Genomic DNA, 50,601 nt, shown 5'->3' on the forward strand with positions numbered 1-50,601 from the left:
AAAATATTTATTGTAGGTTTATAATGGGGGTACTATTTAATTTAAAATGAGTATCTATTTAGGATATAATAAATATTTTTGTAGGACATGATGAGGATCTTTTTAGCAAAAGATGAAGGTTTTCTATTGTGTAGAATAAATGGTAATTTTTTTAAAAGGTTATAATTTGAATACTATTTTTAAGGAATATGATGGGTTATCTTTTGTAGGTCTAGATGAGGATTATTTGGTTTATCAAGAGATTATCTATTGTAGGATCATAGATGGGGTATTATCGGTATATATAAATGGGTTATTTTTTTTAGGATTAATTTGATTTATCATGTAGGATAAAAAAAAAGAAGGATCATTGTGGATAAGATGGGTTTTAAAATTGTAGGTCAAATGATTTTTAAAATTGTATACATAAGGGATCTTTATTTAGGTTATAATTTGAGGTACTATTTTTAGGATTAGATAGCTATCTATTGTAGGTTTTATAGATGGGATTATTGTAGGTATAAAATGAGGTTATCTATTTTAGTATCATAGATAAAGGTATTATTTTGTGGTTTTATAGTGGGTTTTTTGTAGGTATAATGGGTATCTATTGAAATTTATAGGTGAGGTATTTTTGTGGATCAAATGAGCATCTCTTGAAAATTTTAAATAAGGTTTTCTTTGGCATCAAAGGGGTATCTATTGATTTCCCCTGAGGTATCTTATTTAGGATTTAAATTTCATTGGGGATCATAATTAGGTTCTATTTTTTAGGATCATAAAGAAATTATAAGGTTAAAGGGGGTATTATTTAGGTCATAGATATATCTATGAGGATTCTTTGGGGATAATAATAGTTCATTTAAATCATCAAATGAGGTAATTTCCCCTATTTAAAGGTTTTCATAGATAATTATTTTTAGATTATTATGACCCATTTATTTAATAAAGTTTATAGATGAGGTAATCTATTTGTATAGATGAGAGGATCTATTGTAGGATCATAGATGAGGTATCTTATTGTAGGATCATAGATGAGGTATCTATTGTAGGATCATAGATGAGGTATCTATTGTAGGATCATAGATGAGGTATCTAGGATCATAGATGAGGTATCTATTGTAGGATCATAGATAGAGTGAGGTATCTATTGTTAGGATCATAGATGAGGTATCTATTGTAGGATTATAGATGAGGTATCTATTGTAGGATCATAGATGAGGCATCTATTGTAGGATTATAGATGAGGTATCTATTGTAGGATTATAGATGAGGTATCTATTGTAGGATCATAGATGAGGTATCTATTGTAGGATTATAGATGAGGTATCTATTGTAGGATTATAGATGAGGCATCTATTGTAGGATTATAGATGAGGTATCTATTGTAGGATCATAGATGAGGTATCTATTGTAGGATCATAGATGAGGTATCTATTGTAGGATCATAGATGAGGTATCTATTGTAGGATTATAGATGAGGTATTTATTGTAGGATCATAGATGAGGTATCTATTGTAGAATGATTATAAATTAACTAACAGTTTTTCACATAGAAATAGCAAGAAATTCTACATGAATAATGATGAAACTCCAACTAATGCTTCATATAAATATAAAAGTGTCCAATAGATTTGAAGCATATCTTAGGTTTCATCATAATTTACACAGAATGTCTTACTTTTTCTGGGTTATTACTATATTGATTAAAATCCTCAAAATACATCATATTAATTTCCTCTGCAAACAACAAGGCGGCTCATTTTGATGAATAAATTCGACCACAAAGAACACAACAACAAAAAATATGTTTTTTTTTCTAGAATGCCATGGAGAAAATTCTCAGGTCAAGGAAACATTTAAAGATCAAAAACTAAAAAAAAAACTGCACTGTGCCTCTTTGCATTCAAAATTTTAAAATAAACTAATAAGTGAAAGATTAAAGGAATTGAATCAAGAAATAATTCCTTTGTTATACATGTGTATTTCATAAAAATTACAAAGTGTGATTTTTGTCAATTTTATCTTATATAACATGAAATTCTTAGGGGTAGGGTCAGTTCATGTTCCCAAATTGGTGAGAAAAAACCTGAAACATATCGTAATCATATAAAGACATATTTTCACAGGAAATAACCAAGTTTATTACTGGCTTCCAGTTGTGTACTCAAGTATGAGAGTTAATTACATTGTGAAATTATCAAAATATAATTTCACTGCACCAACACAATGTTTGCATGCAGAAGAATTCTATCAGCAAGAAAATTCTCACATACTTAGAAAATTCACATAAAATAGTAATAAAATTGAATCAGATTCCTGAGCATACGAGTTAAACTGACCCTTACATGAACCCTAAAATAAAGGGGGTCACAGCAGGCAAACATCTGCTAATATTAGTCAGGTGACTGCAATCTAGAAGGAGAGCTGGGTCACCTAATGCACTGGTAAACATGTCTGTGACCCCTTAAACTTTCAGGTCAAGTTATGCATTCATCATTACCTTTGAACTTTAAGGTCATTGCCCAACCCAAAATTTCAAGTCCCATGACCTTAATATGAACTTTAAGGACATAGAAATCAGATCAATATTTTTAGTTAACCCTCTATGCATTAATTGCTAGTGTATAGTTTGATGAATCATAACTGGGCTGTTAAATTTTTAGTTACACCTACAATTAAAGGGGACCAAAAGCAGCATAGAATAATTCTCCTGAAAAAATGGTGTGAGCAAATAATCTGAAATTTTGCACGCAATTTCTGGTCAAATGATACATTAATCTAGAAATTTATTTTTAGTCTCCTCAAATTTACAAAAACCTCAATTGAGTCCCTTTAACCCTTTCACTGCCATGGGACGGCTTAAGCCGTCCCTGTTATTTTCGGCGTATTTGCCATCTGGACGGCTATAGCCGTTTCTATAATAATAAAAGTAATAATAATAAATTAATAATAATAATAATAAAAATAATAATAAATGTAAAGAAAATTATACCATCGACAATAATTATTATTATACTAACATATTTGGAAACATATATAATTATTATAATACTAATAACAAATAATAATAATTATATTAATTAATAATATAGTAATTTCTTAGAAAACCCTCTGGCAAATAGGTGAACAATAAAACAATAACCCTCTGGCAGGGAAAGGGTTAAGGAACTGTTCATTGTTAATGTTGTTTCTGTTATATTGATATACAGTTTGTTTTTGCTGGTTTTTACAATGATTAGAACACATGTTTTTGGTCTTATTTTATCTTAGTGTTGCTCCACCTAACCAGCTTTACTGGATAACTAACCAGAAGTTAACAATTTCTCTGCAAGTGATCCACAAACTAATCCATCATCAGTGAGAGAATGACCATTCAACCCAATATAGAGACCAATGTATAGTAAATATTATACCTTGCCAAATTTTCATTACCCCCCCCCCCCCCCCCCCCACCCCTGGATTGCTGATTCTCTCCCTATTGAGTTAAAAAAGCCAACGAGGTGATGAGCTAAACTCTATACATATTACCGACCACAGGTGTGACTTCTAGAATGGAAACAATCAGTTTTCAAAATTCATAATAACAAGGTGAGCCCCTCAAGCATACACATGCTTAAAGAATAAAATTAGTCAGGTATGGATACAGCATTTTTTCACCAGAGAGGTTTAAAAAAAATTGACAAGGGGGTAATAAATAATGATTCTAAAAGGGGTCATGATTAAAAATAATACTGATTTTTAACAAGCTTTTGGCTGACTTTCTCTAAAAATAGGTAAGTTGTTATCTAAATCTCAAAGGGGTTCTACATACTAGCCAAATCTGGGGAGGGGGGGGGGTCATGACTTCCTAACTGCCATTCTGGGTCCATGAGTGTTTTTGGTTCAAGCATTGATGAACAAGGCCACACATTTAACTTTAAATTTACAAAGGTTTAAAGTCATTATTTGCAGCATTCAAATGTTTCAAAACAAGTTATGGCCTTAACAATAAAAACTGCTTCTTGCACTCAAAGGTCAATTCTGGCATTCCAAGGTTTCAGAACCAGGTCAATGCTTCTGGCATTCCAAGGTTTTAATATAAGGTCACTGCTTCAAGCATTCAAAGGCTTCAGATCCAGTTCACTGCTTCTAGCATTCAAAGGTTTCAGACCCCTGCAATTCACTGCTTATATCATTCAAAGGTTTCAGAATAAGGTCACTGCTTCTGGCATTCAAACGTTTCAGAACCAGCCCACTGCTTTTAGATATTTAAAGGTTTCAGAAGCAGGTTATTGCTTCTAGCATTCAAAGGTTTCAAAACAAGGTCACTGCTTCTAGCATTCAAACGTTTCAGAACCAGGTCACTGCTTCTAGCATTCAAAGGTTTCAGAACAAGGTCACTGCCTCTTGCATTCAAAGGTTTCAGAATAAGGTCACTGCTTCTAGCATTCCAAGGTTTCAGAACCAGGTTACTACTTCTAGTATTCAAAGGTTTCAGAACAAGGTCACTGCTTCTAGCATTCAAAGGTTTCAGAACAAAGTAAATGCTTATATCATTCAAAGGCTTCAGAACAAGCTCACTGCTTCTGGCATTCCAAGGTTTCAGACCCAGGTCACTGCTTCTAGCATTTAAAGGTTTCAGAACAAAGTCACTGCTTCTTGCATTCAAAGGTTTCAGAACAAGGTAAATGCTTTTAGCATTCCAAGGTTTTGGAACCAGGCCACTGCTTTTAGCATTCAAAAGGTTTCAGAACCAGGTTTCCAATGATCCAGAACCAGGTCAATGCTTCTTGCATTTAAAGGTTTCAGAACAAGTTCAATCTTTCAGAACAAGGTCACTGCTTCTTTCAGAACCAGGTCATTGCTTCTAACATTAATTACAAAGTTATGACAATCTAAATAGTTTTGGCCTTGATGGTCAATGTCATTAATAGGTCAAGGTCAAGTTAAATTAAATATTCTTGAATGTCTTGTCCTATGGATAAGTGTGCCCAAGTTTTAAATCAATCCAGCTACAAAGTTATTGCCAATTGTAGCAAAAAACCTGTGAAATTACAATAATTTGACCTTTAAGGTCAAAATCATTTTTGATTAAAGTTTTAGATGAGTTTGATTTTCTTTAAGATATCATTCTTTGAGGTAGATTCTAGTTGCAATCCTGTCATAAAATAACAAAATTATAGCCAATTTGCAATTATAGTAATAATCAATTTTCAATAGTCAAGGTGATCTTAATTCATTGAACGCCGCCTTTCCTTGTTGATCTTGTTTTTCATATTTTAATAAATTTGGTGTAGCAAAAATCCAGCAAATTAAAAAAAATGACCATGAAAGGTCAATGTCATTTCTTAGTATATGTCAAATTAAGTCTGATTTACTTAAGCGTTGTTGTTTCAAAGTATGTAGAAGAAAAAAATAAAGGCCAATGTTAAAGTTTCTGGACGGCAACGGGAACAACCTTACTGTACGTCTGCAGCAATCGACAACGTCCAGCAAAAAAAAGTTTGCCATAAACTCACAATGTTACTCGTACTCAAAATTATGTTTGTCTGAAAATTACCGTTTGGTCTGGAAATCCGAATGATCCATGGTCTGGAACACAGCAGACGACATAGCTCAGTCGTAGTACAAAGGGGAATAACTGCTTTTTAATTAGCGCCCCAATTATGATGTAGGCATTAGGACACTAAAATTCTTCACCTACACGTGCAATCTCACTAAACTCCCACGCAGTGATCTCCCTTTACCATGCTTACATGATTAGTAACACCAAGGTCTTTCAAATATTTGAAAGCCCCTGGTAACACACATATATGGCACAAAACCACAATTCTTTTTCGCGCACTCAAGACAAGGGTTACACAAGGTTACGATGGAAACCCCTTATTTTCATCATGTAACAGATATTTGTTAAAAGGCATATTAGCCTAATAAATTCAGCGTGAACAGTTTGGTCCATTTTACAATCTTTTTATATACTGTCAAACCTTTGGAAAGACATCGCCTGCCCAAAGTTATCCCGACGTCTCTTAGAAAAGTCTAATCATTTGGACTAAGGGCATATCTAACTGGTCTCACAAGACCATTTAACCATTGCTCAGCCTTTCAAACATATGTGTACCGTAAATTGTCGAGTACATTCAACCCGACTTTGTATCCTTCCGAAGATGTCTATTTCAGTGATGGAGTACGGAAATTATCAACATATGATATATTATAATATGACAGAATGATCAAATAGCGCCTGTTAATAACACGTTTGATATCCCAATAATTGAAATGTATAACAGCTAAAGAACTATCAATAAATAATCCACAAATCGATCTTCTCTTAATAATGGACAGTGACTGTACGAACGGAGAAGATATAAAGCCATGCAGGATATCCCTAGTCCAATATATCAGACGTTACGGGCTTGTTATAGTGGACAAACCCGTTGCTTTGCCAAGAAGTAAATAATATCTCAAAGCAATTTCATATTTATAGGACTATATATCCGCAAGAAAAATGATCAACAAAACATGCTGTTTGTCCTATGTTAAATACAACTAGAGATATACTTTGTAGAAGAAATGGCGGTCTTAAGTCAAATTGAGAATTCCACCTGTCATTTATTATGTTACTAATGTGTGTTACACGCAAAGTTTTTAACAAAATTGCAGTTTAGAGCCACCACATTCCTCTTTAGCTTGCTTTATACCAAGGTTGATTACAACGTCTCATTTCTTACTTTAGTTATCGTCCCAAAACCAAGTTTCTATTTATAACTACAGTGACCCTGACCCAAGACTTCCAAAAGACTTCCACATAATTATTATACATGTATACACCAAGTTTTATTACAATTTGGTTTATTAACCATAAAACCAATTTTATATTTTAATAACAGAGACGTTGACCCTAGGATCCCAAAATATTCGAAGCTCTTCGAATTTTGTCAGCTTACTTTTCACATGTACTAATTTGATTACAATAAACCATTATGAACTCGAGTTATTTTAAGAAACAGTGCCCTTCAAAAAAGAGGGTTAAAAAGAAATCCTAAGCGACGTCTTCATATTTAAGCTTGTAACATATAAAGTTTGTTTACTTCATCTCATTCCCACATGTTTCTCATTTTTCGTCGGGAAAAAAATTTTTTCTATTTTTTTGTATCAGGATTCGCCAAAGGGGTTTAAAAGGATACCCACCCAGCTAAATTAAAAGTAAATATAGGTTACTTTACATACAAGTTTCGTTCTCCAAAATTGTAAAGGGAAAACGGGCAAAGAAGTTTAAAAAGGTTGTCATTAAAATGGCTGAAGGATCATTTTATTTAAAAAAAAAATAATAAAGAGGAATGAAAGGCGTTTAGACTACATATTGAGTATGTAGTTGGAAGGTTCTACTTTTAATTTTGTTTTTAGATAATTTGTTTATGTATAACAGTATCTTTTACGAAAATTTCATTAATGAAATTTTTAGGGAAGTCCAGCTAATTAAAGTCAAAAGAAATAGAAAGAAAGCCATGTTTTCAAGCGAAATATAAGATTACTATTTGTTAATTTTTGCGTTCTAATTTTATCAAAAAGCCGAAAAATTACACAAACTTACTTATACCAAAGTAACAAGACTGGTTCAAACTCCTGCTTAACATAAAGTATCATTTCATAAGTTAATTTGCTTTATATTGAAAATTGACTCTTACACTTGAATATTACTACGCACATGTGGCGAGGTCAATGAACGAACGAACGAACTTTTTTTCTTGATATTTCCCAATCCCGATCAATATCGTATGACGTAAACTGAGACTGAACAAACTGCCTGGAATATATAGACCATGAACTCATTTTCATGAACTCTGTTTGAATAACTTGACCTTAATCAGTTAATTAACAGTTGTTATAGTCCACATTTAATAGCAATGAATGGGATTTAATTGGTCCTGTTGAACCTTATTTTGTGTGTGTGTGATTTGAGAGATTCATTTTTTTGTAAAATTGTATTGCTTTACAAAAGTGCAAGTGCACTTTACGTTCTGATCTCAAGATATTGCACTTACATTCTAACGTTTAGACTGATCATATCGAGTGTACGAAATATATGTAGTACTAAACATGTAAGTGGAATGGTACCCGGTTTCAGAGCAACCACCCGTCTTTGTCTAGACAATTTTGTCAAACATGATTTCGGGTGACCCCGCCTAACCCTTTAAAACGCTGTAATTTATAGGGTACAATGCTCTATGAAATATTCACATCACTCTCAAAGGAGCGTGAGTCAATACCATAATCGACATTTTGAGAAATGGTAGAACAGTCAAAAGAAAAGGAAATAGGTCAAACATTTATATATCTGAGATAATAAGTTCATCAACCTCAGCTTTATAATAACCTATTTGTTTGTGAATGCTTGTGACAGGGTAGAAATGAACGATATACACAAAGATTTGTGAATGTTAGCGGTTGCCAAACTTTACATGTAGTTTGTGCGAACTTTAATCTGTACGTCTCTGAAACAAGTTTTTTATTATTTGGACGGCGCCGTTTTGAATCTAAGCTTAGGTTTTTGTATAATTGAGACAACAAGATACTTTCAATATAATGTTCTTCTTTTTTTAGTGTGACTAAAAGGTTGAATACCGCTATAAGCCGGTGATAGGGATGTTGCACTTGTTCATGACCCCATTTGAACAATACTAAATCAAGCCGTCTGCAAGTAATTTGGTTGCTCTTTTAATGCTCCAGAGGGTCACCTTTCTCCAGATTTAAATAATTAACTATTTTTAATGAAAAAAAATAAGAACAGACAATTGTTACTTCATCAGCGCGCACAAAAATCAAAGAAATCCACTTACAAAGAAGTCAAATTACAAAAAAAGTAAACGTACATGAATGGGTCAAAATCCCATTACGACATAGACAGTCGCATAGCAAAAATTAGAACATTGTTTGGTCGGAAAGGTCGTTCTGGGGAAAATAAGTAATCACGAACGTGGTCACGACACAACGCAGTGACCTTCTCTTAAAACGAGGGCATGACCTATATATTTTTTACCGGAGTCAACGAACTTCTGTAACTAATATCGTTAATTAAGATCGCCCTGTAGATATTTTGGACATATTGTTAATTAAAATCGTCGACTGTTTGAAGTATACTATTAAAAATGAAATATAGAGTTAAATTTGTTTTAAAATCAACTTTAATGTATTTAAAAAAAATATGTATTGCCCATTATATAAACATATTACCTTGGAGATCTGTAATTGAATTTGATATAATTAGTTTATGCGAAGTAATTTGTTAAGGAAAAGTGAAGAAAGGATGATTTATGGAACTGAATTATTATTATTAATTTCTAAACTCGATTCGAATACTTAACAGAAATTTTATCATATAGTTCAATATGAAAGGGAAACAAATCAGTTAAATCAGGTTAAATAGGACTTATACGGGTTGCCTCCCTTTTTCGCAACACTTCATTGATCAACCACTGTGAAAAACAGACCCTTATTTTGGAAGTTTTAGGGATATTTTGAATAAGGCTCTCTAAATAGGAAAAATGGTCCAACAAGTGTGGTGGGGTAACATTTTTTTTACAAAATTCGAACAACTTGAGTAGAAACAATCATTTTGCATGTGTGATTTGCCTGCTGAATGCTATCATTTGTTTCTTAAAATGATCAAAAGGAAAACATTTTTCATAAGGATGATATTAAAGGTTATTTAGAGTGTCCTCATTTCTGAAAAAAACCTTTTCTTAAGTTCAGAAAAGTTACTATAAATGACTCGTAAACCGTACAGTAAATTTTGTAAAATTTTTGCATATAAGTGGCCTTTAAAGCAAAAAAAATAAATAAATAAAAATACCTGACCTGTATCGTCAATTTTTCAGTTTTGAATAGTACCCATTAGGGGTTCATACCTCAAACCACCCTATATTATCCTTAAATCGTATCCTGTACCCGTACCCCATCCTATCATATCTGAATGTCGTATCGTGTTATAATACCAATAATACTTGTGAGCAAAATCGGTCCGAACTAGCATTTTTATGGAAAATGACTTGGAATGAAAAGCTTGTAATCGCTTTTAACTCAAACCAAACAATCGGACTAAAGTTCACTTTTCAGTTTAGTTCTAATTATGCCCCCATTTCGAAGAAAAGGGGGTATATTGCTTTGCACTTGTCGGTCCGTCGGTCCGTCGGTCCGTAGACCAAATGGTTTCCGAGTGATAACTAAAGAACCCTTAGGCTTAGGAACTTCAAACTTGGTATGGTGATTGGTCATGACCAGTAGATGACCCCTATTGATTTTGGGGTCAAGGGGTCAAAGGTCAAGGTCACATTGACCTTGTAAGCAAAAACGGTTTCCGATCAATAACTAAAGAACCTTCAGGCCTAGGAACTTCAAACTTGGTATGGTGATTGGTCATGATCAGTAGATGACCCCTATTGATTTTGGGGTCAAGGGGTCAAAGGTCAAGGTCACATTGACCTTGTAAGCAATAACGGTTTCCGATCAATAACTAAAGAACTTTAAGGCCTAGGAACTTCAAACTTGGTATGGTGATTGGTCATGATCAGTAGATGACCCCTATTGATTTTAGGGTCAAGGGGTCAAGGTCAAGGTCACATTGACCTCTTGGGTAAAAACGGTTTCTGATCAATAACAAAAGAACCCTTAGGCCTAGGAACTTCAAACTTGGTATGGTGATTGGTAATGACCAGCAGATGACCCCTATTGATTTTGGGGTTAAGGGGTCAAAGGTCAAGGTCACATTGACCTTGTAGGTAAAAACGATTTCCGATCAATAACGAAAGAACCCTTAGGCCTAGGAACTTCAAACTTGGTATGGTGATTGGTCATGACCAGCAGATGACCCCTATTGATTTTGGGGTTAAGGGGTCAAAGGTCACATTGACTTTGTAGGTAAAAACGGTTTCCGATCAATAACGAAAGAACCCTTAGGCCTAGGAACTTCAAACTTGGTATGGTGATTGGTCATGACCAGCAGATGACCCCTATTGATTTTGGGGTTAAGGGGTCAAAGGTCAAGGTCACATTGACCTTGTAGGTAAAAACGATTTCCGATCAATAACGAAAGAACCCTTAGGCCTAGGGACTTCAAACTTGATATGGTGATTGGTCATGATCAGTAGATGACCCCTATTGATTTTGGGGTCAAGGGGTCAAAGGTAAAGGTCACATTGACCTCTTAGGTAAAAACGGTTTCCGATCAATAACTAAAGAACCCTTAGGCCTAGGAACTTCAAACTTGGTATGATTATTGGTCATGACCAGTAGATGACCCCTATTGATATTGGGGTTAAGGGGTCAAAGGGCAAGGTCACATTGACCTTGTAGGTAAAAATGCTTTCAAATCAATAACTTAAGAACCCTTTGGCCTAGGAACTTCAAACATGGTATGGTGATTGGTCATGACCAGCAGATGACCTATTGATTTTGGGGTCAAGGGGTCAAAGGTCAAGGTCACATTGACCTTGTATGTTAAAACGGTTTCCGATCAATTAACTAAAAACGCTTAGGCCTTGGAACTTCAAACTTTGTATGATGATTGGTCGTGACCAGCAGATGACCCCTATTGAGTTTTGGGTCAAGGGGTTAAAGGTTAAGGTCATGACCAGTAGATACTTGATAACCCTTATTAATTGTTTGATCACTGGGTCAGAAGTCATAATAACCTTATCACATGACTAATTGGCTGCTGATAGGGGGCATACATGTTTTACAAACATATCTTGTTATATTTCTTAATTATCGTTTTCGTATTTCCTCTTTTTAAATGCTCCATTTGATCCACATGTATGTTACATTTTAGAATTTCATGCTTTAGGTTTTTGGACCTCAGAGGAACTCCTGTAAGTGAAGTTTCTGACGAGAGATTTTAAAGATCTCATTTAAAGCCGTTTTAGCTCATGTGACCTACTTATGCACCCGACTGAAACCATTAATATATTACTTCAAAGAGTCACCTTCATTCCTGTGAAGTTTGATCAAAATCTACTCAGTGGTTTAGAATAAGATGTTGCAGAAATTTCGGATTACTGCGGACGGCGGACAAATTGCCATTACAAAAAGATGAAATACAAATGTATGTGACATGACTCGCATTTAAAAATGTTGTGGTGGTCACAATGATTGGTTAATGCATCGTGTGCCCTCCTCCTTAGTATGTCGATCTCATCTAGGATTTGGATATCAACTTACATGTTTTAGAAATTCACTTTAACAGTAGTGCATATCGCACAGAAGCTTGAGTTCTGAACCCCACTTGCAAGCAAGTAAAATGCGAACCCCACTCTGGAATATGCATTAAATACCCTTTGCCAAAATTTTGCGACCCATTTAGTAAATATTTGATTCGACCACTCTATTTTTGCATTGCCACCTGATTTTACAAGAATCTGGTCCTTAAAACCACTTAATTATATGGTTGATGTTTAAGCTCATCGGAGAGAATGACTATTTGGGCATAACAAACATGCTTTATGCTTGCTTATTTAAAATGCATTGTCCGTTGTTCATATACACATTCATCTGAAAAGTAAAAGCAGTTGAGTTAGAAGTCAGTTCCACAATAAATTTTACCTGAAGATGACTCCTATTATGTTTGTTGTTATTTTTTTCTGATGAGATTGGCTTGCCTTCTTAAATTCCTGATTATTTTTTATTTATTTATTAATTTATAATCATTATACATGTATTTAATTTTCGAGAGGAAAGGGGAATTGGTAATGGGGAAGGGGGCGGGGAGCATTAATTGAAGCCTTTATGAAGAATAATCGTCACGGTCCTAAAGATAGGAGACCTTTTCAGGTTCGCTTTCATAAGATAACAAATTAGTTCGTGACTATATATGGAACAGGGAAGAATCATGTATAAAATATGTTCAATATTCTTTATTGCAGGTAAGTCTATATTTCCTCTTTTAGTCCATGGTCATTTAACTATGTTTGTAACAAATAATGAATAAAATGCTCTACAAATATATTCAATGATATGAGCAATGGTATTGTTACGCAAGTAAAAAAAACACACACACAAGAACGTTAGGTTTTTTAAGAACTGGGTAATGATTTAATGATGCTGCAAGGCACTTCTTTTGCCAATTTTATATTCATTCGATATTGGCCGTACAAGAATATGGCCAATATATAGCTCAAACCCGGGCCCTAGTTGTATTTTAGCTGATTTGGCACAGGGGGGCCTCTGGTAGTGGAATTTACGTTGAACTGAAGGAGAATTGGACACGTGTCTGTTATTTTCTTTTGCTTTCGACGTTTTGTTATTGTTATTTTCAGGGGGTTTTGATATGGGGAGTAAGATTGATTTATTTGTTTTCATCTTTTTGAATTCTGATGATCACATAACATGCAACTCTGTAATGAAGTTAATGATTCAAAGAGAGACAACTGCAAAGTGTATAGTCATATTAATTGTGCGCTGTTTATTCCCCTTAGCTTCCGGTTTAGTAATATGCTCAATTATTATTGCTAAATGTGTCGTCGGCTGTTATACACATGTACAGAAATGTATTAAAGGTGTTTAAAGGCCCATTATGCCTCAGGTTTGATTTTATTTTTCGTACAAAAGCTTTAAAATGTTGGTTCACTTTTACAGTATCCAAAAAGTTACTCATTGGCAAATTACCTCAACCATCTTTTTCCTCTGTGGCTAGAGTTTTCATGAATAAGTATTTTGTGCTACTTTGTTTACATTTTACTACTTTTACGAAGTATTATTTCACATTTGTGGCTTTTTCATCAGGTAACAAGAATCAATTAGTCTATAAAAACATTATTGAAACATTATAAAATTAATGTTTTCCCTTTCTAAAGAAGAAAAAAATCTATTTGTTTCTGAGGCATAAGGTGCCTTTAACAAAGAACCGGATTTCTCTTTTCTTTTCGTCAAGTTTCGATCAAGATAGTTGATGAATCAGAAGGTTGTCAGTTGGTAAACTTGTGTTCTCTTCAAAATGACATCGAGCCATTACGAAAAGTGACGGACGAAAACTTGTGATATGCAGAAACACGGAGCTTTGCAGAGATACCTTAATTTTTTCAATGTTTTTTTTTCAATGTCCAATTAGAATTTATTAACATTTGGAGTAGTGAAACCATGTAAGTTTTAAAGATATTACCATACTAAATATTTTAACAGGTTTTATTTCTTGCGTCCATGCGTCTGTTTCTAATGGCGAACTGTCTGATTTTATGGCAACGATTTGGAATGGGGACACTAATGCAGCAACTAACGTCAGGGTCAACCTCCAGGGTCATACTTACACCGGCTCGACGTCGGACAAGGCTTCAAGCAGGTCAGTTATTATTCTGCAAAATTTGATATGTATGAATGGAATGTAATTTTTAGAAATGGCGATAAACTGCTATGCAACAATTACTGTGTCATATGACTTCCGTCTTTAGATTGATTGATATTACAATAGCATACATTCTTAGTTAAAATAAGGTCTTTTAGGTCTTAAATAAAATTTTGTGACATTACTTCTACAATAATTTATATAGATACTAGTATCGAGCTTGAGTATTCGGAAAATACACTCATTACGTGTAGTTCACAAATTTTTGGTGATTTAGTCACTTTTCGGGGTTTTTTTCTCGGACAAGAGTCTATGGGACCATGAGCAAACGATAATCGATAATCTGACCCTTTGAAAGCTTTCTATAACAATTGGCATATTTTCCGTAACTTTTTTAAAATCAAAGCACAGAAGGCGCTGAATTTGTTTGGGTCTCAGAATGTCAGAAAGGTGAAGGTTGTGAGATTATAAACCAATTTGTTTTTGTAAAGTGCAACCAGTGCTGTTTCCAGTGTTATTACCGTAGTAAATTGGCTATAAGGCTAATTGCAACACTGATATTCAATTCAATGTTTATTTGACTTTATGAAAATTAGTTGCCGTAACTGGGATTTGAACTCCAGACCTCTCGCTTCCTAAACGAGCGTGTAACCCCTCGGCCACGGGGAAGTTTTAAGATATTGGTCTGAAGAAAACCATTTTGTTCTAAATTTGGGTTTGTGTAACCCTTATTAATTTCGAGATACTTTGTTCACGGCAAATCTGTTGTTAAACACTCATGTAAATAATCATGGAGCTTAATATAAGCATGTTTATCTGTATAGTAGAAATATTCGACCAATCGGGAACTAATTTTTCATCCCTGAGAAGGCTTGAATATGAATGCGCCTGTCATTCGACAACCTTTACGCAGTGATATCCCCTTAATTTTTCGGCGTTAATGTACTTATAAAGGGAAGTAACCGCTTCGAGGAGTTTGGACTACTTTCGGATTTTGCAAATTAGCATATCAGGGTATGAAATTTCGCTACCATTATTTGTTTGGTCTGACGACTCAAACAAATAAAAATAATAAAAACAATAAATTGGATATTCTTACATAATAATTCTTATAAAATAATTCTTGATAAAATATGTTATTGGAGTTTTAGTTGGTTTTGTATATATGGGCATCTATATGATAAATAATAATATTTTGTTCAAGAACAAATTATTAGCTGCTATGTAAAGATAAGTCATATAAGATCATGTCTCTCACACTTACCAACACCATCCACGTAATTATATAAATATTTCGTGATTTCATATCAACTTTGGTAATACATTCTATCATCACAATTATTTGTGGAATTACGGACTTGCCATTACGGACTATTCCACTTTAAATAACTAATTGTAAGCTTTTGAAAATTTGTCATTAAATTATAATTGCGTTCGTTTGATGGAAGAAATTTAATGATAGAGAAACTTGCAAAATTGCTTTTGGTAGTAATTGACACAAGTACATGTAGTCCTGTCTTGACCCCCCAAGTGACCTCCACGTGAAAAAACATGTACTGTATGCCAATTCTACATTTTGTGCATTTTGTAGAATGGCAGAAATATGAAAATACTTGAAAACATAATCATGTTTTCTCTGTATCTATACGAATTAAGTCAGGAAACCGCAAAATGAAACATTTATGAAAGATTCACATGAACGCCATTTTCAGTTTATAGCTAACAATTTATAATGTCAGTTTACTTTGCAGAAGTTATTGTTAGACTGCGTCAAAAGGATTTGTATTAATTTTGAAAATTAATTTACTTTTGAACATTGCTTTCTTTATTTACTTTAATTTCAGTTTATTTAGCTACGTGAACGACTATTATTACTTTAGTCGTCCAACATATGCTGCATTGATTCGGCTCCTTGACAACTATAATCACGTGGTGGGTGGGGCAGAGCATTCTAACAGCGAAGAGGTGCATGAAATTGCAACATTTTTGGACGCCATTTCGAAAACAACAGTCATGCAGAAAACTTTGCAATTTCTGCACCAACACGGTACGTATTGCGACAATCGCAACTTTTCGGCCCTTTCCGTCAGTCAATCGCCACTTTTCGACTCTTTCAGTCAGTCGTCGGATATAAATAATAGCCGAGACTGTTGACGGAGGAATACCTCGGGTTCCCTCCAGTGATTTATATCAAGCACAAATGGGTACAATGAGTTGAACCACCGGCGTTCCGTAAGCTTGTTTGAAAACTTCCTCATGCGAAAGAATCCAAAGTCCCTGTAGGGGTTCGAACCCATTACGGTGAGAGACACGTGGCTTGAAGTCAACGCACTTAACCACTCGACAACGGACGGCAATCAATTTCATAATGTTAGTCTATCCAAATTATCACCTAACTCTAGTGATAGATTTCCGCCTTATGTACATCGAAATATTTTGAACTAGAGAATCGTATTTGGTCTGTTTAATCCTGTTCCATGCCATTGATAAATAGCTGCTTGTCTCGAACGCAGAACATTTGGCCAATCGCAACTACTCGGCCCTTTCCGTCATTCTTCGGATTATAGATAATAGCCGAGGCAGTTCCGATTGGCATTTGGCATGATTTTCAAATCACATTACTTCCGGTTCCGTTTTGGACCTTAGCAGGGTGTGGAAAGAAAATAAATTTCTATTTTGTAATGAAAGGTTATGTTGGAACAACATGGAGCTCACTCGAAACCCAATTACGTCACATTTGGTTTGACACCTATCCTCGCCATGGCCACGTGTTTGATAGTTCCGGTTTTGAGCACGTGTTCGTGGGAGAGACCGACTCAACGGAAGTTGTAGGATTTCATAACTGGATCCAGTTCCATTTACAAGAGGAAAAGGGAAATCTCGACTACATGGGATATATCTTCTCTAAGCAGGTTTATTATTGGTTCCTTATTTTTTTGTTATCTAGTATGCAACCAACTACATGTATAGTATATACATATACAGTACTCATATAAAAAGATTGTTGTTTTTCGTTCTAACAAATTAATTTAAGATAATTATTATGTCTGATGTCAAAAGAATGTTTCCTTAAATGAAATATTTTTCTGCCAAATGACTTTATCTAGAGTAATATTCATGTCAGCACAGTCAATAAATGTATATAAATTAAACATTTTCTATTTTATTTCCAGCCAAATATTTTGGGCACACATTTCAGATGGTTGTCAAAAACAAAATCGTTGGGTTCTTTTATGTATGGCACCAGTCCAGAGTTTGATATTGCAATGTTCACAGTCTGCTTTTTCGCGCGGAGGAATCAGAAATGCAATTTTTCCGTTAATGGACACAATATTCAAGTTCAGACTTATGACATCAACCATGGCGGAGGAATTCACCTAGGGACTGCTTATCTTTGATTGACCAATCAAATTGTTTGTTATTAAAGTTAATAAATATCTGTATTTTCAAAAAAAAATGTATTTCTTGAAGTTCATTATGTCAAGAACGTGTAGTGACATTATATTCGTAGATTATGCTTGTTTATTCATGACAAAATGTTAATTCGTTTTATTTTGTTCTGATTTCCAGTAAGCAATTTACAGAAGAGATACGGAAAGAGAAATTACAGGAATGTCCTTCATTCATGGATTGTATGTAACACTCACGATCATTCCTGCGGGCTTGAAAAACTCAAGTTATGCAACTCACCAGGATAGCGCACATGTGCTTTTTTCATACTATAAAACTTATGTTTAAGGCAAGCCTTAAATTTTTCTTTGTTTGCTAGTTTGGGTAAGCCCATATTTTTAAAACATTTTTTTAATCCAAAATATTTTTTTTTTTTTTTGCTATCAAAATTGTATGGCGTTCAAAACAAATAATGAATGTTAAGCACCTGTTTAAAGATGGTAACCATATTTTCTGTTGTTTTTTTATACTACAAATATCCCAACATTTGTATATTTACAATTAAAAAAACAACAACATAAGACAGATACAAAGATGTGATTCTCATTGACACTCTTATTCTATGTTTATTTAAAAAAATGCTAGGCAATGAACGTTTTTGGTTAATAGGTAGCAGGAGGGGAAGCAAACAATATTTGAGCCGTGTCACGACAAACCAACATAATGGGTTTGCGACCAGCATGGATCCAGACCAGCCTGCGCATCCGCGCAGTCTGATCAGGATCCATGCTGTTCGCTATCAGTTTCTCTACGCGTATAGGGTTTGTAAGCGAACAGCATGGATCCTGATCAGACTGCGCGGATGCGCAGGCTGGTCTGGATCCATGCTGGTCGCAAACCCATTATGTTGGTTTTGTCGTGACACGGCTCATTTTATTCTTGGCCTATTTTTTTACGATTTTATAGCTAAAATATTGACTAAGGACAAAGAATTATTGGATTTTTTAGGTAAAAAAATGTATCTGTAAAACTGTTGTTGAAATGGAAACTGTTGAAATTAATCGAACCTTATCTCCTGCTGAAAATCAATGTGACAGGCCTTTCACAAACCACTTTCTTAAAATCAGTAATGCATTCCGTAACATTTTTCCAAAATTGTTTGAAAGGAAATATATTTTTAGATGAAACGTGTATCTATAAAATTGTGTTGTTGAAAAGAAAAAATGTTGAAATTAATCGTACCTTATGACCTAAGACTGAAAATCAAAGTGATTGGCCTATCACAAACCACTTTCTTATAATTAGTTAAATGTATTCCGTAACAATTTTCCAAAATTGTTTGAAAGGAAATGCATTAGACTACCCCTCGATTACAGAGTCCGTTAATGGATAAAAGTATGCTGCAAGCATTTGAATAAGAAGAAGCACGCCTCCAGATTCATGTGAATTTTCATGAAAACTTTGGAAATATATTTAAAAGTAAAATATTGTGAGATGAACAAATAAAGTAATTTATATTTTGCAATCGGCACTTACAATCCAAGAAAATTACCAAAAAGTCGCCAACATATGCAAAAATAGCCCTTACTGTAAGTATCGCTATAGAAATATGGTAATAAAATACTGCAAAATCATGAAAAAATATAACTTGGATCTTGAATGTTTTTACTTTCCTTAAAATTTTAGTACATTTTTCTTCATATTGATTTTCTTGACATATTTTGGCATGCAGCTTTAATGGATAATAGTAATGCTGCAAACAATGGTTACGTCCGACGTGAATTAAAGCGAAACACTTTAAAAAAATACAAATCTACACTAGCTAACTCAAAGATGGACACCGATATTCACGCTTATACAGGAGATTTTGAAAAAATGAATGGTTTAAAATTTTATTGAATAATTTATAATAAAGTGTCCTCTCAAATTCAAACGATTACATTACAAGATAATGATTACCTTGAAAATGAGGACTAAAAGACGGGTAATAAATAGTAAGAAAGTTAGAAAATACGAGCAAAATATTATCATGGTGAATCGTTGCTTAATTAATCATTTCCCCCTTCACTGACATCCCGACGTCGCCTCTTTTTAAACAAATAAAAATCAACGTATTTACAATATTACTAGCTTTAATACTAAAACTTATATTACTGATATAGTTTCCAGACACATTAAAGTATTTCAATCAACAAGGAAATTACGCGAAATTTCAAATCTTGACGGGAAAAAGAAAAGCTAAAGTGTAGGCAACTGAAGACTCGTGGGAATACATCGACTTTTAACCTCACAAAGAAAAATATATGTCAAATATAATACGATGATGTAAGTGCGTTTTTTCTAAGATTTAATGGTTTTGTTGTTTGTTAAAATAAGACCAGGCTGTATGTTGTGTATGGTTGTTTATTTTTCATTAAGTGCGAGCTTTATCACTACACATATTACAATGCTCCGTCTATATAGATTCCACCTATATCGAATCCTTCTATATCGAATAAATATCTGATTCGTTTATATCGAATAGATCTATAGCGGATCCCTTTAAATCGCATTTAGATTTTACACAGAAATACGGAATGGAAATGATCTTAGAATTATTTTAGTTAAAATAATCGACTTCTTTGTTAAATGATCAAATTATTTATTGTGTATATTTTAGTTTATTTACTACTGAATCAACTATTTGCTTTGGAAGAAAGACAGAAAAGGAGGCGTTTGAGCAATATGGAATATACGAATGAGTAGAAATCTACAGCGTTCTGGCTTTTAACTGGCTTTTAACGGTAACAAAAGATATGAAAACAAATGACATTGTAATTAAAAGATGAAAATATCAATACTAAATTATTTTTTTTAACTCCATTCTCCTAATAACAAAGAAATAGTTGAATTATTTAGTTGCGATTTATTTCAACAGTCAACTGGATTTTTTTTTCATAATTAGAATTGAAAGATAGATTTATGCATGCTACATCTAAAAAACAATTAAGAGCCAAAATTAAGATAGAAATACCATTTAAAGGACACTTTACGGAGGTTAACCTAATTTAATTGAGATATTTCAAATACAAGCCAAAAGAGGAATTTTGGTCTTGAAACATTCATTTACACTCATGTCAAAAGCCAGTAGATTGCATGTTTTTGGAATTCTAGATTTCCTTAAAACATTTATTACGTTTTATGTAGCTTTAGATGTTTATTATATATTAAGATATTACCTTGTCTGGTCAGAAAAAAATCCATCATGTCAATAATACACAATATACAAAAATGTAAATACACTGTATTTTACATAGAACAACTTGGACACTTAAAACAAAAAGAAAATTAAGAAATATTCTCAGGAATTAATTGAAAATTGTATTTTTGTACTGTTCTTAGCTCGATTTGAGTGAAAAGCGTTATAACGCTTTTTTTAATTTTGGGTAATTTTTCGCAATTAGAAATACCATTCAGGAAAAAACGAACTGAGCGAATTATCTTACAAGTTATTAGTCTAGACCTACAAAAATATTTCTAGTCCCGTCGTGTCTAAAATCCGTAGTGGAGTTCCTTTAATATTTTCTTAAATTCATGAAAATTTGAAAATGAAAAATGACCAATGAAAATCAGTCCATCACAGATAATCAAATAGGAATGGTACTGCATGCCACTCAATAAAGCCCTATTGTTTTTTTTTACTTATCATTTAGTCATACCGTACGGTTAGCTCAATAGGCAGAGCGTTGGACTGTGAATTGGGCGATCGGGGTTCGATTCCCGGACGGTGTAGGTCACTGCATGTCCAGGACAATGCGGTGTCTGAATAGTGCTCTGGTAAATTCAATGTGGCTTACTGTCGTGATCCGGAGTGATAACTATCACCATCACTTATCATTTAACCAAATAGTTTTGTTAGTCTGGCCTCATTTTCATCGTATAAAACAGGTTGACCTTTCGCAGCAGCGTTTCTTTGATGAATGAGAGTCATGGCGGTGTTTCTTCATTATTTTTGGTTCATGCTCGCCTTTCTACAATTGAGCGAAGGTAAGATATTTTATTTGATCATATTTTGAAAACCTCTAAAAATGTTTTGTTTGATTTCATCCACATGATAATCATGAATGCATTATATAACACTTATCTAAAGCTGCATGCCTCCAGATGAGCCCAAACTATTTATAGAAAATAAAACTGTTGAAAAATGTACTAAGCTTTTAAGACAAGTAAAAAAAGATTTAAGATTCAAGTAATAACTTACGTATTATGTGCGATTAATGAAAGATTTTGCAGTATTTATCATCATTATTATTTACTTTGTTAACTTCACAATATTTTACTTTCATATACTTTTTTAAAAAATTTAATGTTGATGAACAATATCATGAATATGTTTTAGATATTCAAGCTGTTTTAAATATTCGGCCCTAGTTCGGTTCTGTTCGTGCATTTATATGATAAATTATATGAAATATATTATAAATGTTTTGAAAAGTAACGTTAGCTTAAAGTATACTGTTATCTTTACAAAATGCATTCCACAATTCTATAATTACAAATTTTATACTTAAACACATATGTCACATATAATTCTGTCAACAAGGAACTTCATTATATATTTTTAAGCCAAAAAGAAGGCTTTGCAAAAAATATATTTTTGATAATTTGTATTGTTTGGTTTTATTAACCTGTCAATTACATACTGATAACACGGTCGATGCACACAGTATATTAATCTTCGGTAGATGTTCGGTAAGTTCCGTGAGATGTACGCTGTACGATGGAATTTAATTTAATTTGTATCTTTAAACTAAGTGTACTCAGCGTTATAGCGCAATAGGGTAAATCACGAGTTTATAATCTAAGTGCCACACGTGTTTTAGGTTCGAGGCCGCGTTGGTCCATGTTTTTTTCTTATTAATACTTTCAACATTATTGAATCTATATATGATTATTTTATGTTGTTCGTTTTTTATTATGTTTTACTTAATTTTGTTATGTATATACTCTTTTTAAATAACATGTTTTTTAAGAATTCATGTTTAAAATGAAAACGGATTAAAATCAATAAATGTCTTTTTAATGCCGTAAAACACACTACAAATCTGTTCCATTAAAATATACTGCAAAAATAAAGAAAGAGTACTAAATATACTGCAAAAATAAAGAAAGAGTACTAAAACAATGGCAACAGTCAGGATCGAACCACAGACCTCTCAATTATCAGGCATTCTCTTTACCGACTGTCCTATTGTTAAATTAACGAAAACCTTCACATTCAGCTGACGTGACTTTCAATCCATGACTAATATACTCCGCATTAATTCTCGTAAACTACACGGACCAAACCGAAGTGGGATCGAATATTTAAATGAGTCCTATGATGTATTCATAATTGACAGGTCAATAAAATCAGACTATAGTTCTAGCTTTACAAACATAAGAAATGATATTTTGACAAAAAAGAAAAATTCTACGTCTTAAGGAAGGTATCTAAATAATTCTGAAAAAAAAAATGCTTTAATTTTTCTCTCTCAAAAATGTAAATTGAACAGATATTAAATTGTATTGAATTCTAACATTGGAAAAATAGTTGAAACTCTATGTTTAGATATTTTTTTCCAATTTAATGTAGAAGACATTTAAGATTTGCAATTTAGATGCAAAATATTTAAGAATAATGTATTTTAATCAACTTTGTATTTGCAAATGAAGAATGATAATTAAAAGACAACATTAGATATTTTATTGGGTTTTTTTTACTTTGCTGTACAATAGAGCATGATGGAGTTACTATGGCAATATTAACAAAAATGGAAATTGTTGCGAAATTAATTATGTCATTATTAATTATAGCCCAATTATTCTCAGTTTTAAATCGATGAAATAGTGATCCATTTAGTATGCAGAGGTTAACGCTTGGTCTAGATATGGGGGCCTCCGTGGCCGAGTGGTTAAGGTCGCTGACTTAAGATCACAGGTCCCTCACCGCTGTAGATTCGATCCTGACTCGGGTCAAAATCTTTCATGTGAGGAAGCCACCCAGCTGGCGAAGCCACCCAGCTGGCTAACAGAAGGTCGGTGGTTCTACCAAGATGCTCGCTCGTGTCTGAAATAATGCCCGGAGGGGCACTTATAAAGCTTGAAATAAATCGACGAAAAAAATCTCGGCGGGACGCTCTAGGATGGCCCGACTTGTGTGTACGGTCGCCCATATGGGCTTTCCGGCAGCAACCTTAAATAAACGCATTAAAAAATGTCTAAATTTACCAGTAGGTCGACTTCTTAGGAGTTGGTGGTGGCCAACACCACCAAGAAATTTTACTTTAGTTAGAGGTGTGTTTTGGCTATACATGATAATTATATACATAATATAATAAATATGTCCAAGAGATCAAATAGATAGTTGAGCCGCGTCACGACAAAACCAACATAATGGGTTTGCGACCAGCATGGATCCAGACCAGTCTGCGCATCTGCGCAGTCTGATCAGGATCCATGCTGTTTGCTATCAGTTTCTCTATTTGTAATAGAGTTTGTAAAACACAGCATGGGTCCTGATCAGACTGTGCGGATGCGCTGGCTGGTCTGGATCCATGCTGGTCGCAAACCCATTATGTTGGTTTTGTCGTGACGCGGCTCAATTTTTTTCTAGAAAATAAAAGTGAAGTCGTGACTTATGAGGGTTATTGACACATGAGCTAGTGCTAGATAATGTGTTCAATATGAAAATTAGGCTGTTTAATGCAAAAAAAAGTAATTTATTGTACATTATGAGCATGATAAAGTAAAGCACCTTATATCTTGTATATTTTTATAAAGGACAATTATGTCTAAGAAATGCTAATCTTGTTATTTTTGTAAACATCTGTTATTTTTTGTACCTTTAAACGTTTAAAAAAAAAACAATAAAAAAAAACCCCGCCTCATTTTCCATATACATGTAGCTTAATTTTGTACTTTAAAATATATTTTAGTTTTAAGTGATGTTTGTTTGTTTTCTTGTAATATTACATGCACATTATATCATATATATAGCAATGAACATATTGTATGTTTTGCTGAATAAACTCTTGAAACCTGAAAACTGCCCATTCAGCACAATTTTTCTCCAGTTCTTAAACATCAAATATGCTCTAAATATCTGGAAAAAAGCGATCCCTCGGAAGCATTATAAACAGCAAGATTACATAAAAATTGCAGACTCGGTTTGATTGAGCCTGTACATGAGGGATTATGAAACAGTGCAATATCCCTCACGCCCCCTATCACCGGCTTTAGCGGCACTCAATTTTCAGCACTTAAACATTATTAAACATATGTTTTGGCATTTCTAAAGAATTTAGTAGATATGGATTTTTGAGACATAGTGTACCTTTAACTTTTCAATTTCAGTTACATTGTATACTTGATCGTGAATAAAACGTGAAATACAATGAATATTGTTGTTCATTATATCTTTTTAATACAGGATTGATTACAATTTTAGTCACTGAATCTCTTCTTAATTCAGGAAAGGGAAGCTCAAATGACGAGGCAACCCTGAGAAATGCAATCTTTTCTGACTACGATAAATATATGGCACCAGTTGGGGATGACGATGGACCTGTTGTTGTCAAGCAATCACTACATTTTGTTAAAGTGGTCTCCCTGGTAACTATGAAAACACTATGATTGATATAATTATTATATTATGGTATATCTTTATTATTAAAAAGCATTACTAGCAGCGGCTTATTTCTAAATCACAAAGAAACAAGAAATTTCAAATTATCACAGTAATACTAGATTTGCCCTGCCACGTGAACTAAATGATTTTCCACATGTATGTTCAAAGTATGTGTATATTAAAACCTTATTTTGCGAAATCGCAAGGGCTATAGCTTAGATAGTTGGTATGCAATATTTACTTATGAGTTTCTACCAAATTGTTTTTTAAATTAAAAGCCTAGGATGAAATTGTTCTTTCCCAGGACTCACTTGTTTTCCTATAGTTTAAAACTTAACAACTCATCCCCTCTATAGCTTTAGCACAGATATTTGGCATGAAACATTGTCTAGTTGACCTATTACAAGTTTGTTCAAAATGATATCACTGGTATCAAAATTAGCCCCCTAACACGCGAGATCATAACCCAGTGACATTTGTTTTGTATTAAAATGTACAGATTTTTGGACTAAATGCACTTTAGCAGAGGCAAAATTTAATTCTGATATCAGTTGACCTACAGCTATAAAATTTGGAATTTGCTAACAGTTTCCAGTGTAGTTTTTAAAATAGATATCAATTGACTTTAGCTCATCTGAACGTTATCTATTCTGTAACAGACAGTGTTTGGTAAGCGATATAAGGCATTTTGGCGCTCTTGCTTATTACTAAGATAACGTATTGTTGTAAGAGCTTTGTAATTAAAGTAATGCCGTGAGAGATTTGATAAAGTTAATCACATCTTAGTGAGATGAAGTAATGCCGTGAAAGATTTGATAAAATTTATCACATTTTAGTGAGAGAAAGTAATGCCTTGAGAGATTTGATATAAAGTTTATTACATTTTAGTGAGATAAAGTAATGCCGTGAGAGATTTGATCAAATTTATCACATTTTAGTGAGGTAATGTAATGGCGTGAAATGAGATTATCTTTATCAGATAATGCAATACACAAGATACAACAGCTCTTAGAGATATATGGTACATTGATAATGTCGTGAACCACGTGAAGTGATGTCACGGATATGTCGGCAAATTTTGATCCGCAGCGGCAACATTGGTAGATTCAGTTGTCGCCAGTAGGCTAAGGGTTCAATAAAAGTTATCAAATTTGTCACCATTAGCGACAATTAATTACTGGAATAAATAGTCTTTTCTACAGACTTTTCAGCATTGAAGGGACATTTAATTTTTCTGTTTCAGGACAATGACGTTTTAATAATGCAAGTTTGGGAATTCATGAAATGGAGGGATACTCGATTGCAATGGGACCTTAACACTTTCAACATCAAGTACATTAACGGTGCGAGTAAATGGGTGTGGCAACCGGATATCTTGTTAGTTGATAGGTAAGTCTTTCCACAGACAGGCCATTGTATTAATTTCATTACCTTTTTTAAGTCTTTTAAAAAAATATGATAGACTAATTTTGGTTATTTAAGCAAACTAAGTGGGCAATAAGGAAAAATGAAACTCTAGGTAAAAAAGGAGTTAAGAAAGGAGCGCTTGAACTCCAGACGCTTGGACATTTAATCTGACAGGAAGTAGTTTTAACATTACTACCGGAATCGTAGTTTGGTTCCCGGTCGTTACTTTTGCTACGTACAAAGTATCGATAACGATAGTGGTAAGGGGCAGGTATCCAGACTACCGCCCGGAATCGAGGGAAAGCAAGGCCACCCGCGTGGAAGGCGATAAAAGTGGTCTGTATAGACAAGTGATATTTTATCTAGGACGCCTGTTTGTTTCAATTAAGCAATTAAGGGTTATCAAAAACTGTCCTTTTTTGCAGTGTTATCTTTATTCAGAGGTGGTTTTTAACCCAGGTTTCACTGTATGTACAATACCGGTATTGAATATTATATTATGGATTGACTATCTACAAAGGTCAATTTACGAGTACTAATTGTATGTCACATTGTGATGGTAATGATGGATTATTATTGTTATTATTATTATCATAAATTATCATTATTATTATCAACCTTTTACCCCATGGCATATTGTGAAAAAATGGCCAATTTTCATTGTAAAGCCTCCTGTAACAAGTTCAAACTGCTATGAAAACTAATGAAAAATGCTTCAATACTGATGAAACTTGGCATAAATATTTTACTGAACAATAGCCTCTGTAACAGCGTGCTCAAATTGTAAATTTTCTGTTACCCATGGCAACGGGCCGTTTAAATTGCGCAAAAAATCACTTTTTGCATTGTTTCTTTAACATCAAAACTGATTTCAAAGTGCTGCAACTTCTCAATGAATTGAGATAGAGTAAAAGCTTTAAGCATCGGATACTAGTTACCGTATGATCGAACCTGAGGTAATTTTTAGCCTGTCACATGTCCAAAATTTTCTTGGCGATGAGGGGGATACCGGCCCCCTTCAATCCCCCAAAACAGAGGGGGGACACATCCCCTTCTAGCAACCCCTGATGTACTATTTTGATGGGTGGCGCCCGCCGTAAAAAGTGGTCATTTTTTTAACAACATTTTCTCAAACGAAAAACAGTGTTTTTGTTCTAAATAGGGCATTTTCCCTCAAAAAGGGTGGGGGGGGGGGGGCTAATGCCGTCAAAAACGTCTATATGTAGGTAAGCAGGTTAATATGAATTAGGCAATATTAAGGCTCTATTAACTGGGTGAAGTCGTTAAAATAAATAGTTAATTTTTCCGGTTCGGTTAATTAATAACACGGGGGAGGAAGTGTACACGAAGAATGGAGGTTCTTATGATAACTTTGTTCAGGAGTTCTTGTGATAACTGTCATCGGAGTTGTCGGAAAACTCTGTATATACTACGGAATTCTCGTTAAAAAAATGGTTTATTTTTCATCTTTCCAAAATGAGTTTTTATGGTGGCTAATAAAACTTTAATGATTAAGCTTGTCTTACATCTGTATTATGTGTCAAAACTAATTCACACGGCCATTTTTTAATCGCCTCTTGCTTCAAATCTGGTTCGTTTTGAGTAAAATTTCAAAATTATTTGCATTCACAAGTTATTTGACTGTTATTTTGGTCTTCATCCTTTTCATTACATAATTACCGTAACTATAATGCAAATTGCAAACATAAGCACCGGGTAACAGATTATAGCCGATTTTTTCAATGTCGGATTCTTGTGATAACTCTGAAGATGTCACAAGAGTCTTATGATAACTTTTGTTATTGCAAGTGTGTTCTTGCGCTAAATCACGGCAAGTTTTTACGCGTTTTTAATTATGCATTGAGATTGTAAATTCATATGACATGTAGTTACGCTTCATCCTTTGCGCAAAAAAAGATATATACTTTGTTTTGATGGAATTTTAGTTCAAAAAGATATTTTTTCTTCCCCATTGTTTCTTTTTCATAGTATTCTTTTTTGTTGACTTAGATTCGTAGATTTGAAAAATGATTTATGTACTGATTTCCTAGAGTTTTCCAGCCCTAGCAGGTTTCTTGGCCCTTTTTATCATTTCATGCAGATACAGTCTTTTTTCTCAGTACAGCATCTATGTTACTGCATCAATCAGAGAAACATTTGAGCCGCGTCACGACAAAACCAACATAATGGGTTTGCGACCAGCATGGATCCAGACCAGCCTGCGCATCCGCGCAGTCTGATCAGGATCAATGCTGTTCGCTATCAGTTTCTTTACTTGTTATAGGGTTTGTAAGCGAACAGCATGGATCCTGATCAGACTGCGCGGATGCGCAAGCTGGTCTGGATCCATGCTGGTCGCAAACCCATTATGTTGGTTTTGTCGTGACGCGGCTCATTTGTTTTCTACGTAATACAGCAGTTATGATAGTACAGCGATTAATATGTTTCAGAGTTTCTCTGTTGTTTTAAGTTACATTAGAGGACTTGCGACACTTACAAGCAACACCTGGGGAATTATAGTTTGAATGCCCATGCACAATAACTGAAATCCCATTCTAGGTAACAGTTCAATTTTTTTTCGAGAGATTGGTAGTTAGAGCCAACCGCAGTTTGAGTTTTAATCATGTATCGTACTTTTTTTAAGACATAGGTGTGGAAATTATCCTGGTTATCATACTTTTTAATTATGGTATAAAATGATACAAATTAACTTAGCCTTTAGGTAAGGGGAGCATGCCTATATATTGTCTGCTTTAAGAAATGTGTTGCTTAACAACATGTGAAACTGAGAAACGTGTATGTTTTGAAGACATTTTTGTTTTTGTGGTTTTAAGCCATTATACTGGCTGAAAAATCAGTGCTGCTGGTTCAATTTTCTGTAGATGATAGTCTATCACCTATTTATCCTTTGCAGACACTTGAGACCAACGTTTTATCCACATTTTTTGTGCAAAAGGATTGAATATTACTGCTAGGCATTTCATAATGATTTACAATCTTCATTGAATGATAATAAACGCCAAAACGTGCCTTGAATTAAGCCAAGAAACCACTAGCAATACAAAAGTTATCAATAAGAACTCTGTGACAATCTTCAGAGTTAATCACAAGAAACTCCGGGACATTTGAAAAATCGGCTATTAGACATCTGTAGCCGGTGCTTTTATGTTTGCAATTTTGCATCATATATAGGTAATTATGTATGGAAAGGAATGAAGGCCCACAAAAACGGTCAAAACTTGTTGAATTGGCAAGTAATTTGGAAATTTTTTACTCAAAACTACTAGATTTGAAGCAAAAGGCGATGAAAATTAGCTGTGAATTAGTTTTTGACACATAATACAAGATGTAAGACAAGCTTATATCATTAAAGTTTAATTTAGCACCTAAAAACAATTTTGGAAAGATGAAAATAACCATTTTTGACGAGTGTTTTTGTAGTATATACAGATGTTTTCCGACGAACTCCGTGACAGTTATCACAAGAACTCCTGAACAAGTTATCATAAGAACTCCATCCTTCGTGTAACACTTCCTCCCCCGTGCACCGCTTCCGTTTTTTTCTCGGAATAGCCTACTCGGCGATTATTATTTATCCGAAAATTTGCGATTGTCCGTTATCGGAATATCCCGCCTATTATTTTTGAATTATATTGAAAATGGCACCGCCCGACTAGAACTGACACTGAAATTTTCATTGATAGATATAGAATTCTATGTATTCTTTAATTGCTTTTTTATTTGAGTTTCTTTTAAATATACACATGTAGTCTATAACCGCATTAGCCGGGCAAGGCTTCGCGGACCCGGCCTTTGACTTCCCCGTATGATTATAATTATTATTTTTTATTATTATAAATATTATTATTATTATCATTATTACTATAATTATTATTATTATTATTTTATTACATGCTTTTCGGTGGTTTATAGAAATATATCAGTGATATAAAACTGGTAATTTCACTGTTTGAAACAGTGAAATTACCACTTTGATAATTTCACTGTTTTGAATTTAAGCCCCTTACGTTGTTTAAGTGAAAAACCAGCGTGCACAGTTCTGGGTACCAACTTAATGACGTGATGACGTAAATGGCGTCACGTGGTATTATATATTTGGCGCGCTTTTCATTCAGTATTAGATTAAATGTCTTTTTTAAACGTTTCTTTGCATGTAATAAAAGAAAATTTGTTAAATTTAGTGTAAGATCGAAATATATTTCACCTTGTGAACACCAAATGTTCATATTTCACTCGTAGCTGCGCCACTCGTGAAATATACCTTTTGGTGCTCACTCGGTGAAATAATTATATTCCGATCTTACACTGAACTAAACAAATATCCTCTATATATTATTATTATTATTATTATTATTATTATTATTTTTATTAAATTAGGTGCTACCTATGGCGCCGAAAGCTCTTATGAATTATAAGTTTAGCATATAACATGTTTAGTGTTCAATGTAAACCAGATCTTTCTTTGCTGGTATTTTGTACCGTGAACAAAACCATAGGTAGCATCTAATTTCATATTATTATTATTATTAGTAGTAGTAGTAGTAGTAGTAGTAGTAGTATTTCTCTTTAGCTTTTTAGTCTTTAGCTTATTTTCTGCCTTCACAAAATGAAAATGACAACACATGTTATCTAAGTCGTAAACAAAACCATAGGATCGCAACTACTCGGTCCGTCCCGTCAGTCTTCGGATAAGGTTATTACAGATGATAGCCGAGGCAGTTAAGAATGCTCTGGAACAGGACCACATATTGCAACGCATAAATCCGAATCCGTACTGGCTTCACATATTGTTTGTCCGATTTTCATATTATGCGAGTGGGTGGTCTTTAATTATATAATCTTAATTTAATCTGCTATCAGTCAAATTTACGGTATATTGAAAAAGAACTTGTTTTAAATTTGACCAGTTATAAAAGTAACAGATTGGATTCAATTGATAATTTATATTTTTGAGGCCATATACTCGGATAATACTAAAAGATATTTAGATGTAGCTGAAACGTTTTTCACGATTGAAAATATGCGCCGCAGTCTGCGGTCCCGTCCTCGAGTTCCTATGAACAAAACTTAAAAGAAATAAATATAACAGGTTAGATTTACTATATTAAATGTATCAACCGACATATCGCACAAAATTCCAGTCTTATACATAATACAAATTTATATATTAATTAAACTTTCAGCCTTGAAGAATACTCTGGTTTCCCGTCCGGTGATCTGCTGGTTACCATTTACAACGATGGTAATGTGATATTTGTACCGCCAAGAATTCGAAAGACCGATTGTGTTTTCAGCGAATCGGACTTGTTCGCGCAAAATAGTGTCACGTGTTCTCTGATGTACATGTCATGGGTACACAGTCTAGTCACCTTAGATTTGAGGATTGACAGTCAGCCAGAAGTACTGAACAACGACAACCGGAAATGGGAAGTAGTAGAAACAGCTGCTGAAAGAAATGTCAAAACATATTCATGCTGTCCCGACGAATATGTGGACATCACCTACAAGATCCAATTAAAGCGAATAAAGTAGGGCTTGCTATTGTACTGGACCACTTGGATTATGAAACGTTTATTCTTGGCTCTTTTATGGACTCCCGTTCACTGCTTTGTGAGAAGATTTAACCCTAACTATGCTAAATGACTGAAATGGACTCATCAATCATTCGTCATTTTGAGGGAAAATATCAAAATAAATACTGACTTGCAATCACATCTCCTCGGTCTTTTCTGCCAAATTTCGGATAAGATTATGAATAATAGCCGAGTTTTTCCGATGTACTGACAGCATATTTATTGCAGTGTTCGGATGCCATTATATTTTATAAAGATTTCTAAACAAGCAAATTTGTTGAATTGATATTGTTACAAATAACTTAGACACGGCGTCATTATTCATGGACTTGTATATGAATCAATATCGACTTTGTGTCTTGGAATTAACACAGAAATGGTGTCATTATGAAGCATGGAAGCAATAATATCCGGGTTGAAAGGTGGACACCCATACCACAAGGCTTCCAATCCCGGATACTGATTGTTTAGAGACCAGATATGTATATATGTGATTCTTTAGTGGTTGTCCCGTATATATTTTTAGGTATCAAGATTTTTACAGGATATATGGCCCTATATAAACGGTTGTTTGGAAATATAACCCGAGCCTAAAAATGGAGCAAAGAATACTCTAAAGAGCATAATTTTTCTTGAGCAAAATAAAATTCAAATTGCATATTTTACCTTGACGGTGAGTCATTCAAAGATCAAGGTCACAAATGTATTAATCATAATGTCAGTTTTGTCGTAAATGTTCTTTTTTCAAGAATAAATTAAATCCATGAATTATGCGTAATAACCAAGTAATGACATTATAAGCAAATATCAATATGTTGACCTTGACGATCGTGATCTAATCAAGGTCATATGATATAAACACTGGAAATGTATCGTTTTAATATTCTTATATAATATTTCTTAAACGAAAAATGTTGATAAAGTTTCAAGTAATTTATGATGAACATTTATGTGGTGGGAAAAAATTATTCTACAGATATGTCTTATTTATGGTGACTGATTTGGTACACTTTGCGCGGTGCGTTGTCGAAAGCGACAATACAATTTATATCGTTATCGCCTTTTCGTCTTGTCGCTAGCGAAACACGCCAAACTGCGAGTTGTCGCATTGTTGTCTTGTCGCTAGCGGAGCACGTCAAACGGTGCGTTGTCGTGCGGCATGTTGTCGCGATGTCGCCCTGAAGCTTGGCTTATATATATACAAATAGCCAATCCTTCGATTCGAGCCGAGCGACAATGTGACATCGCGAAAACACGACAACGCGCCGTTTGGTGTGCTTTGTAAGCGTCATGACGACAGTGCGACAACGCGCCGTTTAGTGATTTGTCGTGCTGTCGCTAGCGACAACACCACGCACAAAAGTGTTCCAAATCAACCACCATACTTATTAGATTATGAATCTCACACCAACAATATCCATGTGTAATCTCTTTCCCAATTTATTGTCACGTATAATAAAATAGAATACTGTCAGGCATAATTATTTATAGTTTTACAGACCTTCTTTTATGGTACAATTAACTTTGTATAGTATTGTAGAGTAAAGGTCACTGTGGTGCTGGAATCGTAAAACTTTTTTGAAATTCGTCACTCTAACGCTAGCTGTATTATACATGTATATAAATATCTAAGGCAAAGTGTATGTAAGTGAGAACTAAAATATCAATTAATAATCTTTCAAATTAAAAAATCGTCTTCCGTTCATACTTTGTTTTCTTCGATTTTTGTAACTGAAATCCATTAAAATTCTAAGACATTTTTTTCAAATCCACAGCGGACCAAGCGTGTCCGCCAGATATTAAAATTGTACATTGTTTTAAACATGCACACGCATTTGCAGGAAGAACATTTGTAACTCTGACAAAAATTGTACCTTTATTATTACAAAATTTTACAAATCTCAAATCAAAACAATAATATTACATACAACAAAACAATACAAATTACCCATAAATCTCTCAAATTTGCCAAATTAACAACAACAACTAAAACAAAAACAACATTTTTTTAAAAACCCTTTAAGTTCGTAGAAGAAAGAAATGAACAGATTGATGTACTATTTGTAACTATACATATGTTATATCACAGAGCAGATTGTATCCAAATTTTATTGTAATGTTTTGTTTTTGCAAAATAAATACAATGAAAAACATACAGTTTTTTTTGTAAACAGACACGCACGCACGCACACACAACACACACGCACGCACGCACGCACACACACACACACACGCGCGCGCACACACGCGCACACACACACACACACACACACAGACACAGGCTCTACAACAGCATGCATGGCAAATATCTATAAATAAATATCGAGGAAAAAACTGGGAATAAAATCTGTGATTTTAGGGCTATTTGTGACAGAACTTTGGTCCCATTGCTCATATGAAAAAAAGTTTTATATTTTCTTCACTGGTACAATAATTTCTAAATAATTTTGTTCAAATTAAGGAAACCGGCTTTTTGCCGAACAAGACATTTTTCCCGAAAACGCGGAAGAAAATCACCGAAATAAAGAAAAAGAAGTCTAGAAATAAGATCAAAATATAGTATGTTTGATGTAAAGGTAGGAGGCATTACATATAAGATGAAACTTAATCATGGAAAAATAAACAAATTAATTATAAATGACGAAAACCTAGATATAGGTTTAAAATACTAGGAAAATATATGAACTTTTGAGACTAGGTACGCGAGAGAGCCAGAACTGTCAAGAATATTAGTTCACCAATGTTCACGTATAAAATAACTTTTTGTGTCAGCCCTCGTCTGTATATAGCTCCTCCGGTGTGTCCACGATATTCTTGTCAATGTGAACATAATACACAATTAAAAATGCAACTACCACTAAAGCGACAGCGATTCCCACAATGCTTAACCATTTTGAGACGTTCCCCCACAGTTCGGCATCTTTGAGATTCCCCTTTCTCCCGCTTCTTTTTGAAAGTAAGGAGAATATGATTGCAATTGCACCGAAAGGAAAATTACAGCACAGCGTCACCTGAAATAAAAGAAATGTTTGAATTTTAGAAATAATACGTACGTGAACTCAAAGTATACAGTGGTATTTTGGGTTCATTTGCCCTCCTATATCCACGTTTCTTCTCGCATGCAGGTGCCCTAGAATAAAAGTTAAAATACATCCGCGCAACACTATAGTGCGGGACCAATTGAATAAACCAGAAAAGAAAGTTCTTCAAATTGAATGGTTCGAAATAGGGCGTGTTTCTAGAATTGAACATATGATTACACATGATAAAATCCCATTTTTATAGTCTTCGAAATAAGAAACTTCATAAAAATATAGGCTAGACCGAAAATGTTGCTAAATCGTAACGAATTACTAGATCTATATACTTGCATATTTTTGGTTAGAAGAAGGTGGAGGAATATATCAGACTGTACCTGTTACCTACAAGAAGCGGAAATGGAAATTGGTATACGTGCAATCTATAACCCATATACAATAAGAGAAAATGAAGAAGAAAAAAATTGCCAATTGGAAGGACGTCTTCACCGTGTTCTACTTAATTAAGCCGGTGCTGGGGAGCGTGGACGGTAGCATGAAAATACAACTTCCTTCCATGAACTGGCTCAATCAATCCCAGCATGCAACATTTACGGATTCTGTTTTTCTCTATTCCCAGTGCTATTTCAATATATTTCCAAGTCAGAAAGTCAGCTTTATTATATATTATATTCAAATCCTACTGTAAATTATCCTCTTGTATATCCCAGCAATTGATATAGCAAACTTTAATATTGATCGTTTAAAACATATTAAGATTAAGTTTTACTTTAAATGACTGCTGTGCCAATAGAATATCTATTAAACGCCATTAAAAGACCATATCCAAAGCAAAAATGGATTTCTCTTTCAATTTCCATTTAAGAACAAACAGTACATTCGGTAATCGATAGAAGAATTAACTAAGTTCTGGAGGTATTATTGCCAGCGGATGGCAAATCGGTCTGAAAGAATTTGAGCATCAGCATTGAATTGCTAACAAATTGCCCTCGGTGTGTTAGTTCTGATAATTTGTTGCGTTGTATTATTTGTGCGCATGATGGGTTTCAGTGTTCAATTTTAGTGTCAGTTGATACAGGGGCAGCCTCTGAATTGGCGATTATACTTTCTATTCTCTAAAAAAATGTCTGAGACTGAGATGAAAGCATTGGTGGTGAACTTATTAAAACAATGTTGAAAACCAAATAACAAATTCCAAATAACTAATATACATGTATTATAGCCGTTCAATACAACAAGTTCAAAGTTCGCCTTTCATTTTCTGTGTCGAATTAGAAACAACACCTGGGGTCTTCCTCCACGAAGTATAGGTTAAAGTTTACGCGCGACCAATTTATTTTTGTACATGCGTATTAATAAATTTTAACTGGCTTAGTGTTTGAAATTATTTTTTGGCTGCGCCGCGCATGACCAATTTAATTTTGTAAATGCGTACTAATAAACTTTAACCTATACTGGAAAGTCGCTTTATGACATCTACTGTGTTTGTGCAACGTAAAAACAAAAATAGAATAATTGAAATGAAATAAAATTAAAAGAATAAAACGAAATAAAATTAAATAAAAAAAATAAAACGAAATAAAATAACACAAAATAAATAAATAAACGAATAAAAAATAAATAAAGTGACGCTAGTTGTATTTATCATTGCATTACGCTATATACATTTTAATTGCTGCATTTATCTCCATAACTGGAGCGCACTGTTTTATAGCGTTAATTTATTTGTTGATAACATTTGTTTCGTAATGAAATTGTTCGCGTTAGTATTGATTTTACGAAACTTGCAATTAACCTCATTCACCATCAGATTGTTTTATGGTGTGAATTCTTGTGGGTTTGATATGAAACAACGATATTTATGTCTCATTTTGAACGCCATAACCCTGTTCCGAAGTTTGACGTAAAGAGCCGATTGTATTTACCCATACTTCTAAACCAATCGTATCTTCTCGGCCCTTTCCGTCAAACTCCAGATAAGGACTATGAATAAGTATTATTGATAACCGAGAAGTTCTGATTGCTTTTAAACACCTTTGTATGAATTAATCAACTATCCTTGACAAATATTATACAGCCACATGATATTACGTAATCACACTAACAAACCTGTTGTCACATGACTACAATAATCAAAAAAACAACATGTTGCGTGCCATAGTCTTGCTACATGTATTAAATTTCTAAATTATCTCAGGAAGTAATGGGATTTTTTAAAAAACAAAAGCTGGCACCGAGCGGGGCCCAACCCGACTTTTTGTATTCCCATAGGAAAAAGAACATTGTATTGAATGTTAAAAAAAATATTGTGTATAGAAAAGACTGACCTTCACATTTAAGGATATTGACATATTAAGGTACGTCATACTTGAATTATCAAACAGGTCGATGTTTAAGGTTATTATTATTTTTTGAAAATATTAATCAAAAGTGTCCATTAACACAAAGTTCTGGCAATTTGAGCAAAATTTAACAACTTGGCCATGATGTTCAAGGTCACTTGATTAAAGTTTAATTTATAAATAATTCAACATGTCGGTGTGGCAAGAAGTGTTGTTTGGTCAAAGTATGAATCAAACCCTTACATAAATAACAAAGTAATGAAAACTGTAGCAAAATTCAATAATTTGACCTTGATGGTTAGGGTCACTTTAAGGTCAATGTATCAAGGCCAAATTCAGGTCAATGTCAAGTTTCATCTAACAATCTTTAAGGCCATGTACTGGGATATTGTCACGATCGTAATGTCGTGCTTTGCTATCGTATTATTGTGTTGTCACGATCGTACTGTCGTGCATTGCTATCGTACTGTTGTATTGTCACGATCGTACTGTCGTGCTTTGCTATCGTATTGTTGTATTGTCACGATCGTACTGTCGTGCTTTTGTATTGTCACGATCGTACTGTCGTGCTTTGTTATCGTACTGCTGTATTGTCACGATCGTACTGTCGTGCTTGGCTATCGTATTATTGTATTGTCAGAATCGTACTGTCGTGCTTGGCTATCGTACTATTGTATTGTCACGATCGTACTGCTGCGCTTTGCGATTTTCAGAGAAAACGCATCGACCCTTACGAAACACCATAATTATATAATTCCGAAAGAGGTAGCTCTGTTGTTTATCAGTCGTGTTATAATATGACAGATGTGTTCAAAACGTTTCTCTTTTTTGTACAAATAGAAACATGTACAGTTTGTTGTACTGACAGAATAAAAAAAATATATACATGTATCTAAAAATAAAGTTCAACTTTTGAATTTATCTTGAGAGGTTTTAACGCAGTCCATTTTTGAGACATTTTGCACAGTTCTAAAAGAAACGGAGACAGCGAATGGTCTTAAAATTTCCACAAAGTTATTTATTCAAACCTACATCAAATGGTACACTCGTATAAAAATTAATATTCCCAGAAAAAGAACGCAATGGAGTGCTTTTAAAACGTGTATGTCACGATTAAGAAAACCTGAAGATAAGACCCATTTCGTTGAAATTAGAAAATAAATTTTTTATACATTAAGAACTGTCAAACGCAGAAATTGTCTCTGGTGTGTTGAGACAATTGAGTCAAAGCTCAGCAATAACAACTTTATAAGAAATTAACTTGCAAGTAAATAATATATTTACCGTCAGTTACAAAAATATATTAGATCTATTTTTTTAACGAATCGACACGTGAGTGAGATATTTCCTACTTTAAATTTTAAATAAGTTAATAGGACCGAAGAGGTTCAAAACCGCCATTCCATCTATCTTTATAACAAATAAATAACTTACAATTAAGGCAAAGTAGAAATAATGTGGAGGCCTTGAAGCACGGTTATGGGGTATCGCCTTTCCATCTATAGACGCTGTTTTTCTTAGAAGTTTCTCATGTCCAGAGTCCTCCCCAGAATGTTTGTTTATCACAGAATCTCCTGTCGAGCTCGCAAAATCTTCGGTGATTGTCACGTGACAGACCTCTTCATTAGCACCGGAAGTCACGTTGTCTCCGTCGCCGACAGCCATTTTTTATGAACGGTGTCTAAATAAAACAACAAGGGCAGAACTGAATTCATTATATAATAATCTAAAAAGCATGTCTCAGATTAGTTCGAGTGTTTTCGAAGAGACATGGAGATATAGATCGCAATATCTCGAATAACGATCATCCTACAACTCTCACTTAACCAAACAGTAACCCGACACCCAGTATTGATGTGAAAGAATGCAGTAACGCACGCACGTTTTCTTTTTCTTCATTATTCATCATTATTCATTAAGAATGACAGGATTATAACGATCATAATGATAACATAATATCGAAGCCATGGTTACACATAACAATAATATCATATCATATATTCATCATTACCATAGCGATAACATCATTCCATAACCATCGTTACCATAGCGATAACATCACATCATAACCATCGTCTTCATTGCGATCATATCATGAACATAGTTACTATAGCGAAAACATGACATCTTAACCACCGTTATCATAGCGATAACATTTTATATGTTACCATAGGAATAAGTTTATACTATAACCATCGTTACCATAGAAATAATTTGTTTGTTTGTTTGTTTTGGGTTTTACGTCACATCGACACAGTATAGGACAAAATTATCGCGACGTTCCAGCTATACTGGTGGTGGAAGACCTCAGGTGCCCTTCCGTGCGTTATTTCAGGCACGAATGGGCACCTGAGTAGAACCACCGACGTTCCGTAAGCTAGCTGGATAGCTTCTCCACATGAAAGAATCTAAAGTCCCTGTCGGGATTCGAACCCACAGCGGTGAGGGGCAAGTGGTTTGAAGTCATAGCGATTACATCATACCATAACCATCGTTACCATAGCAATAACATCATATCATAACCATCGTTACTATAGCAATAACATCATATCATTACCATCGTTACCATAGCAATAACATCATATCATTACCATCGTTACCATAGCAATAACATCATATCATAACCATCGTTGCCATAGCAATAACATTATATCATTACCATAGCAATAACATCATATCATAACCATCGTTACCATAGCAATAACATCATATCATAACCATCGTTGCCATAGCAATAACATTATATCATTACCATCGTTACCATAGCAATAACATCATATCATAACCATCGTTACCATAGCAATAACATCATATCATAACAATCGTTACCATAGCAATAACATCATATCATAACAATCGTTACCATAGCAATAACATCATATCATAACCATCGTTACCATAACAATAACATCATATCATTACCATAGCGAAAATATCATATCATACATTTGTAACCATCGTTTCTATATATAATCATATCATATTATGAACCATCGGTACCATAGCGAAAACAGCGATAACATGATATTAAAACCATCGTTATAGCGTTCATACCATTAACCATCGGTACCATAGCGAAAACATGACATCAAAACCATCGTTATAGCGTTCATAATATTAACAATCGGTACCATAACTATAACATGATATCATAACCATCCTTATAGCGATCGTATCATTTAGCATAGTAACTATGGTGATTAGAAATGATAACGTGGTCATAGTCTCCAATAATCAATTGAAATATGACCATAATTTGATAAAAATACATGTATAAATACTGCCATGAAAAGCAATCATAATCAGTACAACACATTGTTGACAAAAATATATATAAATAGACTTACCGTGTTATGACATTTCCATAATGTCTAATAATAATTCTTATTCTAATAAAAAATCACTGTCATTCTCTGTAAACGCTGTTTTGGTTATTGTAACTCTTGTAATGTTTCTGCTACAACAGACGATCATAGACGCTGAATATTGGAATTTTAATTATCTGGCTTGCCCATCTCATAGCAGACGTAGAATGTTGTCCGCTGTCTCGTTAAAGAGACATAAATGAAATCGATATGAAATTTAGAATTTTTCCTTCATAGTTTACATTATATTAACAAGCAAATGACCTATTATATAAGAGATATGATTGGTCACGTAATTTGTCGTCTGCTTTTCATACGTATATCGATGTTTGTAGGAAAATAACCGAGTGTCTCCGAAACCGTTAGAACAGTAACTGTTAATTTCCTATTTCCATGGAGATATACCGATTTTCTGGAATTGATCACAGTTTTGTTGTAGATGAATTAGAACTTTGGTTATCATAAGAAAACGACATATATGCTATCGATTACCTATAAAATAGTTTAAGAATGCAATTACCCTGAAACAAGAAATGATGACATACATTCATTTGTCATTTTAGTGCAATTGCAATAACTATTGTGTGCTAATTATAGGTATATAAAAGAAACTTTCCGAATATGAAAATTAGAATAATTTATTATATGCAACTACCAAAACTGTAATAATTATGGCAGCATATTAATGTTAAACAAATATAGGACAATTCTTATTGACTAAAACTGTGATATGATAAATAATTAAATATACATTTTGTGTGGGGTGTGTGGTCGGTTGGGGGGAGCTGGGGTAGGGCTAGACTTATTAATGTTTTGGCATCACTAGTTGCAACTAAATAACTGAAACTATGCCAAAATCATTTCACAACATACTACGGTGATAATGAAAATAATCCATAAATCCATTTTTATTTGTTTGGGTCGTCAGACCAAACAAATAATGGTAGCGAAATTTCAGAGCCTAATGCTGTTAATTGCAAATGCCTAAAGTAGTCCACTTTTTTGAAGCAGTTACTTCCCTTTATATGTACACTAACGCCGAAAAATTCAGGGGAGATCAATGCGTAAATATTGTCAAATGACAGGCGCATTAATTTTCAAGCAAAGTAGTTCCCGAATGGTCGAAGATTTCTAATATTGTTTCATTCTTTATAGATATACATGCTTACAGTAAGCTCCATGATTATTTACATCTGTGTTAAACAACAGGTTTAGCGTCGAAATAATGAGAGTTACAAACCCTAATTTAGAATAATATGGTATTCTTAAGGCCGTTAACATATAACTTCACCGTGACAGAGGGGTTTGCACGCTCGCTTCTGTATCGAGAGGTCTGGAGTTCAAATTTTAAGTTCATTTTTTTAAGTCAAATAAACATTGAATTGACTATCAGTGTTGCAATTAGTCTTATAGCCAATTTACTACAGTTAAAACACTGGAAAGCATTGGTGGCACTATACAAAAACAAATTGGTTTATAATCTCACAACCTTCACCTTTCTGACATTCTGAGACCCAAACAAATTCAGCGCCTTCTGTGCTTTGATTATATTTGCGTTACTCCCAAACTGAAAAATTTATTTTTTTACACTTTATGAAACGTAATGATATGGTCTTTGAGCTTTAAACATAAAGATTATAATGTAGAAATTTACGTGCAATATAAAACTCTACACAAAAAATGCAATCTTGCACAACAATAGACTCAACTTTTAAAAATACTAGCGTTCCGCCTATGCGCAAACTTTATACATGTTTGTTAAATCTTTACCACTTTCTATGATTTGCAGACAAAATTTAAAAACATATTGTGGAAGTACTAGCATGAGAACAGGAGAGTTCGTACAGAAATGGGAAAAGAAAACAAGTAAAATATTATACAATATGAATAAATATCCAGAAAAAAACACGTTTTTTTACACATTTAACTTTATTATGATTAAATAACGAGTATATCATATATGTGTGAACTAAACATTTTTTTCAATAAATATGTTACGCAATGTATCTCACTTTACATTTAACAATATCCGTTCCTTATCTTACTTTTTTCACATTCTCCCGTGGACATTCAAGTTACATAATAGCATATATACATGTATCATAGAGGTTCAATACAGTAAGTTCAATGTTCGCTTTTCGTTCTCGTGTCATATTAGAACCAACACCTGAGGTCTTTTTTCACCAGTAAATCTGGAAAACGGCCATACTTTATGGCCTCTACTGCGTTGGTGCGACGTAATAGCAAAAAATAAAACAGAATAAAATTAATTGATTATTTAAATAATTAATTAATTAATTAATTAACGACAGTGCGGGCACTGTCGTGGTGATTGTGTGCAGGAAGACACATTCATGCAAGTGGTGCCAGGGTGTTATTGAGCACATTTACTAAATTACTAACATTCACTTCTTAAAAAATGTCCCCATCATCGAAATCCTACAAACAATGAGGTATACTGCATGCCTTTTTCGAACTAACCATCTGAAAATTGCATGAAAGAAGACTGAATTGCACCCAATAATTTTCACAATTCAGATTAGCCCTCCAGTTTTTCGCAAAAGTTCCTGTTGCCAGTGATGGGCATTTAATTATAATAACATGGTTTGTCACCATACCACGGATAGCAGCACCCTTGAATGTTTCATAATCCTATCAAATTTCAAGGTTATAGCTTGAACAAAACAGGGGTTTTCATTTTGTGGTTATAGCAGGCACTTTTATGCAAATCAATGCAGAAAACAAATATTGTCATAAGACAAAATTTACCAAAAAATAAACATTAGATTACATAATAATTAGGTTGTTCACTAATATCCTGCAAGTTATGTACATGTACATAAATGCTGAAGTTTTATCACAGATCTTGAAGAATTGTCTCAAAATATTAATCCTTGGCATATCAAAACCGCTTGATTTGCTGAAGTTATACATAAATCAATTATAGATATCTAGAAGCTCTACTACCAAACTGAGATTTGTAAATTAGAACAGGTTTAATTCGAAATAACCCGCGGAAATTGTATACTGCCTCCATAATTAAACATGAACTTACCCAAACTACTTTAACAATTCTCCTTATTTCACACATTAGAAACAGCAGCCTAAGAGTAAGGGCACCTACACGAGCCACTTTATCCAGTTCTGCAAATTCAGGCGAAAATTCCTTTTCGACATATATATATATATCATATATATTAATATGAAATAGACTGGCAACCTTTTTGCACAAGCTTGACTGTATTGTCTAAGGCAAGGTGGTTCGGTAGCAACCGGATTCTGGCCATCCCGAACCGGATCCTGGCTTACCGGATGAGGCACAAGTGTTCCGGTAGATCCACAACCCTCTGGCTAGCTTCATGGACGTCTACTGCGATATTTCAGTATAGTCTAGAGCTTCATTTTGCTACCGAAATACCGCGTTCTTGTGTTAAAACTGCAAGTACTGCTGTAAACATTAAATGGAAATATATATATGTATGTACTAAATCTCAAACATAATATAAAATTAGAAACCTAAATACAATTTTGAATTTGTAAACGAACCTGTGTATTCACAACAGTGGAGTTATGGAATTATACATGATCCAAAACTTAAAATCACAATATAGGTTTAAAATAGAAATAAAATATATATTTAAATAATTAATTGTTTGATATCAATTATAAACTGCTGACCATGCCTTTCCTACCGTATTGAAGCCCATATGTCTTTCTTTATCATGAGCATGAGTTTTCTGCCAAACTTTTGACTAGAACTTTGCATGTAAGCTCTATCAGGCTTATGTTTCAAAAACCCAAGCACAAACTCTTCAATTCAAACGGAGGTCTGTCAAGTGTGGTGTATTCATTCAAGACTTCAAAGTAGATAAACTTTCCATAGTAACGTTAATAAAGCATGATTTTTCGCGCGTTTATTTATAAAGGAAAGCCAGAATTATCAAGGGGAGACTAACGTAAGAAGTTTAAAATAAGTTCCTCTAAGAGTTGTTTCCCATTATTTACGCGTCTTGCAATAAATTATTAGATATTTATTATCATTTTAAGGTCATGTTTGTCAGATAGAAAAATAAGGTTGTAAACAAATTAAGAACATGTATATTGACTAAGCAGTTAGCTCTCTGCTATTCATTCAATGAAAGGCATAATGGCGTCACGACAATAAATTTGCATGTGACTAATAATATCTGTCATATTTTGCGGTTCGGATCGGAATATCCGTCCCGAGGTGACCCGCCCATTGGGCGGTAACGAGGCTTGCCGAGTTACCGCCCATGGGCGGGTGACCGAGGGATGGATATTCCGATTCGAACCGCAAACATATGTCAGATATTTTTTCTTGCATATTCTACCATATTCCATTATATTTTAAATTCTTTATCTTCATTTTCAATGAAAATTTATATCATTACAACCGTAACTACTTTCATTCAACAGCGTATGAATTACAAAATCATTCATAACGGTAAAATAACGTCATCTTTATCGTGCCATTGTACAGCACGCGACTCATCTGGAACCCCCCATGCCAGATGAAATTTCCGGCATGGGTAAAACTAACGGAAACGCCGGTCTGATATGCAAGAAATGTGTTTGTGACACGGACAGTCCGTGGTTTGTGAGTGGTATCTTAACCCTGTTGAAACTTTTCACATATCTGTATAATTTGACATAGGGTGTTTCTCTACATAGGTTGTACAGTACTGTATGTATAAAACAATTGGAGAAACCGGAAAAATGTTCAAGTACACGTATTAGACTTGAGCCTGGACTTCCCTTGTGACTGACAAACGAGAATAGAGTCTGAAGATGTGCATCTGTATTAATATTTCCGACAAATTCAATGTCCACCATGTCCATCATCCTGGTCTCGTAAAAACATATCGCAATCTGATTATTCAATCTATTAGGATACTAATGATTGCGTTTTTACAAAGCCAAAGAAGGAAAATTTAAACTAGCGCAGACAATTTTCTTTACTTTTGCATGAATAAAGAGAATCATTATTGAAACAAATTGATATGTTTTTTAATTATTATCATTTAAAAAAAATTGGGGAGGTTATCATCCTACTTTTGATTTATTTGCCCCTAAAGTGAGTTTTTGCACTTTCAGATCACTTTAAAGAACAGATAACTCGAAATCAAATATACCGTAAATTAATTGTATTGACTTCATTTTCAGTCCTTTTTAAAGTTTAAAACACTTTTTGTATCATAAACAACTTTATTACAATCATAAAAGTCACGTTGGCCTACAGAAAATGGCATAGAAATGGAAATAAAACTTATTTGAGTAAAATATATTAGATGAAACATGAAACAATGTTTGTGGCATTTATGTGAGTTTTATACCAGAGTACTAGACAAAGATGACCTGTCAACCATCCAATGAATCCTTTCCATCGAATCAGACTGTATGTTTCATGTATAAAAACTTGTAATGCATCATCGCAAGATTAAACCTTGCAATATTCAAATGTGTTCTCTCACAACACCATAGGCATACATCAAGATCATTACATGTTCTTTTGACAAGATCGTTCAAAAATAATTTCACTTTGGAAACGCGCTGATTTAATAAGGCAAGTGTTGGCCCTTTAAGTATATTGGCATGCAAAATTATTCCAATTTCAATTTTGAAAAAAAAACAACAAACAAACAAAAAAAACAAACAAACCGAATCTTCATATTTTTAGAAGCCAGTGTTATATGTTTACATGATGGTTAATTACCCCAGCCTGTATTTGCACAATGGTTAAAAGCTTAATATTATGCCCCGGAAATGCTATCATTTTTATTCCTCAAAAACTTTTTTATTTTTGGTATTGTGTTTCAGTTTCCAAGAGTTACTCATTTACTATATACATGGACTACCTTTGCTTCTTTTGCACTGTTGGCAATTGGTATAATGATAGTGATTTAGTATTTCTTGTGGAAGTCAAAGTACTACTTGTTTACATTTTGCTATCTTTTGCGAATTCAGCGCTACTTTCGTCAGTATTTATACATGTAACATGTTTTGAAACCATTACTGAAACATCATTCAACACATTTTTGATATTTTTAAAGAATTTTATAAATATGGATTTCTGAGGCCCAATATGCTTTTAATGGCGTTGGTCACGAATCTAACTGATTTTTTAAAATGAGAATAAGCAATTTTAATGCGATTCGTATTAATAATGATTTTTAAAACAATTTGATAAATATCACTGTTCGTAATTCTACAAGTTTGCAATCACCCCTATATAAAAAGTTAAACACATCCATGTTACTGGACTTGCGCGCCCCCATGCAGCCAAATGAATTATTCCAGGTGTGAGTGGACTCGTGCGCTCTGCATGTGGCGATCTTAAATACAGACATGTGTTCTTTGGATACCTGGAAATTTGGTATCAGTTTTCGCGAGGTAGAGGTGATTTCTTTTTTGGAATATGGAAATGTTTTGCGGTAAATTTTGAGGGGCTACGTTTGAATGGTGATGATGAAGAAGCTAGCACTCAGCCTGTTTAAGGTAAATATTATAATTGTAGATTAATTTTGTGTGGAAAAATATGATATTTATTTATTATAATATTTACCACAGGGACTTGAAATTCTATCAGTATTAACGGTAATATCCAAACGTACCCCCTATATAACCTGATAACGATAACGATTATATAAAAAAAATACCCGTTATATAATATAAATAGTTTATTTATACTATATGTGGGGTATTTATTTATACTATATGGGGGTGGTAATTTTTGGATGTTATCTTCATTATACAATATATAGGCGATAGTTTTGGGGTATTATAGTTTTGGGGTATTATCGTTTATTTATACTATTTAGGGGTTATTTTTTGGATATTATGGTTAATATTGATTATTTATACTATATTGGTGATTTTTTGAATAGAATTTGAAGTTCCTGTGATATTTGCATATTATGAGTAAATGTATAACTATATCTGTGAACGACCATATATAAAATAGTTGAATCATTTAAAGCTTTTTCTCCAGTCATACAAACGATTTCTGTAGCTTCCTGATGAGAAAGAGAAAACTCTCGGGTAACTAATGACTGGAAATTACTGAATCATAATTATAATTTGCTGTTAATAGCTTCCATCTTGGTTACTGATTTTTTATATGTCAATCAATAGAAACTTTTTGTTAGTCTGATAAGATGAATTTCTTTGTCAACAGGAGTCTTATTCAAGAAAATAATTTATTGAAGCAACCAAACCAGGGCCTGTTTAAATTGATTGCTTTAATGTATTTATGGACTGGCAATCCAGAGAGCCGTGGTCCGAGTCCCGGCTGGGGCGTGCCGATTTTTCATGTGATTTATATATATATACACTGTATATGTATGTGATTCAGACAAGAAGTAGTACTTATGTTTTACAGAAAATGTCTAGAATTTTATAATCACAGTGGTAGAATATCGGACATGTGCACACAGCCATTGATAGAACTTGCAAATCATTTCTGTATATTCATGTGGGTATGAAGGGAAATTGAAGTCATACTAAATCCATGTCCAAGTTTACTATGATAATTCTTAGGGAAAGGCAAGTTTTGTTAAATTTGACACTCCCTCCCCTCCCCTTGCCCCAGGGCTTATCATGTCTGGGAAATATAGGAGGGACTTTGATTAAACCCCCACAGTGACTTCTGGCAGTGCAAGCTCATGTCATATCCCTTTCACATGCAATTTCTCTGGCCAGTTGGTGCCAATCTATGTCAAAGATAACTTCTCCTTTTTCATCATTTTTTTTTTCTTTCTTTTTTAAAAACTAATATTTTATCAGCTGGAATGCTTTAGGGTATTAAAAGTATAAAATATAATGTTTCTTTATATATATTTTGTTGTACCAAGAAGAAGTTGCTATCTTAGAACTTCCTGTCTAATAAAAATGAGATAAAAATAACTGATAAATTTCTGGAACATTTTAAGGCCAGTCAGTTGGTTAAGTTTTTAGAACATTATTCTTCAAATTTACAAGATTTTTGTAAAAGAATAATCAAGCATTTCCTTGTGTATAAATCAAGAATATAAAAATTAAATATAGATCATGCAGTCATGCATTGAAAATAGCACTGGTAAATAAAGAAATGAATAAGTTTCTTGTTTCATGATGATGATGTATAATTTCTAAGAAAATTCCTACAAATGATATATGTTCTTGATAAGTAAAGCTGGAGATAGCAAAATTCTTCAGACATCTCACACACCTGAAATATAGAGACCTACCCTTTAAATTATAGAATTATAATTTTGTTAAATCAAGTAAGAATTATAAATAATATGACTAAGTAAGTATGAAAATATAGAAAATGGAATCCCTAAAGAACGCCCAAAACAACAGAATTGAAAATGTTGCTGGCTCGGTTTGGGTACTGGAAAGTGCAAAATACAATCCACTCCACTAGCACCGTCTTAAGCAAAATTCATCATTAAAACATGAAAATTGTAAAAATTTGAATTTAGAAACCAAAGTAAAAGAAAGCTTGTGCCCTAAATGAGAAAATGATTAGTGAAACTAAACAAAATGGAATTTTTAAAGGGATCAAAGGTTATGAAAGCCTCAAAATTATCCATATAAGCATGTTGAATTATGTCAATGATTTTCATATTTGAGATAATTCATTCTAGCATTAACAAGTGCGACCCAGGATATATACTACTAGAGGGGATTGTAAAATTTCAATTTTAGTGTCCTGTTTAAGTTTTCAAAACACTTACTCATAGGGGGGTGTCCGTGGTTGAGTGGTTAAGGTGGTTGACTTCAAACCACTTGCCCCTCACCGCTGTGGTTTTGAACTTTGGATTCTTTCATGTGAGAAAGCTAGTTATGGAAGGTCGATGGTTCTACTCAAGTGCCCGTTTGTGCCTGAAATAATGCATGGAGGGGCACCTGATGTCTTCCTCCACCAGTAAAGCTAAAACGTAGCCAAATGACCTATACTGTGTCGGTGTGACATAAAACACAATACAACAAAACTTACTCATAGGCTAAACACCTGAGGCAACTTTTGCTCCTTTTGGCAACAAGAACAGATATATTGATTTAGTATTGGTATGAAAGTCAAAATACAACTTTGTTTACAGTTTGTTACTTTTATGGCAAATCATGTCACATTCAGCTCTAATTTCTCCATGCCTTTAGCATCTAACATGCTCATTAAACCATAACCAGATATTTAAACGTTATAAAACTGATGTTTCCCTTTTCTTATTTATACAAAGTTAAGTTGTTTCTGAGGCATAATGTGCCTTTAAATGTGCCTTAAAAAAATGTTCATATACCTACAAAGAAGGTAACTTTATAATTGGTCATTTTTTAAGTAAAGTAAAATTGAATCATTTAAGTGCAGGTTTTTGGCATTTTGGCTTTATGGCAGTGATGCTTCTGTTGGTTACTCAACCTGGACATTTCTCACCATATATAGCAAAGGACCTGGACATTCCTTACCATAGCAACATATCATGTTATTTTACCTCACAGCTTATAGGGCACCAGACCAAGCC

At 33.8% G+C, this 50,601-nt stretch overlaps 3 protein-coding genes across 3 annotated transcripts; 2 read left to right on the forward strand and 1 right to left on the reverse strand.

Annotated features, from left to right (window-relative positions):
* Positions 1 to 12,758: 12,758 nt before the first annotated feature.
* On the forward strand, positions 12,759 to 17,726 carry LOC132740581 (uridylate-specific endoribonuclease D-like). Its single transcript, XM_060728514.1, has 5 exons — positions 12,759 to 12,878; positions 14,134 to 14,290; positions 16,138 to 16,340; positions 16,982 to 17,205; positions 17,467 to 17,726. Exons 1-5 carry the CDS (start codon positions 12,827 to 12,829, stop codon positions 17,689 to 17,691), a joined length of 861 nt encoding a protein of 286 aa, XP_060584497.1. The 5' UTR covers positions 12,759 to 12,826; the 3' UTR covers positions 17,692 to 17,726.
* A 3,855-nt stretch (positions 17,727 to 21,581) lies between these two features.
* LOC132740597 (neuronal acetylcholine receptor subunit alpha-10-like) lies at positions 21,582 to 32,605 on the forward strand. Its single transcript, XM_060728536.1, has 4 exons — positions 21,582 to 21,709; positions 25,176 to 25,315; positions 26,575 to 26,720; positions 31,943 to 32,605. Exons 1-4 carry the CDS (start codon positions 21,643 to 21,645, stop codon positions 32,289 to 32,291), a joined length of 702 nt encoding a protein of 233 aa, XP_060584519.1. The 5' UTR covers positions 21,582 to 21,642; the 3' UTR covers positions 32,292 to 32,605.
* A 1,969-nt stretch (positions 32,606 to 34,574) lies between these two features.
* On the reverse strand, positions 34,575 to 41,408 carry LOC132740590 (uncharacterized). The gene is made up of 3 exons (XM_060728523.1): positions 41,060 to 41,408; positions 39,147 to 39,393; positions 34,575 to 35,343 (listed from the first exon to the last, which is right to left on the reverse strand). Exons 2-3 carry the CDS (start codon positions 39,375 to 39,377, stop codon positions 35,101 to 35,103), a joined length of 474 nt encoding a protein of 157 aa, XP_060584506.1. The 5' UTR covers positions 39,378 to 39,393; positions 41,060 to 41,408; the 3' UTR covers positions 34,575 to 35,100.
* Between the last annotated feature and the right edge of the window lie 9,193 nt (positions 41,409 to 50,601).

The sequence above is a fragment of the Ruditapes philippinarum genome, unplaced genomic scaffold (genome assembly GCF_026571515.1).
Source record: "Ruditapes philippinarum isolate M1 unplaced genomic scaffold, ASM2657151v2 ctg4822_1_1_1_1, whole genome shotgun sequence".
In the NCBI taxonomy this organism is placed as follows: Eukaryota; Metazoa; Mollusca; class Bivalvia; order Venerida; family Veneridae; genus Ruditapes; species Ruditapes philippinarum.

What these genes read in the sequence shown, in the direction of transcription:
- LOC132740590 (XM_060728523.1), bottom strand. Translation starts at nt 39,377, where the DNA reads ATGGCTGTCGGCGACGGAGACAACGTGACTTCCGGTGCTAATGAAGAG. An exon ending in ATTTCTACTTTGCCTTAATT is followed by an intron (nt 35,344 to 39,146) that starts GTAAGTTATTTA and finishes CTTTTATTTCAG; the next exon opens with GTGACGCTGTGCTGTAATTT.
- LOC132740597 (XM_060728536.1), top strand. Translation starts at nt 21,643, where the DNA reads ATGAGAGTCATGGCGGTGTTTCTTCATTATTTTTGGTTCATGCTCGCC. An exon ending in CTTTCTACAATTGAGCGAAG is followed by an intron (nt 21,710 to 25,175) that starts GTAAGATATTTT and finishes TTCTTAATTCAG; the next exon opens with GAAAGGGAAGCTCAAATGAC. An exon ending in GATATCTTGTTAGTTGATAG is followed by an intron (nt 26,721 to 31,942) that starts GTAAGTCTTTCC and finishes TTAAACTTTCAG; the next exon opens with CCTTGAAGAATACTCTGGTT.
- LOC132740581 (XM_060728514.1), top strand. Translation starts at nt 12,827, where the DNA reads ATGGAACAGGGAAGAATCATGTATAAAATATGTTCAATATTCTTTATT. An exon ending in TTCAATATTCTTTATTGCAG is followed by an intron (nt 12,879 to 14,133) that starts GTAAGTCTATAT and finishes ATATTTTAACAG; the next exon opens with GTTTTATTTCTTGCGTCCAT. An exon ending in TCGGACAAGGCTTCAAGCAG is followed by an intron (nt 14,291 to 16,137) that starts GTCAGTTATTAT and finishes CTTTAATTTCAG; the next exon opens with TTTATTTAGCTACGTGAACG.